The 72089-nt window shown below is 42.4% G+C and overlaps 2 protein-coding genes and 2 pseudogenes across 7 annotated transcripts in view; 2 read left to right on the top strand and 2 right to left on the bottom strand.

Moving 5' to 3' along the window:
* SKA3 (spindle and kinetochore associated complex subunit 3) overlaps window positions 1–5730 on the top strand; it is a 25344-nt gene extending 19614 nt beyond the window's left edge. For 3 of the 6 annotated variants that reach the window (XM_023751191.1, XM_023751194.1, XM_023751196.1), the window contains 4 exons: window positions 733–818; window positions 2532–2738; window positions 3963–4167; window positions 4405–5730. In XM_023751191.1, the coding sequence (XP_023606959.1) occupies window positions 733–818; window positions 2532–2738; window positions 3963–4157 (488 nt within the window). In that variant the 3' untranslated portion in view covers window positions 4158–4167; window positions 4405–5730. The remainder of the gene's footprint in view (window positions 1–732; window positions 819–2531; window positions 2739–3962; window positions 4168–4404) is intronic. The other 3 variants (XM_023751195.1, XM_023751192.1, XM_023751193.1) reach the window with 3 other exon arrangements.
* An 8470-nt stretch (window positions 5731–14200) lies between these two features.
* SAP18 (Sin3A associated protein 18) lies at window positions 14201–28331 on the bottom strand. The gene is made up of 4 exons (XM_006085510.3): window positions 28176–28331; window positions 27950–28059; window positions 14846–14968; window positions 14201–14609 (listed from the first exon to the last, which is right to left on the bottom strand). Exons 1-4 carry the CDS (start codon window positions 28245–28247, stop codon window positions 14453–14455), a joined length of 462 nt encoding a protein of 153 aa, XP_006085572.1. The 5' UTR covers window positions 28248–28331; the 3' UTR covers window positions 14201–14452.
* An 8043-nt stretch (window positions 28332–36374) lies between these two features.
* Window positions 36375–37505, top strand: LOC102439386 (annotated as a pseudogene).
* Window positions 37506–45553: 8048 nt separating this feature from the next.
* On the bottom strand, window positions 45554–47091 carry LOC102439080 (annotated as a pseudogene).
* Between the last annotated feature and the right edge of the window lie 24998 nt (window positions 47092–72089).

Genomic DNA, 72089 nt, shown 5'->3' with positions numbered 1-72089 from the left:
ATGCACATGTGTTTCTCACTCTAGTAGTAGAATTTCTAGATGAAAGGGGATGCACACCTTCACTTACTCTAAGATGCTAAATTGCCCTGAAGGTGGCTTTTATGCCCCCAAGCAGTGTTTGGGTTACTGTTTCTCTGTCTTTTCCAGCACTTAATGATATTTAGACCTAATCAAATTTTGCCAGTCTGATGATCACTTTTCTAACATGTTCACAGTTTCTCCTTGGTATTTTTTAAAGATTGCTTTCATGATACTGTGTATTATAAATATCAAATATATGTATATGCATAGTTCTGTTCATAATATCTTGGACAGCAAGCGACTTCCTGGCCCTCTTCCTCCTTTTTTTTTTTTTTCCCAGAAATTTGATTTTCTCCATAAAGATCTTAAACAGTTTTTAATAGGTTTTATATATCGGTATCTTGCTCTAATCTTGTTGCAATAGTGAAAAATATCTTCAAATTATATTTTTGTTTCTTGCTCTTATGCTAGAATTATTCATTTTTGCATATGGCACTTGTGCCTTGCTGAACTTCTATTAGTACTAGTGATCATTAGATATGTGATATGAGTTTTGATTTTTTCCTGTCCAACTAAGCAGATGTTAGTTATAATTTATTAAAAATAATATATACAAATTATATTGACAAGGATTATAACTTAAAAGTTGAAATCTGTATTTCAACTTTATTTTCAAATATTTATTTTCACGTGATTGTATGTGTCTTCTAGATGATGAATATACAAAGTCTCCCTTGGCACCTACATTCTGTACTCCTGGTTTGAAAATTCCTTCTACAAAGAACAGAACAGCTTTGGTAAATTTTCATAAAATTAAAAGCTCTAATTTTGTTTTTAATGACTCAGATACACGATTACTTCTTGACTCAGTCTGTTTAAAAAGTTAGAATAATACAGACTTTAGTTGTATACTTACCATATACTTCTGGAGGGTAATATAGCAGCATATATTAAGAGCTTTAAATTTTTTCATACCTTTTAAACATGTCTCAGAATTTATTCTAAGGCTCACTGGGACAGATTTGTTATAGCAAATTATTATTAGAGCAAAACATGGAAACAATCTAAATGTCAAATGGTAGAAGAGAAGCAAGATACATTAAGGTATGTCAGTAAGGTCCAGTGTTGCATAACTATCATGTTTTTAAAAAACATATAAGAACATATAAAAACAATGTGTTCAGGTATTTAATGATATGGAAAGTGGCATGTATGTATATGTACAGATACACATGCATACAGTTGTCCTCTCTTATCCGTGGTTTTGCTTTCTGTGGTTTCAGTTACCTGTGGTCAACTGCAATCTGAAAATATTAAATGGAAATTTCCAGAAATAAACAAGTCATGAGTTTTCAGTTATGCTCCTTTGAGTAGAGTTATAAAATCTCTCATCCTCCTGCTCCATATGAGATATGAATCATCCCTTTGTCTGGCATGTCCACACTGTAGATAGTACCCTCCTGTTAGTCACTTAGTGACCATCTCAGTTATCAGATCAACTGTCAAGGTATCACAGTGCTTGTGTTCAAGTCACATAACTTTTATTACAGTATATTGTTAGAATTGCTTTTTTATTATTAGTTATTGATCTTTTACTGTACCTGTTTTATAAATTAAACTTTATTATAGGTATGTATGTATAGGAATAAACAGTACATGTAGGGTTCAGTACTATCTAGGGTTTTAGACATTCACTGGGGGTGTTGGAACATATCTCCTGTGGATAAGGTGGGACTACTACATTTTAAGGAAAAAGAATGAATATAAACACACCAAAATGTGGTTATTTATGGGTGATTTTTATTGCCCCCCCCTTTTTTCCCCCCAAATTTTCCCTAGTGAACAAATTTACTATTATCAAAACCTCATTCTGTTGTAAAGTTGGTATGAATATTTAAGACAACCCATATGGTAGACCAGGCTGTTCAATAGAACTTCCTACAGTGATGGAAATGTACTATATTCTGTGCTGTTCGGTATGATAGTTATTAGTCACAGCCAGCTACTGAGCACATAAAATGTGGCAGGTGCATCTGTGGGACTAATTTTTAGTTTTTAAATTTTTACTAATTTCATTAAGTTTAAACAACCCCAGATGGTTGTGGCTTCTGTGTTGGACACTGTAGTTGTAGAGAAATAAAATGCTGGGTTTCCGTCAAATATTTCTTTCTCTTGGGGGTGAGGGCCTGTGGTAATTTGCCCATTCCTTCGTGCTGTGACTCTCATCTAGCCCAGTTAGTTGCCTGAGACTGGGGAGGGGTGAATCATCTAAATCTGGGATTCAGTCCATTTTTCATATTAAGCTGTAGCTCAGCCTTTGTTGGTAATGAAGGTGGTACTTTGTCCTCCATATGTCATTTCTTTGTTTTCTTGATTTTATTTAATACTTGATTGGGAAGAGGGGGCCATTTCTGGCCTATTTAAGGACTCCAACAGAACTAACAATTGACAATTTTTATTTTCCATTATTTTATACCACCATAATTTAATGATTTATTTTTATTCATTAGGTATCCACAGATTATCCATTATCAAAAACAAACAGTTCATCAAATGATTTGGAAATGAAAGACTATACATCGTTAGTTTTAAATTCAGACAAGTGCTTTGAGAGCTGTGCGGAAGCTCCCTCTTCCCCTGTGATTTCTTCTTATGAGAATCTGCTCAGAACACCTACACCTCCAAAAGTAACTACAATTCCAGAAGACATTCTCCAGGTTATTTTCCAGGCTGTTTTTTTTTTTTTCTGATACATCTTTTTCAAAGTTAGATATTTATGTAATCTCTGATGTAAACTATTACTTATCATTGGGCTATGTGCTGGTTTGGGTATTGAGAAAATCTAAATTCTGGGCTGCTAGGACTTTCTGACACTACCTGGTTAAGGTTCTTCTGAGTTGAGCAGAAGCTAGTGACATCATCATACTTTTATGCCCTTGGGGCATTTTCTCTTTAACCTCAAGTTCAGAAATGTATTCTTGTAATGTATTCTAATTTTTCAATTGTTCACCCGTGATGGTCATGTTGACCACTATTTCCATGGGAGGTGTTGCTGCCCAAGTAAGGAATGTCATTTATCCTACAGTTCTTCAGAGATGGGTATCATGAATAACTTGAGAAACACTGATTTAGAATTTCTAATTCTTTAGTAAAACATCATTTACTACTAGTCAACTACTGATTTATAGCAACTGCCAAATCTAAATAACCACCAGTCTGGTTCTTCCAGTCCCCCCACTACTCCCCCAAAGGAGTTGTAGTGTTTGGCAATGGTTATTCTAGCAACCTTCCTAGCTTATGGAGAGCTATGAGAAAGATAAAACTACTTGGGAAAAAACCTAAATGCCATTGGAACAGACTCATCCTAACATATAAGTAAAGGGTTCATTATTCTCCTCTCTCTGGCTTTTCTGTTTTTTTTTTCTGGGCATCATAATAGAGTGAGAAGGAGCAGTTTTTGTCTATAAGCATTATATAGAGTTCCACTTCCCTTTTTATTTCTATGTTAAAAGAGGGAAACCTTGTATTTAATGTGTCACTTCTTTATTTATGAAAACAATCATAGTTGATATTTCAAATTCTTTTTATAATCTATATAACATTTTTTTTAGCATTTATTTTGCCTCTTTCCTATATATATTTTTCCTAACATCTTTGTAAAGGCTTAATTTGTTCACAGGGACACGTTGCTGCTTGTTTCCATTATCCTTAGTGTACATTTTAGAAGGCTTTAGTAATCAAGCCTCCACACCCAAGTTAAATTTTTAATATTGCCATCATTTCTGTGATGTTAAACGTCCGTCTGTGCTGCTAAAAAAATTCTTACTGTTTCAAACAACCCATACCCTCTAATTTTCCTTGGGTTTTCTTGAGTTTTATAACACCTTCCAAATTTATGTTGTTCATATGACTTAATAAAAAGGAATTTGCTTGTTTTTTAGATTTTATCAAAATACAACCCAAACCTAGCTACTACTCCAGTAGCAGTTAAGGCATGCCACCCAGCAAAGCATTCTTTACTAGATGTAAAGGACGGAACATCTGAGATGTTGGCAACAAGAAAACTGGTGAAAGTGAGTATGTTACCATTCCAAAGAAAGTACATGTGTCATTTGAGGAGAACATTTGAAAATTAACACTTGAATGGTAGGAACAAAATTTTGACATTTGGCAGCTTGGGTTAACAGCTTATGTCTTTCTCAATATAGAATTTGTGATCCCTATACCTGACTCCCACAATATCAAGTTAGATAATATCATTCGGAATTATTCCCAACTATTTTATATATAAAGTGTAAAAATATATAACCACAATGTTGTATCATTTGTTTTGTTGATTGCTATTAATTATACCTAGATGATATTTATTTGATCTTTTTGCAGAAATCCTAGTGGATCCGTCCGTCCATTAATAGAAACTGAACAGAATGAGATGAAATCAAAGCTGGACTTATTTTGTTTTCACATTCCCGTTTTTCCCTTTCTAAAAATCAATCCATATCAAAGATGAGTTTGGATACTGATATCATAATTTGCTTTTTAAGTTTTGATTTACTTTAACCTAAATTGTGACATGCAACTCACTTACTGTTTTTAAATATCATTACTATTTCACTGATCTCAAATTTACCCTACCTAATCTAATCATGGATTAAGTAATTACTAGGAAGCAGGATCAATAACTTTTAAATTTTAAGTGTTACTGTTTGCTATTCAAGTAAGGCCATGTCCAGCCCTCGCCGGTTTGGCTCAGGGGATAGAACATCAGCCTATAGACTGAAGGGTCTGGGGTTCAATTCTGGTCAAGGGCACATAACTCAGTTACATGCTCCATCTCCATCAGGGCGTGTGTGGGAGGCAACCAATCGATGTTTCTCTCACATCCATATTTCTCTGTCTCTCCCTTCTATGCTAAAGAAAAAAGGCCACCTCCAGTCTTCTCTGAGCTGGGTAGGTCCTGCTGTCTGCAAGAGCAGGCTTCTTAATCCTAACTGCCCTTCTCCTGTCTCCTCCCAGTCTCTTATACCTTTTATTTGGTAACATACTCACATTGCTCTTTTAAAACACAGTTTACAAATGACAGCTTAATTTAGGAAAAGGAGAATTTACAGACCAGGACATCTGCACTGTAGTAGGTCTCAAATGAAATCACCTGCTGTCAATTTGGGAGTGTTTTTCCTTCTTTTTTCCTTCCAACTTTTTGCTTAGTGTCCATTTCATCCTCTCAACTCAGCTGTTTCCCCCACATGGCTGCTGACCTCTCCAAGTTCCACTTCAGTGGCTACCCACCAACCCTGAGGCCTTTCTGGAAGATGCTGATTACTCTTCCTGGGCCAGGTGTGCTTCTCTGGAATGTCAGCTGTGACCACAATAACGAGGAGACTGAATGTGTCGAGAGCTATCTAATAGCTTCCCACTGCCCTGTCCATCAGGCCCAAGATCCTTCCCATTTAAGTATAACTGAACAGTAATCTTATCTAATTAAGTCCATAAAAGTACTTTGGCAAACATTTCAGATGGCCAATGGGAAAATAAGGACCTAGTGTATAATGACAAGGTGCTTCAATGGCTTAGCTTTGGGGAATTTGATGTGGTAGAGTACCCTCTTCTGTGACTGTGCCTTGAAAGTCAAATGTAAAGACTTGCTCTCTTCATTTTGTCAGAAAATAGTCATTAAAACAAAACTTGATTTATTCTGTGTTCTAGGAATTACTGTGTAGTTGTAATTTTTGTTAAATATGTAAAATAAATTATTTTCAAGATAGTTTTAGTTCAAGGTAAAGCTCTAGTCACCTTACATATGATGATGACTCCCCAAATTTCTATTAACCTTTCATTAACTATTTACCACAACTGCATGGACAGAAATGCACAGGATGAGTGGATTGCTAAGGGAGGGAGGTATCCAGAATACTAAGACTGAATCCTGGACTTCTACATTAGAGGACGAGAAGAGGTAGATCAATCTAGGGAAGGAGATTGAGAAGAGGCCATTAAGTAGGAAGGATTTCAAGGAGAGTGATTGATCCTGTCAGTATTGCTGAGAATCCTATATAATAAAAGGGTAATATGCAAATTGACCCTAACAGCGGAATGACCAGAATAATCGCTTGACCAGTCACCGAGGCGCACTGACCACTTCTTGGTCCCTTTCCCCAGCTGGCAGGCTCAAATTGCCCAATGGCTAACGGGGAACCGGGGGTTGGTGGCAGGCCAAGGCCTCCACCCCACCAGTCACCCCACACACAGAGAGCAACCCGCAGCGGGGGCAGGGCCGGCAAGTGGGCAGAATGGCCGACCTCTCCTGCCCTTGGCCAGCAGACTACGATCACCTGATGGGGAACTGGGAACTGGGGTGGATGGCGGTGGGGGGCGGGGCTGGCTGTGGGCAGCCGGGGAAGATGGCCCTGATTGCAGGCCAGGCCTAGGGACCGTACCCACACACGAATTTCATGTGCTGGCCTCTAGTATATTGTATAAAAGAGACAAAACTGACTGTTGGACTTGGTAGTAAAATAGATGACATTGTCAGAACTGATTAATTTTTGATGGTGTGCTGGGGACTGATAACAGTAAATAAACATGCTAGGCATGGTCCTAAATATTTATTAACCTATTTAATTCTTAGATTAATTCTTTGAAATAGGTATTTTCCAGATGAGGAAATGGTGGCTTTTCTATATCCCATTCATTATCCACCCTAAATCTTATTGATAGCCTCCAACATTTCTGGTATGTGTCCCCTCTTTATCCTGAATTTGGCCAAAATTAGTACACGAGTGTTCCATGAGTGGTATAAGCACTGTCATTCCCCACTTGCATGTCTTTGTTCAGGTTACACCCTGTAATGGGAGTATAAGTCCAACCCTTTAGGAGTTGGACAAGCTCAAGTGCTGTCTTCAGTAGCAACTTCTCAAACTTTTTACCATGTGTTTAAACCTTTCATTATGAGACTAAGACTATGAGGAAGGATCTGTATCTATATCATATTTATGTTTCTCCAGGCCCACAGAACCTGGTACATAATAGACACTCAGTTTATATATATACACTGAGTGGCCAGATTATTATGACCACCTGATGTTTGTAGGCAAATTAGCTATTTCTCGCTGAAGTTGCTAGAGGGCCAGACCATTATAAATAGGGAAACAGGTTGTTTACCAGTAGAAGTGATTTTTTTCTGAAGATAATGGGTAAACAATGCAATTTAACAGCCTTTGAACGTGGGAGATATATATACATACACACACACACACACACTGAGTGGCCAGATTATTATGACCACCCCAGCAGTACTTTGTTGGGCCACCTTTTGCCTTCAATACTGCGGCGATTCTTCTTGGCATTGACTCCATGAGATGTTGAAAGGTGATGCGAGGAATATGACACCAGGCTTGATGAATAGCACTGTCCAGTTCTGTGAGATTTGATGGTTGTGGAACCAGCTGCCTGATGGCTCTTTTAACTTCATCCCACAAATGCTCAATTGGATTGAGATCTGGTGATTGTGGGGGCCACCCAAGCAAGGTAGTCTCCCTCATGTTCTTGAAACCACTCCTGCACAAGACGAGCACCGTGGCATGGAGCATTGTCTTGTTGGAAGAAGCCATCTCCATTGGGATACGCTATCAACATAGGATGAACTTGATCAGCAACGATACTTAGGTATGTTGTGCTATTGAGACGTTGTTCCACATGAATTAAAGGGCCCAAATCATGCCAGGACAACATGCCCCAAACCATAACACTGCCCCCACCAGCTTGAAGGGTTGTACTCATGCATGTGGGGTGAATGCTTTCATGCCGTTTCCACCAAATTCTCACTCTGCCATCTGCATGATGCAACTGGAAACGTGATTCATCGGACATGACTTTTTCCAATGCTCAACTGTCCAATCCTTGTGTTCCTGTGTGAATTGGAGACTTTTTTTTCTTGGTAACTGCAGACAGCAAAGGTGTTCAAACAGGCCTTCAGCTTCCATATCCCATATGATGCAGTGTATGGCTAATTTGCCTAAAAATGTCAGGTGGTCATAATAAGCTGGTCACTCAGATTCAAATATATCCCACATTCAAAGGCTGTTAAATTATATTGTTTACCCATATCTTCAGAAAAAAATCACTTCTGTCGTAAACAACCTGCTTCCCTATTTATAATGGTCTGGCCTTCTAGCAACTTCAGTATGAAATTATAGCTAATTTGCCTACAAACATCAGGTGGTCATAATAATATGGCCCCTCAGTGTGTGTGTGTGTGTGTGTGTGTGTCCTAGCTAATAAAGATGGGATATGCAAATTGACCATCACTGCAACAAAGATGGCGGCGCTCACAGCCGATAAGGAGGGAATATGCAAATTGGCATGACAAAGATGGCGGCGGCCGGGACGCTTGCATTGTCCCCATGGAAACAATGCAGGCGTTCCATCCCGCTCTGGCCGCTCCAGGCCTCTGGGCAGCACTGGAAGGCAGAAGGCAGCTCTGGGCCAGAGCGAAGGCAGTGCTGGCAGCCAGGGGATGGAAGGCCTATTCTTGCACGAATCTTCCTGCATCGGGCCTCTAGTATGTGTATGTGTGTACACACACACATATATATGTATGTATATATTATTCCCTGGCAAAGTACTAGAAAGTGTGAGTGGTAAAGTAGTCAGAAATACAAATTCTCATGGTTTCCAATAATTACTCTAGAATTTACACAGATTTTAAAAATGCCTTTGGTTTACTTTGTTCATAATTTAACACATTGTTTGCAGGTAGTTTTTATCGCGCGCTAACAGGTGGCGCTGCCCAGCCTGGGTAGGGTAAGAAATTCTGAAGGCACATTGAGAGGGCTACGAATGCCTTTTCTTCTTTTTAAATAGGTATTTATTGAACATTCACTATCAGGCACTCCTAAGCACTATTTCATTGGCTCCTCCCAACAGGAGGTGGGTATGTAATATACCTTTACACAATAAATGTTCATATCACTCCCAGACTTATAGTTATTGCTTATTAAAAAAATTTTAAGGCCAAATGTTAGTCTTAAAATTCCCTTTTAGGTTTTAGCTTATTCCTCTCAGATTATGGGCAGGGGAGAATCCATGACACTCTTCATAGAATACTAGTAGCTGCCTAGCCCTTGCTGGTTTGACTCAGTGGATAGAGCTTTGGCCTGTGGACTGAAGGGTCCCAGATTCTATTCCAGTCAAGGGCACATGCCTGGGTTGCAGGCTCAATCCTAAGCCATGGTTGGGGCGCATGTAGGCGGCAAGCAATCAGTGTGTCTCACATTGAAGTTTCTGACTCTCCCCTCTCCCACTCTAAAAATCAATGGAAAAATATCCCCTGGTGAGGATTTAAAATACACATAAAACATATAAACAAATAGCTGCCTGCCCAGCTGGTGTGGCTCAGTGGTTGAGTGTCGACCTATGAACCAGGAGGTCACAGTTCAATTCCCAGTCAGGGCACATGCCTGGGTTGTGGGCTCAATCCCCAGTGTCGGATGGACAGAAAGCAGCCAATCAATGATTCTCTCTCATCGATGTTTCTCTCTCCATTCCTCTCTGAAAACAAAAGTAAAACAGAATAGCTGCCTAGTCGTGATTAATCATAACAGAATAAACATTCTTCCTTCAGGCTTGTACATGCAGACTTCAAGAAATTACTACAGCTATGGCAAAACTACCTATTTCTAAGCAATAAAATACAGTAACACAGAACTCATATGGCTCCTCAAACTGTGAGCTGTGACCATATCATTTAAGAGAGGTGTTCTGGTTTGTATAAAAACTAAAACAGGCCCTAGCCCAGTGATTGGCAAACTCATTAGTCAACAGAGCCAAATATCAACAATATGACGATTGAAATTTCTTTTGAGAGCCAGATTTTTTAAACTTATATAGGTAGGTACACTGTTATTAACTTAATTAGGTTACTCCTAAGGCTTAGGAAGAGCCACACTCAAGGGGCCAAAGAGCTGCATGTGGCTCGCGAGCTGCGGTTTGCCGACCACGGCCCTAGCTGGTTTGGCTCAGTGGATAGAGCGTCAGCCTGCAGACTCAAGGGTCCCAGGTTCAATTCCAGTCAAGGGCATGTACCTTGGTTGCAGGCACATCCCCAGTAGCGAGTGTGCAGGAGGCAGCTGATCGGTGTTTCTCATCGATGTTTCTAACTCTATCCCTCTCCCTTCCTCTCTGTAAAAAATCAATAAAATATATTTAAAAAAAAACCCAAACTAGAACAGGTCCACAACTCTAGGTCCCTTGACTGAAATTTACAATGCAGAGGATAACTTTCCTACTGGAGCAGTGTCACTGTAGTGTGAGTGGATGCAAGACTGCAGTGAGTTGGTCAGAGAAACTATGAAAGAACACTATTTTTTGGAAACGTAGTTTCAATTAATCTATTATTGGTTACATAGGTTTATATGCCTCCCTTGTGACCTATTAAAGCAGGTCTTAATTTCATCTGCAGGTTGGAAACTAGTCATTGTAGCTCAATGAAGGTAAATGAGACAATTCACACTAAGTTCCTTAGCACAGAATCTGGCACAGCTAAGCACTCAAAATTGTAACTATGATAAGCTTAGTTTTAGGGTGTTGCCTTCAGTTTCACAAAGACAGTTTTTTAAAATTTGGTTTTAAGTACAGAGATAGTCTGGGTTCATTGAATTTACTGTTACATTTTGTAAAATTTGAATATATACTTAATGTCTAGACTCCCTATGGAGGATCTGGTTAATAACTGAAAATACCAAGTTCATGTACCCGCTGAGAAAACTGAGATGGTATTATAGACAACTAGAGGGATAGGGTCTCTAGGCCTGGCCGGCAATCGGCCTATCTGGGGCAACTGGTGAGGCAGTCGGGGCCTCGCCCCCTCACCTGTTCCACCATCCCATCACAGTCCTGCTCTCATTGAGGCCCATTGGGACCAGCAGCGCCTCATTGCTGATGCCTGCCATATTCTGCGCCACCCCCTGGTGGCCAGCGCACATCTAACTCAGGGTCAGTGAAACTCCTGCCTGTGGGGACAATTTGCATATTAGCCTTTTATTATATAGGATGGATGTGCTGGAACTCAAAACTCCAAAGGGGCCCAGCTGGTGTGGCTCAGTGGTTGAGTGTTGCATATCTCATCTCATTAGCTAGCGACGCGCGACACACACACACACACACACTCTCTCTCTGTGGGGACATATATATATATATATATATATATATATATATATATATATATATATATATATATATATATATATATATATATATATATATATAAAGTTGGCTTGGGGTAAACTAGTGTTTAAGAGGCACTGGAGCCCTAGCTAGTTTGACACAGTGGATAGAGCACTGGCCTGCAGACTGAAGAGTCCCAGGTTCAATTCTGGTCAAGGGCATGTACCTCTCAATCCCTGGCCCGTCAGGGCATGTGCAGGAAGCAACCAATCGATGTCTCTCTCATGTTTCTCTCTGTCTCTCTCCCCTGCTTCCACTCTCTGAAAATCAATGGAAAAATATACTTGGGTGAGGATTAACAACAAAAAAGACACTGGATCTAGTTCCAGGCTTACCTTTGCTACCTGTTAACTTACTTTGCAGCAGAGAAGCCAATTCCACAGAATGACAAGATTTTAAGACTGACCTTTGCCTGGCCAACGTGACTCAGTGGTAGAGAGCATCAACACATGAACCAGGAGGTCACAATTCATTTCCCAGTCAGGGCATAACCCCAGGTTGTGGGCTTGATCCCCAGTAGGGAGCATGCAGGAGGCAGTCAATCAATGATTCTTTCATCATTGATATTTCTATCTCTTTCCCTTCCTCTCTGAAATCAATAAAAAAAAAAAAATTAAATAATGGCTGACATTTGTCAAGTGTATCAGCTGATTTCTCAGTTATCAATTATAGTGCTTGTGTTTAAGTAACCTGTATTTTACTTAATAATGCCACATTCACATAACTTTATTACAGTACGTTACAACTGTCCTATTTATTAGTATAGTTATTAATCTCATACTCTCCCTAGTTTACCAATTAAACTTTATCACAGGTATGAATGTATAGGAAAAGACAGTATACATAGGGCTCAGTACTCTCTGGTATTTTAGGTATCCACTGGGAGTCTTGGAAAGTGTCCCTGACAGAGAAGGGGAGACAACTGTCTTCACTTATAAGCATTTAGCAGGATGTGTGAATATCCCTTACCCAACTTGACCTCATTTCTGGCACTTCTCACTTGGCCTTGATTCCTCTTCCATTTTCAGATTTTCTTCAGGATAAGGGTGGAAGGTTTACCTTAAGTTCTAACCCTGCTTCCTGTCCTCCCCATCTTTAAAACATAAAAAGCCCTCACTGTGGCACCCAGTCTCTTCTCTAGCTTTTTGAAGAGTTGTATTTTGACTGTGCCATGATTCAGGCAGGCCGATTTCTTCAATCACAAGTTCTTCAAGTTGCATCAGCTCAAACTTCCAAAATGCCTCTGCTGCCATGCTCAGGCAGAGAGAACCTTTTTCTAACTCCACACCCTTGTCTAGGCCACAAACTCATGCTATCTATAATACTAAAAGTGTAATAAGCTAATTAGACCGGATGTCCTTCTGGATAAAACCAGGGCTGCAAGGGAAGCCCAGGTCCCAAGTGCCTGCCGGCGGCCTGAGGGAAGCCCGGGTTTTAGAGGGAAGTTGGTGCTGGCATCTGGGGGAAGGCCTACTCTTGCATGAATTTTGTGCATCGGGCCTCTAGTCCTATCTAATAAAAGACAAAAAGAGTAATTAGCCGTACCTCCGATACGTTTCCCATTGGCTAATTAGTGAGATATGCAAATTAACTGCCAACAAAGATGGCGGCCGGCAGCCACACAGCTGAAGCGAGCAGGAGGTTTGCTTGCTCCAGTGATGGAGGAAGCCAAGGTTCCCCGCCTGCCGCGGCCCGGCTCTAAGCTCCTGAAGCAACAGCTCCAAAAGCAACAAAGTTTCAATTATAGAAGCCAGATACCTGCTTTCAGCCAGCCGCGGCCTCAGAGCTGGGAGCGCCAGTGAAGGCAACAGAGTTTCAATTATAGAAGGTAAATAAATCCCAGAATAAAAAAAAAGAAAAGAAAGAAAAAAAGAGGCTGGGAGCTTCATTCGCAGGCCAGCCTGAAAACGGCCCTCAGCCCCTCACCCAGACTGGCCAGGCACCCCAGTGGGGACCCCCACCCTGAAGGGGGTGTGACCAGCTGCAAACAGCCATCAGCCCCTCACCCAGGCTGGCCAGGCACCCAAGCGGGACCCTCACCCTGATCCGGGACACCCTTCAGGGCAAACCAGCCGGCCCCCACCTGTGCACCAGGCCTCTATCCTATATGGTAAAAGGGTAATATGCAAATTGACTCTAACAGCAGAAAGACTGAGAATGACTGGTCACTACGACACACACTGACCACCAGGGGGCAGACGCTCAATGCAGGAGCTGCACTCTGGTGGTCAGTGCACTGCCACATGGGGGAGCTCTGCTCAGCCACGAGCCAGTCTGATGGCTGCCAGTACAGCGGTGGTGGTGGGAGCCTCTCCTGCCTCCTAAGCAGCGCTAAGGATGTCCGACTGCAGCTTAGGTCTGCTCCCCGCTGGCAAGTGGACATCCCCCGAGGGCTGCCGGGCTGCCAGAGGGATGTCTGATTGCCAGCTTAGGCCCAATCCCCCGGGGAGCAGGCCTCAGCCAGCAGGTGGTCATCCCCTGAGGGGTCCCAGACTGTGAGAGGGCACAGGCCGGGCTGAGGGGACCCCCCCCCGCCCCCAGTGCACAAATTTTTGTGCACCGGGTCTCTAGTTTAATTAATATAATCCTAGTAGAGACCTGGTGCACGAAAATTCGTGCATGGGGGGGGGTCCCCTCAGGGGATGTCCTACTGCCACAGTCTGGCCTTCCTCTGTGTGAGGCAACCAGGATGATCAGGGGAAGGTGCCGCCCCCATCACCCTGCTGCTGCTGCCACTGCTGGCCACGGCGGCTGCGAGGCCTGAGCCCCGGGCCTCGCAGCGGCTGTGGCTGTCTGGATGGATGTCTGCCCTAATTAGCATATTACCCTTTTATTAGCATAGATGGCTTTCTTGTTCTACCCCACTTGGCATTAAGCTCACTATCCTCCACTACTCAGCACAAACCCCAAATACTCAAACCCAGTTCCCATGCCTCCATTAATTTTCACACTCAGGTTGATTGCACATGTATATTTAACAACAGTTTTACATAGAATGCTAAGAGCACTTCATATTTTATAGAAGGACTTGAAACATGGACTTTCTATTACTATTCATACCATAGCACAGCCAAACCTAACTCCTAAATAAATGCATTACAATTTGTTTAAAGTTTAAAGGCTTAATGGCAATAAAAAGGGGAGGAAAAAGCGTAAATTTGTTTTACATAACTGAATGAAAATAAACTCAAGAAATAGTCAATAAAATTTAATATGGCCTCATGCGCCCTGAAGGAGGTGGTGCCCGATTCGGAGGGGTGATCGCTATGTCCAGATAATCTCCTATCTGAAACTTCTGGGACTGCAGGGTCATGGAATCATCAGTCCCCTTTCTCCCGGACATGGTGCTGCCAATCTCCTTCACCCTGCAGGAAGGAAACCAACTGTTAATGTTTCACAAATCATGCAGCTCCATACATACTACACAGTGAACATGGAACTGGATCTGCTCCATTATCTTACAGCACAATAAACCAGATATTAAGATAATACAAATCTATATTCCTTCCACTAATCAGATTCACTAAAGAGGTTACCCCCATCAGTTAAAATATATCAAAAGGGAAAAGACATTATAGGAACTAAAAATAAAGTTACCTACCGATAACCAGGTCTTTTAATATCCGTAAAAACAATTGCAAAGTTGAAGTGTGTGCCCTTCTTTCTAGCTTCTGGGTAGACTTCTTTTACTAAACTAGTCAGTTCTTTCAAGGTGGCATCCATCCTGAATTTTTTAAAAAAGACATTATATTTCATTAATCAGCAATAATGTATCAAGGATATAGACATACAAAGAGTTAATTGTGTCTGAATTGCGATTTATGTCAGAAACTGTCATGGTTTTATGCTTCAGTTAATTTTAAAACATCTAATAATACTACTTGTCCCCCAAATATTCCCCTTACCAGCCTCAATATTTGAAATTTTGATGAATTAAAGTCAGGCTGTTATTGTTAACAGAGACTTCAGAATTATATATGCTATCACCTTATTGGCCTAGTGATTTACCCCTTTAATGGTAACTATTCCAAATTAATCCAAACACTTAAAATAATTGTTTCATTATTTCCAGGACACATACTTTCCCACATTTAGAATCTCTGGAATTGGAATGCACACTGGAATGAATGTGACAGGAAAGTATTTTCATGAAGATGTGCAGTGTTTTTCCTAAGAAGGAATCTTATGGTGAGTTTTACAATAGATGGAGCCCAGAAGCAGATGAAACAGGAAAATTTTGACAAAGCACAGGTTCCTTTCACAATATATATTCTTGCCCTGCACATATTTATCTGAAACACAGAACTTAATATTGTCTTTTGAGTTAATATGACATAATCTGGAAAAAATCTTTTAAAAGATAAGCATCTTGGAAATAGTAACAAATCAATATAAATTTTTATATTGTGTTCTTTCATCACAACTGGGAAAATGAAATGGATGACCTGGAACTTGGAACATTTTGCCTAATAGGGCACTATAAAATGACTCAAGGACACCAGGCACTGATAAAGAATAAGAAATCTAGCCCTAGCTGGTTTGGCTCAGTGATAGAGCATTGGTCTGCGAACTGAAGGGTCCCAGGTTCAATTCTGGTCAAGGGCACATGCCTGGGTTGCAGGCTCAATACCAAGTAGGGGGCATGCAGGAGGCAGTTGATCAATGATTCTCATCCTTGATGTTTCTTTCTCTCCCTCTCCTTTCCTCTCTGAAATCAATAAAATATTTTTTTTTTTTTAAGAAATTTCTAAAATACATCATCAAGCAGGGAGTCAAATGCCCAACAGGTCAGTTAGTTTTAACTTTGCACGTATTTACAAATCTCCACACTACATCATACTCAAATAAAACCATGGTTTTAACCACAGAGAGTGAAAACATCCAGGATGACTACGTCATCGTCCACTCGCTGTGGCCAAATCTTTCATATGCCCAGAACAGAACAAAACAGAATTCCCCACAAAACATACTCTTCCTCGCATATTACCATCAAAACTACCATCACCCACTTAGTTGCCCAGGTCATAAACCTAAGCACTAATTCTTCAAATCTCTATTGTATTGTTTAACCTCCTAAATACAGGTCAAATCTATTTTTCTCTCCATTTCCACCATTACTGTTTTTATTATTTCAACCTCTCATTAATTAACTCTATATGTTGACTTCTATTCATCTGTCTCTGTTTTTTTGTGTGTTTTTTTAAGTTTCTCTTTTTGTATAAAACATGTCAAGCAAGCAACACCTGTTTCCAACTTTGGGGAGGAGTCCCATTTTGTAGAGGGCAGCAAAGAGCATAACAACATCCACCACCAGATGCAGCAGCCCAGGATATCACCCCACTCCATGGTGTGCAGGTTGCCAAGAAAAACATGAACAACACTTTATGTGCACTAAAACAGCAGGCGCCAACCGGTGATCCATGGACCACTGGTAGTCTATGAGGTCCGAAAGGTTGGCGACCACTGCACTAAAAGACAAGCAAGATCCACTTCAATAAGTGATGCATGCAGGTCCCCCACTGCCAGCAGGTCTCACCCTGCAGCCAATGCAGAGAGGTGGTCTCTATGCATGCCTCTTGTGTTGCAGGTGAAAGATCCTGGATACAGCAGTGGGGTTGGGTAGGTGCCATATGATGCTTAAGCAGAACAAAGAACACACATCAAATCCAGAACAGGAAAAGAGACTCACAAAAAGATAGGCCAGCATGGGCTTGTGAGGGCTCTTTTATCTCTTTGCAAGGAAATGCTCTGGGCCCAAAGCCACTTTTCTGCAGCCTCAGCAAAGGGTGAGAAGATGGGCAAGACCGCCTTTCCCAATTTGAAACATGTTATTTAAAGGGGGAAGGACGGAGCCCATGCCATCTTGAAGGGGAGAGCGGCCTCTTCTAGGAACTCATCAGCACCACCACTCAGACAGGCCTGGGATACTGCCCGCGACCCAGCAGCCACTCCAGCCAAAATCTTGCTGCCCACCCGCAGACTCACAGACCCTGGGATCTCCACCCCCAAAGGAGCACCAAGCCCGCAGCAGTAAGTGCAGCCACCCCTTCCCAGCAGCAGACCTCCAACATCGCATTCGTGCATCTCCAGCCCACAGGTCTCCGAGGCACACCACTCCATAGACTTCTCTTGGGAGTCACTGTAAGCCCCAACTGGGTGTGATTTTTGTACAGACACAGGCGCACTGCCCCCCAGTAGAAACTCTGAATTCCCTCTGCCTGATTAACTGCCCACACACACCCAGCTGCGCAACTTAAGCACCAGGGCCCTTCAGCGCCAGGGTCCCTCAGAGTGCGTCAGAGCTCAGCACCCAGCAAAGGCACTGCCACAGTTGCTCATTCCCCCTGAGCCCATCTATCCACAGGGCACTTTGGGAAGCCGCAGTGAGCCTCCGCTGGGTCCGATCTTGGACAGATAGGGACGCACTCCCCTGGGCAGTAGAAATTCTGAATTCACCCATCCTGGATACCAGCCCAAAGACGCCTCGATTAAGCGTGCCAGGGCCCTTCAGAGTGCTTTAGTGCGCCTGCGCTAGCAAACTCACTGCGGGTGCTCCTGTGTACCAGCACTGGGAATGCGCGCCTATCCACCACAGGTACATCAGCAAAAACTGAGTTTCCCCACCCCACAGCTGCAGAACTCTGGACACTACAGGTGCATGCTTTTCCAGCGTGCAGGACTCCCAAAACCACCGCTCCACAGGCAGCTCTGGGGTCCCGCTGTGAGCCCCGCTGGACACACACTTAAACAAACAGGGGTGCACTGCTGGGCTGTAGGAACGCTGAATTCCCTCTTCTGGGATACCTGCCCACAGACACTGCAATCCAGTGACTTCAGTGCCAAGGCCCTTCAGAGTGTGTCAGTACACCCTGCTGGCAAACACACCACAGGTGCCCCTGTGAATTGCCGCTGGAATTGCGTGTATCCAACCACGGAGGCAGCAGCAAAAGCTGAGTCTGCCCACCCCACAACTATAGAACTCTGGACACCACAGTCACGCCTTTCCAGAACACAGGCCTCCTGAGCCCCACCACCCCAACAGACGGTTCCTGGGTGCCACTGTGAGTCCCCACTGGGCACACGTGATTTCAACCAAGGGCACAAGACAGCAAAAATAGAGACATCCCCTCCACAGCAGCTGACTTCTAGACACCTCAGTTGTGCCTTTCCAGCTCACAGGCCTACATCAAGAGAACCCAAATAGCTCAAGTAGGGAGCTACACTAGACTACCAAGCCCAGGAGACCTGAGAGGTCACACCAGTAGCACCATACCCAAAAGAAACTGGGTAGCAAAGCAATCGGAGCTACAATTAAAACATTACAGCAAAACATGGGAAGACAAAAAAAGCAATCCACAAAGGAAAGAAAAAGAGGATTCACCAGAAAGGGAGTTAAATGAAATTGAGGCTACTAACTTATCAGAGAAAAAATTCAGAGTAATGGTTATAAGGATGCTCAAACGGCTGGATGACAAATACACACAACTCAATGAGAATTATAAGGAGCTGAATGAGAACGTCACCAAAATGAAAAGGAACCAAGAGGAAATGAAGTACGACATAGCTGCAATAAAGAACACAATGGAAGGCTTAAACAGCAGACTAGAAGAGGCTGAGGACCGCATCAGCGAATTAGAAGGTAGAAAAAAACACACAAACACAGGAGCAACTGGAAAAAAAACTTAAAAAGCAAGAGGAGAGCCTAAGGGAGCTTTGGGACAACGCAAAATGAAACAACATTCACTTAATAGAGGTACCAGAAGGAGAGGAGGAGAAGCAAGGAATAGAAAACCTATTTGAAGAAATAATGACAGAAAACTTCCCTGATACTGGCAAGAAAAAAACTACACAAGTCCAAGAAGCACATAGAGTGCCAAATAAGATGAACCCCAAAAGACCAACACCAAGACACATCATAATTAAATTGGCAAACACCAAGGACAAAGTAAGAATCTTAAAGGCTGCCAGAGAGAGACAGAAAGTTACCTACAAGGGATCTCCTATTAGAATATCAGCTGACTTCTCAACAGAAACACACCAGGCAAGAAGGGAATGGAATGAAATATACAAAGTAATGCAAAGCAAGGGAATGAATCCAAGAATACTATACCCAGCAAGGCTATCATTCAAAATTGAAGGTGGAATCAGGAGCTTCACAGACAAAAAAGGGCTAAGAGAGTTTATTACCACCAAGCCAGCAATGCAAGAAATGCTAAAGGGACTGCTGTAAAAAGAAGAAACAGGAAGACAAGAAGAAACACAAACATTAAGAATAAAAATGACCATAAACAAGTACTTTTCAATAACAACATTAAATGTAAATGGATTAAATGCTCCAATCAAAAGACACAGGGTAGCTGAATGGATAAGAAAACATGACCCATATATTTGCTGTCTGCAAGAGACCCACCGCAGAACACAGACTGAGAGTGAAGGGATGGAAAAAATTTTTTCAGGCAAATGGAAATGAGAAAAAAGCTGGGGTTGCGATACTTATATCTGACAAAATAGACCTCAAAGTAAAGGTCATAACAAGAGATAAGGAAGGCCACTACATAATACTAAAGGGAGCAATTCAACAAGAAGATATAACTCTGGTAAACATATATGCACCCAATACAGGAGCACCCAAATACATAAAACAACTTCTGGAAGATATTAAGGGAGAGATCGATAGCAATACAGTCATGGTAGGGGACTTTAATACCCCACTGACACCACTGGATAAATCCTCTAAACAAAAAATCAGCAAAGAAACAGCAATCCTAAATGACTCACATCAGATGGACTTAATCGACATCTTCAGAATATTTCACCCCAAAGCAACAGAATATACATTCTTCTCCAGTGCATATGGGACATTTTCAAAGATAGACCATATATTGAGACACAGGCAAAGTCTCTTCAAATTCAAGAGAATAGAAATCATAACAAGCATCTTCTCAGATCACAATGGCATAAAACTAGAAACCAACTACAATAAAAACATTGAAAAAAATCAAACATTTGGTGGCTAAATAGCATGCTATTAAACAATGACTGGGTTACCAGAGAAATCAAAGAAATAAAAAGCATCCTGGAAACGAATGACAATGAAAACACAACAATCCAAAATCTATGGGACACAATGAAAGCAGTCCTGAGAGGGAAGTTCATAGCTCTACAGGCCTACCTCAAAAAACAAGAAAAACTGGTAATAAACGATCTAACCCTACAACTCAAAGAGTTAGAAACAGAGCAACAAGAAAAGCCCACAGTATCCAGAAGGAAGGAAATAATAAAGATCAGAGCAGAAATAAACGACATAGAGACCAAAAAAACAATACAAAAGATCAATGAAACCAAGAGCTGGTTCTTTGAAAGGATTAACAAGATTGATGAACCTCTCGCCAGGCTCACCAAGAAACAAAGAGAGAGGACCCAAATAACAAAATCAGAAATGAAAGAGGTGAAGTAACAACTGACGCCACCGATATACAAAGGATTGTCAAAAAATACTACGAACAACTCTACTCCAACAAACTGGACAACCTCGATGAAATGGACACATTCCTAGAAAAATACAAGCTTCCAAAACTCAATCAGGAAGAATCAAAAAACCTGAATAGGCCAATAACTACTGATGAAATTGAAACAGTAATCAAAAACCTTCAGCAAACAAAAGCCCTGGACCAAATGGCTTCACAGGGGAGTTTTACCGAACATTCAAAGAAGAACTAAAGCCAATCCTTCTCAGACTATTCCAAAAAATTCAAGAGGAAGGCACACTTCCAAGCTCTTTCTATGAAGCCAGCATTACCCTAATCCCAAAACCAGATAAAGACACCACAAAGAAAGAGAATTACAGGCCAATATCCCTGATGAACATAGATGCTAAAATCCTCAACAAAATTCTAGCAAATCGGATCCAGCAGTACCTTAGAAAGATCATACACCATGACCAAGTGGGATTTATTCCAGGAATGCAAGGCTGGTATAATATCCGCAAATCAATAAACGTGATACATCACATAAACAAATTGAGAGACAAAAATCACATAATCATATTGATTGATGCAGAAAAGGCATTTGACAAAGTCCAACACCCTTTTCTGATAAAAACGCTCAGCAAAGTGGGAATAGAGGGATCATACCTCAACATAATAAAAGCCTTATATGACAAACCCACAGCCAACATCATACTCAATGGGCAAAAACTAAAACCATTTCCCGTAAGAACAGGAACAAGACAGGGATGCCCACTTTCAACACTCATGTTCCACATAGTACTGGAAGTGCTAGCCAAAGCGATCAGACAAGAAGAAGAAATAAAAGGCATCCAAATTGGAAAAGAAGAAGTAAAACTGTCATTATTCGCAAATGACATGATATTGTACTTAGAAAACCCTAAAGACTCCATCAAAAAATTATTAGACCTAAAAAATGAATTTGGCAATGTAGCAGGATACAAAATTAACGCCAAGAAATCTATGGCATTTTTATACGCCAATAGTGAACTTACAGAAAGAGAAATTTTAAAAAATAATCCCATTTACCACTGCACCAAAAAAATTAAGATACCTAGGAATAAACTTAACTAAGGAGGTAAAAGACCTCTACACAGAAAACTACAGGACATTGAAAAGAGATAGAGGAAGACATAAACAGATGGAAGAACATACCGTGTTCATGGATTGGTAGAATCAACATCATCAAAATGTCCATACTACCCAAAGCAATCTATAGATCCAATGCACTCCCCATTAAAATACCAACAGCATATTTCACAGGTCTAGAAAGAACGCTCCAAAAATTCATCTGGAATAAAAAAAACACCCCGAATAGCTGCTGCGATCCTGAGAAAGAAGAACAAAGTAGGTGGGATCTCAATACCAGATATCAAGCTGTATTACAAAGCCACTGTTCTCAAAATTGCCTGGTACTGGCACAAGAACAGACATATAGACCAATGGAATAGAATAGAGAACCCAGAAATCGACCCAAACCACTATCCTCAATTAATATTTGACAAAGGAGGCAAGAGCATACAATGAAGTTAAGACAGTCTCTGCAATAAATGGTGCTGGGAAATTTGGTCAGACACATGCAAAAAAATGAAACTAGACCACCAACTTACACCATACACAAAAATAAACTCAAAATGGATAAAGGACTTAAACGTAAGACGGGAAACCATAAAAATATTAGAGGAATCCACAGGCAGCAAAATCTCAGATATATGCCAAAGGAATTTCTTCACTGACACAGCTCCTAGGGCAATGGAAACTAAAGGGAAAATTAACAAATGGGACTATATCAAAATAAAAAGCTTCTGCACAGCAAAAGAAACCATCAACAAAACAATAAGAAAACCCACTGCATGGGAGAACATATTTGCCAATGGTATCGCTGATAAAGGTTTAATCTCCAACATTTACGAGGAACTCATACAACTTAACAAAAGGAAGATAAACAATCCAATCAAAAAATGGGCAACGGACCTAAATAAACACTTTTTGAAAGAAGACATACAGAAGGCTGAGAGACATATGAAAACATGCTCAAAGTCACTAATCATCTGAGAGATGCAAATGAAAACGACAATGAGGTACCATCTCACACCTATCATCAACAAATCCACAAATGACCAATGCTGGCAAGGATGTGGAGAAAAAGGAACCCTCGTTCACTGCTGGTGGGAATGCAAACCTGGTGCAGCCACTGTGGAGAACAGTATGGAGTTTCCTCAAAAAACTAAAAATGGAACTTGCATTTGACCCAGTGATTCCACTTCTAGGAATATATCCCAAGAAAACAAACACCAATCAGAAAGGATATATGCACCCCTATGTTCATAGCAGCACAATTTACAATAGCTAAGATTTGGAATCAGCCTAAATGCCCATCAGCAGATGAATGGATTAAAACACTGTGGTACATCTACACAATGGAATACTATGCTGCTATAAAAAGGAAGGAACTCCTACCATTTGCAACAGCATGGATGGAGCTGGAGAGCATTATGCTAAGTGAAATAAGTCAGTCAGAGAAAGATCAATATCACATGCTCTCACTCATTTGTGGATTGTAATGAACAATATAAACCAATGAACAAAAACAGATGTAGAGACCGAGAAGCATCAATCAGATGCTCAAAACTCAGAGGGAAGGTAGGGGAGGGTGTGGGTGAGGGGGAGAGATCAACCAAAGGACTTGTATGCATGCATATAAGCATAAGCCATGGATGTGGACAACAGGGGGTGAGTGTGAGGGCAGGAGTGGGAGGATGAGAGGACATTGGGGGGATAAGGACACATTTGTAATATCTTAATCAATAAAGGGAAAATAAATTTAAAAAATAATAATAAAGGGGGAAGGATGCCGGGTTGGCATGGCTCAACCTATGAACCCAGAGTTCACAGTTCCATTCCCGGTCAGGACACATGCCCGGCTTGTGGGCTCAATCCTCAGTGTGGGGTATGCAGGAGGTAGCTGATCAGTGATTCTCTCTCATCATTGATGTTTCTCTCGCTCTCCCTTTCTCTCTGAAATCAATAAAAAAACAAACAAATAGGGAAAGAAAAGCCATATGCAAGAATGCAATAAATTATATGCCAAATCTCACCAACATGAAATAGCCAGATTAACATCATTCTAGGCATCTTTTTATACATACACACAATGCTATAATACTTGATAATATTAAGTATTAATACTTGATAATACTTGACTAATACAGGGCTCATCAGATATTATACATATTTTTTTAACAAATTAGGTTTACTTTAATTTGAAATTAATAGAAGAAAAACTGAAGTCAAATTGAAGGAATTGTAAAACATCAGAGATTCTGTTTACTCTTCCTCTCATCTTGTACTTTCGTAGCTTATTTTTACTTTGTCAGAGTTCAAATTCTATTCTGCAACCCTAGTTATTTTAACTTCGTCCGCAGTGATCTCCAATGTTGGCATGAAGTCTGAAGCCAGAGTGGTTTTTTTTTAACGTCTTGGAGGTAACCCGATATTCTGATGCTGTTTATTGTAATCAATTACTCCCTGGTACACAATATATATTTAACTGTACCAGAAAGGATTCTGTCTTCTTTTCTAAAAACATTTTCCATATTGTCATCTTGCTCATAATGAACTTGGGGAATTCCGCTCACACCTTTTATGAGTTCTGACAGTGTGAGTCCTCCACAAGCTTCCGACCTGCTGAGGACTATCTTCCCAGACCAATAGGTGGAGGAGTGCCAAGTGTTGCTTTCTGACCACTAGTCTAAAGCTTGAGTACAAAACAAAAAAAACAAGCATAAAAAAGGAGGCCCTACCGGTTTGGCTCAGTGGATAGAGCGTCGGCCTGTGGACTGAAGGGTCCCAGGTTCGATTCCAGTCAAGGGCATGTACCTTGGTTGCGGGCACATCCCCAGTAGGGGGTGTGTTGGAGGCAGCTGATTGATGTTTCTCTCTCATGGATGTTTTTAACTATCCCTCTCCCTTCTTCTCTGTAAAAATCAATAAAATATATTCAAAAAAAAAAAAGGAGAAAAAAAGACACAAAAAATAGCTCTAACTCAGTGGTTAGTGTTGGCCCGCCCACTAAAGGGTCTCAAGTTCAATTCCCTGTCAAGGGCATATACCTGGTTTGCTAATTCAATCCCAGTGCCGGTCAGGGTGAGTGCAGGAGACACCAATTGCTGTGTCTCTCTCACATGGATGTTTCTTTCTCTCTTCCTTCCTCCCTTTCTCCCTCTCTGTCTCTCTAAAAATCCTTGGGGAAAAAATCTTTGGGTAAGGATTAACAAACAATAATAATTTTATTGATTTCAGAGAGGAAGGGAGAGAGAGAGGGAGAGAGAGATGGAAACATCAATGATGAGAATCATCCATTGGCTGCCTTCTGCATGCCTCCAACTGGGGATTGAGCCCCAACCCGCGCATGTGCCCTGACCGGGAATTGAACCATGACCTCCTGGTTCATAGGTCAATGCTCAACCACTGAGCTATGCCGGCCAGGCTAATAATAATTTTAAAGCAACGAAATAAAGCTGAGTATAGGGGTGAAGAATGCAAGAGCTCCCTTGGGGCTGAAGTCTTTGCTGGTTAACTGTGAGGGTCACTTTTATATGTCAATCTGCGAACTTAAGCTCCCAGTTATTCAATCAAACACTAATTCAGCCAATGAACAACGAGGTCATGTGCTGGGGGGGGGGGGGGAGTGGCTGGGGAGAGGTCAAGGGGAGAAAATAATATTTTAATAGCTATGTACGGGTGGGGGGGGGGGTACTTGAAATATCAGGGGGACCACTCTGTAAAGTATATGATTGTCTAACCACTATGTTGTATACCTGAAACTAATACAGAATAATATTGAATGTGAAAAAAATAAAAAAAAAAACCAAATAAAAATAAATAAAATCAATAAATAAAAATTACAAAAAAAATACAACACCTAAAAACAAAAAAACCCACTAATTCAGGTGTTGTGTAACGTACAGACATACAGGACATGATCACAAGGTTAAACAACCAATACTTTACAGTGTAGCTGTATTAAATGCATTTTCGATTTATATTTCCAACTATGATGGGAATGGGTTTATTGGGACATTACAATAACCGCATGGTAGGTCAAGGAGCATCTGTATTTTATATATGGGATTAAAGTCTATCATCAGTTAGACTTTAAAGAGATTATTCCAGATAATATGAGCACACCTGATTCAATCAGTTAGGAGGGTCTTATCAGGCTTCAAACACAGCTTTCTCACATGTTTGAGAGTTGCAGCTTCCAGATAGCCTGCCCTACAGATTAGGATTTAGGTGCTCAGGCACTACAATTGTGTAAGCCAAGCATGTCAAACTCAAAGGCTAACACGGGCCAAATAAACAAGGTTTAAGTTTATGTGGGCCACAAAACTATAACATAAAATCATAGAACATTATAAAAATTAATTTTTCTTGAACATTAACTTACCAGACACTGAATGAATAACTGCACAAATTAATAAGCATAATGCAAATAAACCTATTTTTCTTATTCTCCGAAAGCGAAATATTTCCTGTTGCGCACACCAAACAAGTTAGTACAAAACTAATGACGTGGCAATCGGCTGCTAAAATATTTGCTGCTAGTATTAGTGGAGAGAAATGGTACGCCTGTGCGTAAGGCGTGTAAGGGAAATGAATGCAACATGATTATAGTAATCAGTCATTAGCAAACGTTATAACAGGATATTGTCAAAATTAAGTTACAAAATTTTTATTACAATGTTTCTTACATACCATTATATTGGCTGGGCCGCAAAAATATTCATTGTGGGCCCCATGTGGCCTGCGGGCCTCGAGTTTGACATGCTTGGTGTAAGCCAATTTGCAATAAATCTCTTAATATATATAGCTTCTACTGGTTCTATTTTTCTGGCTGAACCTGAAACAGTGACCTATGTAATTCACTTCCAATAACCTGTTTGATGACCTCCCAAGTACAAGAGAGATAGCACCTCTGTGGCGTCTGGCTTGTTCCCCCAACTCCACAGAGTGCCTTGGGTTCCTCTTGATTTCCACTCCTTTGTCCTTGATTTGTCTCAGGGCTGCCTACATTACAGCTCTTCAGCCCACTTCTACAAATTGAGAATTCCCAAGCTTTGTTAACTAATCTCTCTCATTACTGCTTCTGGGTAGAGCTCTTTCAGAATGTCTTTCGGCACCATTTTGAGGCATAGGAGTTGTCTGTCTTTCCTTGTTTGGTTATATTTCATGGACAGTTTAGGGCAGAATTTTTTGTAATCCTTTTTCTTGATTGGGAGTAGAGGGTCATTTTCACCCTTACATCTTATTTAGTATTCATCTGCTCTAGTAAACTCACTAGATTGAGCTTACTATACATCCATTGAGCTTCCTTCCTTACTACACCTTCTTTTCAAAAAATATATATATAGCTCTGGCAGATTTGGCTCAGTGGATGGGGCTTCGGCCTGCGGACTGAAAGGTCCTAGGTGCCATTCTGGTCAAGGGCACATGTGGGGGGCGTGCAGGAGGCAGCCCATCAATGATTCTCCTCATCATTGATGTTTCTATCTCTCTCTCCCTTCCGCTCTGAAATAAAAATATATTTTTAAAAAACAAAACAGTTAAATGGCAAATGTTACCACAACACACAAAGTTTAAATAATCATATCTTTTACTGTTACTAAAAAGCCATTATGATAAACCAAAGAATTCCACGTAGTCTGCAGTATGTGCCATGCCTGGCCAGCCTCGAGGTACACAAGGGATATACATTAAGGGCAGCAGCCTTTCCGTTCAGCCTCAGATCAGCAATCACTGGGTTTTGTTGATTATGTGTGGATGCTACGGTAGCTAAGATTCAACCTCAGGTGAAAGTGCTCTTTGAGGATAACACATCCCTGCACAGCACTGCTCCCATGAGCCTGTTATCTCCGCATCATTTACTCGACCAGGAGCCCCTAAAGGGCGCCTACCACTTCTTAACAGTCTACAAACTATTTTCGTAAAGAACAGCCACAATTCTTTTCAACGCAAAGGGTTCACAATTAAACGCCGAAGCGTTACAAGGCGGGCCAATCCTTTCACTCGGCGGCCAAATCCTCACTGTGAGCGCGGCGCCCGCAGGCCCCAGTGGAGGCGGCTTCCCCAGGCACGGGAACCCCCGCCCCCGCCGCCGCCCGCGCCGCCCCGCGCCGCCCCCGCCGCCGCCCGCTCACCAGGTGTAGATCTGCAGCTCGCTGGACGGCACGTTCCCGCGGGAGAACTCGTCCATGCGGTGGTGGCGCCCGTTGTTGGTGGTGAAGACGCGCAGCAGCAGCGGGCACGTCTGCGGGCAGGAGGAAAGGCAAGGGTTGAAGCAAGCCGGCCAGCGCGGATCCCGACCGCCTGCGGGCCCCTCTCTGCGCCCCGCCAGCCCTCCGCCACCTCATCCCGACCCCTCACCTTCTCCCGGTCGATTGGCTTCTCCGGCTCCTTCTTAATTTCCTCCTGGGTGACGCGCGATTCCACCGCCATCTTCCTCCAGTGGTCCCCGAGAAGCTCGCTCTGACCTCCGACCCCGGCAGCGAGCGTGCGAATGAAGCGTCTCGCGAGAAGCTCGAGGCTTTACGGCGAACCTGGCAGGCGGGGCGGGGCGGGGCGGGGCGGGGCGTCCCTGGCTCCGGCGCCCTGCGCGTGCGAGCGCGAACCCGGCGGCGCCGTCTGCGCTCGCGGAGTCCTTGACAAAGCGGCCCTGGGCGTCCTCCAAGGGGTGACTCGGGGCCATGAACAAACTACGGCTACGTGAAGCTGCAGCTGTGTGTGACAACAAGACTTCCACAGCATCATGGTGGTGTGACAAGCCAAAGACAAAATAATATATACTATTTGAATCTATTTTTATAACATTCAAAAGCAGGCACTACTATATTGCTCAGAATGTATTCCCAGGTGATGAAACTATATATATATATATATATATATATATATATATATATATATATATATATGCAATGAAGTAATTATCACAAAAGGCAGAATGGTAATTACGTCTGAGAAAAAAAGGGGGGGGGGGTTGTGATCACAGGGGCAAAGGAGGTACTTCTGTAGTGTTGGTGACATTCTATTTTTTGTTGTTGCTGTTGTTAATCCTCCCCTGAGGATATTTTTCCATTGATTTTAGAGAGAGTGGAAGAGAGAGGGAAAGACTGAGAGAGACATCAACCTGAGAGAAACACACCCATTGTTGCCTCCTGCAGGAGCCCCACCCGTGAGGAGCCTGCAACCAAGGTAGGTGCCCTTGACCTTCAATGGAACCCAGGACCCTTTGGTCTACAGGCCGATGTTCTATCCACTGAGTCAAACCGGCTAGAGTAACATTCTATTTTTTTTTAAAATATATTTTATTGATTTTTTACAGAGAGGAAGGGAGAGGGATAGAGAATTAGAAACATCAATGAGAGAGAAACATCGACCAGCCGCCTCCTGCACATCTCCCACCGGGGACGTGCCCGCAACCAAGGTACATGCCCTTGACCGGAATCGAACCTGGGACCTTTCAGTCTGCAGGTCGACGCTCTATCCACTGAGCCAAACCAGCTAGGGCCATTCTATTTTTTAAACTAGGTGGGCTTACACAGTTGTTGGATTTTAAATTGTTCTTTAAACAGTGTTTATGTTTTACACACTCTTTTTAAAAAATATGTTTATTGGTTTCAGAGAGGAAGGGAGAAGGAGAAAGAGAGAGAAACATCAACAATGAGAGAGAATCATTGATTGGGGATCCAGCTGAAAACCTGGGCATGTGCCCTGACCAGAATCAAACCATGACCTCCTGGTTCATAGGTCAACACTCAACCACTGAGCAACACCGGCTGGGCAGGGGGTTATTAAATAAAAATAATAACAAAATATTCATACAGAAGAGTGTGAAAGATAGGTACAGACAGAGAGAAATTAATTGGCTGCCTCCCACATGAGCCCCAACCAGGACCAGGGATCAAGCCTATAACCGAGGTATCTGCCCTTGACTGGAATCGAACCTGCTACCCTTCAGTCCACAGGCTGAGACTATAACCATTGAACTAAACTGACTAGGGAATAGATCTTAAATCTTAGTTTAGTGACCTGCTAACTAGTTAATCTTGGATCATTTAACTACTCTGAGTCACTAAATTCCTGATCCACATATTATTATAATAAAATACCCAATAGCCTGTTATGAGAAATACATGCTTCTAAAATAGTTGGCTTATGCCCAGCCTGGGGTCCACGCCTCTCTCCTTTTGTGAGAACCCCCCATTTCCCCAGTAGCCAAAATATCCCCTCTGCACCCTTGGCCTCCAGGCCATTGGGGCAAGGCCAGCCCCTCTCACTACCCTACCCTTCCTACCCCTCTGGTGTGGCTCAATGGTTGAGTGTTGACCTATGAACCAGGAGGTCACAGTTCAATTCTCGGTCAGGGCACATACAAGAATCAACCAATTAATGCATACATAAGGAGGAACAACAAATAGATGTTTCTCTTTCTCTCAAAAAAATTAAGCCATAGCTGGTTTGGCTCAGTGGATAGAGCGTCGATCTGTGGGCTGAAGGGTCCCGGGTTCGATTCTGGTCAAGGGCACATGCCTGGGTTGCGGGCTCAGTCCTCAGTGGGGGGCGTGCAGAAGGCGGGTGATCAATGATTCTCTCTTATCATTGATGTTTCTCTCTCTCCCTCTCCCTTCCTCTCTGAAATCAATAAAAATATATATTTTTTTTAATTAAAAAGTAAATCTCTACCGGTAAATTTTAAGATGGCAGCAAAATAGGTGGATCTTTCTCACACCTCTTCCCAGAACCAAACTGGAAATAAAACTAAATTGGGGAACACTTATACTGAATTACCAATTGAAGACTAGCTGAAGATAAGACTTTTTTCCCCCTTATTTAATCCTCACTCAGGGATATGTTTTATTAATCTTAGGGAGAGGGGAAAGTAGTAATATATATAGAGAGAGAAACAAAAACGTCAATGTACGAGAGAAACATTGACCGGTTGCCTACTGTCTGTGTCCATAGGTAAGATCTTTGGCTAATCTCTTCCCGTTCCCTTTCCTCTTCCCTCTTCCCTCTGAGATTCGTCAGTCTATTCCATGCTTCCTTGCCTCTGATTCTATTTTACTCACCAGTTTATTTTGTTCATTCGATTTCTGAGATTAGAAGATAAGACTTTTAAACCAAAAAGGCAGAAACCAACTCAAGAGGGGTAGGGAGGGTAGGGTAGTGAGAGGGGCTGGTCCTGCCCCAATGGGCTGGAGGCCAAGGGTGCAGAGGGATATTTTGGCTACTGGGGAAATAGGGGTTCTCACGAAAGGAGTGAGGCCTGGACCCCAGGCTGGGCTCCCCAGCCCAGAGCACCAGAGTGAGGAACAGCCCACATAACATCCGGCAGTGAAAGGTGGTAGGATTCTACCCACCAGGGAGACACAGAACCTGCCAGAGACAAAGACACTTTTTTTAAAAAAGGGCCAGACCAGCCCTAGCCAGTTTGCTCAGTGGATAGAGCATTGGCCTGCGGACTAAAGGTTCCCAGGGTTCGATTCCGGTCAAGGGCATGTACCTTAGTTGCAGGCTCCTCCCCAGACCCGGCCCTGGTTGGGGAGAGTATAGGAGTCAACCAATCGATGTGTTTCTCTTACATCGATGTTTCTCTCTGTCTTTCCCTCTCTCTTGCATTCTCCCTAAAAATCAATGGGAAAAATATCCTCAGGTGAGGATTAACAAAATAAATAAATAAATAAAATAATAATAATGGCCACACCCTCTAAAAAAAAAAAAAAGGCCAGACCAGAGCTCAGCCAGTGTGACTCAGTGATTGAGTGCTGACCGATGAACAAAGACATCACTGGTTCGATTCCTAGTCAGGACACATGCCTGGGTGGTGGGCTCAATCCCCAGGAGGAGTTTGTCTTGGCAGAGTTTAGGGGCCATTGGGATCTACCTTAGAATCCTGTACTGTTGTTGTCTTTGGCTGATTGTTTTGTATGCCAGTTCCTAACTTCCTGGTGCTCGCTTTTGACTCTCTGCAACTGTTAGAAGCTTCAAGTGATCCAGAGCTTGTGGCTACCTCTGCATGTGAGGAGCCAAACTGGCTTTTTAGCAGCATGGGGCCCAGTGATGGGTCAGTAAATATCCCAAGGCACCTTGGGATCCACCTCTATCCAACTCTGACTGCAGGCCAGGTATAAGACTTACTGAAAAGGCTGTTTCTCAAAGGGCTTTGATGGAATCAGGATGGTAGGACTTCTAGATCTTCCGTGAGGGGCAGGTGCCATTCAGACTTCAGGGAAGATGGTGGGTGTATTTCCCGATCCCAGAGTCAAACATATGAGTCTATCCCAAAATAATTCTCTGACCTCGGCAGGGTGGAGCCTAATGTCAGCAGGCTGGTGGGACCTGTTGGAATCTGGGAATTTCTATCAACTCTCTTGGGAAGGGGATGTGCTATCAGGTTCCCAGGAAAGTTGGGGAAGTGGCTCGACTCCAAAGCCAGTCACTGATGCCCCCTGAGACTGCCCAGATCTGTAAGCTTGGCCTCTGCTACTGCTTCCTCAACAGGGGTCGAGATGCATGGTGGAGACAGCCAGATTCCAAGGGGTAGGGTGAACTCTTGACATACCCTGTGGTTGATAGCCTGAAGTTAATCAAGCCTGAATACAATCAGACTACAGGCAGAGACAGGTCTCTGGTGGCTTTGAGTCTATGCCTGATCCCCTTCTGGGCCCGCGGCTAGGGAAAGCAGACCCTGGTGCACATTCTGGTCCTTTCCAAAGAAAACCAGCCCGGGCAGAGGGAGCCATAAGCTGTGGATTGCTGATAGCTCCAAACGGGGTACTTAGGGCCAGTCAGAACAGCATCTGACATTGTCCTGCACTAGAGATTGGGAGTTGTGGCAGATCTACCTAATACATAGATACAAACCCAAATAGGTAGCCAAAGTAGGGAGACAAAAAAACAACTGCCAAATGAAGGAACACTTCCAAGCTCTTTTTATGAGGCCAGCATTACCCAAGTTCTAAAATCAGATAAAGACACTACAAAGACAGAGAATTACAGGCCAATATCCCTGATGAACATAGATGCTAAAATCCTCAACAAAATATTAGCAAATCGGATCCAGCAATATATTAAAAAGATTTGCCCTGATCAGTTTGGCTCAGTGGCTAGAGCGTCGGCCTGTGGAATGAAGAGTCCCAGGTTCGATTCCGGTCAAGGGCATGTACCTTGGTTTCGGGTATATCCCCAGTAGTGGGTGTGCAGGAGGCAGCTGATCGATGTTTCTCTCTCATGGATGTTTCTAACTCTCTATCCCTCTTCCTTCCTCTCTGTAAAAAAATCAATAAAATATATATATTTTTAAAAAAGATTACACACCATGACCAAGTGAGATATATTCCAGGGATGCAAGGCTGGTACAATATTTGCAAATCAATAAACCTGATACATCACATAAAAAACTGAAAGACAAAAATCACATGATCATATCCATACATGCAAAAAAAAGCCTTCAACAAAACCAAACACCCATTTTTGATCAAAACTCTCAGCAAAGTGGGAATAGAGGGAGCATATTTCAACATAATAAAGGCCATATATGACAAACCTACAACGAACATCATACTCAATGGGCAAAAAGTAAAACCAATCTCCCTAAGAACAGGAACGAGACAGAGATATCTGCTTTCAACACTCTTATTCAACATAGTACTGGAAGCGCTAGCCATAGTGATCAGACAGGAAGAAGAAATAAAAGGCAGCCAAATTGGAAAGGAGGAAGTAAAACTATCATTATTCACAGATGACATGATATTGTACATAGAAAACCCTAAAGACTCCAGCAAAAAGCTACTAGATTTCATAAATGAATTTGGCAATATAGGAGGATACAAAATTAACACCCCAAAATCAATGGCATTTTTATACACCAATAATGAATTCTCAGAGAAACTAAACAAACAATGCCATTTACCATTGCAACAAAAAAAATTAAGATACTTAGGAATAAACCAAGGAGGTAAAAGACTTGTACTCAGGAACTACAGGACATTGAAAAAAGAGATAGAGGAAGATATAAACAAGTGGAAGAATATACAGTGTTCATGGATTGGTAGAATCAACATCATTAAAATATCCGTACTACTGAAAGCAATCTACAGATTCAACGCAATCCCTATTAAAATACCAACAGCATATTTCACAGATCTAGAACAAATACTCTAAAAATTTATAGGAAAGCAAAAAAGACCCCGAATAGCTGCAGCAATCTTGAGAAAGAAAAACAAAGTTGGAGGAATCAGAATACCAGATATCATGTTATACTACAAAGCCACCATAATCAAAACAGCCTGGTACTGGCACAAGAACAGGCATATAGATCAATGGAACAGAACAGAGACCCCAGAAATCAACCCAAGCCATTGCAGTCAATTAATATTTGACAAAGGAGGTAAGAACATACAATAGAGTCAAGACAGTCTTTTTAATAAATGGTTTTGGGAAAATTAGGCAAATATGTCCCAAAAAATGAAACTAGACCATCAACTTACACCATACTCAAGAATAAACTCAGAATGGATAAAAGACATAAATATAGTGAAACCATAAAAATCCTAGAAGAAAGCATAGGCAGCAAAATCTCAGACATCTCTCATAGCAATGTTTACAGATACATATCCTAGAGCAAAGGAAACTAAGGAGAAAATAAACAAATGGGACTACATCAAAATAAAAAGCTTCTGCACAGCAAAAAAAAAAAAAAAAAAAGTCAACAAAATGAACAAAATGAAAAGGGAGCCCACTGTATGAGAGAACATATTTGGCAATGATACATCTGATAAAGGTTTACTATCCAAAATTCATACAACTTAACAAAAGGAAGACTAACAGTCTAATTAAAAATGGGCAAAGGACTTAAAGAGACCTTTCTGCAAAGCAGACATACAGATGGCCAAGAGACATATGAAAAATTGCTCAAAGTCATTGATCATCAGAGAGATGCAAATTGACATGACAGTAAGGGATCACCTCACACCTGTCAGAATGGCTACCATCAACAAATCAATAAATGACAAGTGCTGCCCTAGCTGGTTTGGCTCAGTAGATAGAGCGTGGGCCTGTGGACTGAAGGGTCCCAGGTTCAATTCTGGTCAAGGGCACATGCCCAGGTTTCAGGCTCGATCCTAGTGGGTGGCATGCACGAGGCAGCAGTTGGATGATTCTCTCATCATGGATGTTTCTATCACCCCTTTCTCTTCCTCTCTGAAATCAATAAAAACAAAACAAAACACAAATGACAAGTGCTGTCAAGGATGTGGAGAAAAGGGAACCCTAGTACACTGCTGGGGGGAATGCAAACTAGTGCAGCCATTATGGAAAACAGTATGGTGTTTCCTCAAAAATTAAATTGCAACTGCCATTTGACCCAGTGATCCCACTTCTAGGAATATATCCTAAGAAACCCAAAACACTAATCAGAAATTTTAGTGTTCATAGCAACACAATTTACAATAGCTAAGATCAAGTGCCCATCAGTAGATGAATGGATAAAAATGCTGTGGTACATTTATACCATAGTATACAGCAGTAAAAAGAAGGATCTCTAACCCTTTGAGACAACATGGAGAGACTTGGAGAGTATTATACTAAGCAAAATAACCTGTTGGGGGCCAGATGTAAGCTGGCAAGGTCCTTGTACCTGTAGGGGCTAGCAAGGCTGGGACCCTTACCCACACAGTTTTCCCAGACTTGTTTGGATGGCGTTTATCAGTAGAATGAGAGCAACATTTGTAGAATGAGAACAGCCTTTCATAACTTACCAAGAAGTCTGTAACTATTTACTGAGATATGCTGTACTGAGAACTTGTCCTTCTGCTGTGTCCTTCCCTTAGAGATTAAGAGGAACAAAGAATACATTCCTCTTGACAGACCTCCTATTCAGTGTGTTATGTACAAATAGTATTGTGTGGCTAATAAAGTTGCTTCAGTTCATCAAGAGAACTGGGGTCCTCCCGACCCCGCTTTCCTGTCTTTCTTTCTTTTCTCAATTCCCACCTCCCTGCCTCAGCCCGGCTCAACCCTGTCAGGCTGGCCCTGACAATAACCCAGTCAGAGAAAGACAAATATCACATGATCTCACTCATATGTGAATCTAATGAACAAAATTTACTGATTAAGAAAATAGATCTAGAGACACAGAAGCATAGAACAGACTGCGGAATAGCAGAGGGATGGCCGGGGAGTTGGGTGGGTGGGAAGAGATCAACCAAAGAAATTGCATGCAGGTAGTTTGTCTTTCGGCCCTCCCCCTCCCACCTCCCCACATCCCCCACCCCAGTCCCTCGCTCACTGAGCATCAGGGCCCGGGATGGAGGGGGGAGGAGGAGAAGGGGGAGAGGGACGGAGCAGAGCGGGTGGGTGGGTGCCAGTGGAGCGTGGCGGGACCCACGGAGCCTAGAGCCGGGCCAGTCAGGGAAGCTGGCTCCAGCCTGGAGCAAACTTCATCGCCGGCGCGGGTGGGGTGGGAGGCGGGTGGGGTGACCGGGACCCAGGCCGGAGCAGGTGGAGGGGGCCGACGGGGGCCCTCCCGCCCCTGTCACTGCCCCTGCTCCCGTGTCTCCTAGCACCATGCTGTCCAACTCCCAGGGCCAGACCCTACTGGCGTTCGCCAACCCGCCGCCACAGCCCCCGCACTCCCCGCAGCAGTTTCTCCAGTTCCATGCCAGGTCCAGCCTGTAGATCTAGAAGAACATCATCATGATGACTACAAGGTCACCACCCAGGTGCTGGGGCTGGGCATCAATGGGAAAGTTTTGCAGATCTTCAACAAGAGGACCCAGGAGAAATTCGCCCTAAAAATGCTGCAGGACTGCGCCAGGCCCAGTGTGAGGTGGAGCTGCACTGGTGGGCCTCCCAGTGCTCACACATTGTGCAGATTGTGGTCGTCTATGAAAATCTGTACGCGGGGAGGAAGTGCCTGCTCATCGTCATGGAGTGCTTGGATGGTGGAGAACTCTTCAGCCAAATCCAGGACCGAGGAGGCCAGGTGTTCACAGAAAGAGGAGCTTCAGAAATCATGAAGAGCATTGGTGAGGCCATTCAGTATTTGCACTCAATCTACATTGCTCATACAGATGTCAAGCCGGAGAATCTCTTATAACTACCTCCAAAGGCCCAACGCCATCCTGAAACTCACCAATTTTGGCTTTGCCAAGGAAACCACCAGCCACAACTCGTTGACCACTCCTTGTTATATGCCATACTATGTAGCTCCGGAAGTGCTGGGCCCAGAGAAGTATGACAAGTCCTGTGATATGTGGTACTTGAATGTCATCATGTACATCCTGCTGTGTGGATACCCGCCCTTCTATTCCAACCATGGCCTGGCCATCTCTCCAGTCATGAAGACTCACATCCAAATGGGCCAATATGAATTTCCCAACCCAGAGTGGTCAGAAGTATTAGAGGAAGTGAAGATGCACATCCGGAACCTGCTGAAAACAGAGTCCACTCAGAGAATGACCATCACGAAGTTCATGAACCACCCCGGGATCATGCAATCAACAAAGGTCCCTCAAACCCCACTGCACACCAGCCAGGTCCTGAAGGAGGACAAGGAGTGGTGGGAGGATGTCAGGGAGGAGATGCGTGTCGACTACGAGCAGATCAAGATAAAAAAAGATAGACGATGCCTCCAATCCCCTGTCTGAAGGGCGGAAGAAGGTTTGGGCCCTGGAGGCCACGGCCCTAGCTCACTGACTGTCAGCCTGGCCTTCTCCGCTGGAGGACAAGCAATAACTCATGACCTGAATATGCTTTTTAAATGAAGATACAGACTGCCCACTGCTGCCTCTCTCCTCCTCGCCCCACCCCGAGCCCCATGAGAGGCTCACTTCTGCCTTTGGCTCTGACTGCCCAGCGGGAGGGGATAGGTCTGGAGGGCCTGCAGAGAAGGGAGCAGATGCTCTTGAACCTGTGCTCATTCTGCAGTTTTATCAGTAATTTGATTTAGAATTTTCATGAAATTTCTTTTATTACCCTTTCCCCACTCCTCTTCTCCCCCAAACCCTTTCCTCTTATTAAAGGTGTTAGTGGAAACTATTGTAGGGAGTGTCCCATATGCCTCATTTCCCTATTACAACCTCAGCTCTCCACTGGCTGAGGAACCTGGCACAAAAGGTCATGGAGGTTTGGGGCCAGGATGCTGCCACCTCCTACTGGATCCCTCAGACATCACCAGTGTGCCAGACGGATAGGAGTGAGAGTGTGTGTGTGTGTGTGTGTGTGTGTGTGTGTGTGTGCGCGCGCGCGCCCCCCCCCCCCCCAGCCATGCCCATGCATGTGTGCCTAGGACTGTGCATTTGTGGGGCCAGGGGCAGGCAGGGCTGCATAAGGAGGGGCCCTGCTGTGGCTCAGGAACCTTCTGCCTCCTTGGGCCTGCCCTGCCCTGCCCATGGAGCATCTGCCACAGTGCCTGGAAGCCTGTCCAGACTGAGCCAGGCCTGCGTGTGTGTCTGTTAGCTGGTCCGGGAGGTGGAGAGAAGTGACTTAGCACTGGTCGGAATCAGGAAGACTGGACTGTCCCCCTAGGGCCCTTACTCCCCACTTAGTGCTGGTCCTAGTCCTCTGAGGCGTTCATCTACCAAGTAACCTCTGCTTCCCCTTCCTGCCTTTGTTCGCCCATTGTTTATTTTTCTTACATTTTTAGCTATTTCTCCACAAGCCTCCTCTCAGCTTATCAGGGTGAACCTGGGCACTTTATACGTGACACAAAGCTTCTGCAGTTTGCCCTGGGCTCTGGCGTTGGCCAGCCACCCCTCTATGGGCAAAGGCAGCACCACCCTTGTGGCCTCCCACACAATGGAAATGTTTCCGTTGTGTGGCCTAGTGGGTGGGAGGGTCTTCACACCAAAGACGTCCCAACTCTGCCCTACCCATTAGCCCAGCCGTGGGCAAACTACGGCCCGCAGGCCAGATCCGGCCCGTTTGAAATGAATAAAACTAAAAAAAAAAAAAAAAAAAAGACCGTACCCTTTTATGTAATGATGTTTACTTTGAATTTATATTAGTTCACACAAACACTCCATCCATGCTTTTGTTCCGGCCCTCTGGTCCAGTTTAAGAACCCATTGTGGCCCTCGAGTCAAAAAGTTTGCCCACCCCTGCATTAGCCACTCCCGTCCACCCCAAACAGCTTGGCTTAATGTGTCCAGGCCAGTGAGGCAGGGGGAAGGCCCTTCCCCAGTATTACTGAGGCCCTTCCCCAGTGGGGAGAGGTCCTTGGTGCCATGGTCCCTTGGGGAGGGATCGGGTGGCAGTAATAGTTCAGTTTTCAGCTCCCTCAAGGTGCTGCAGGGGGCAGGGGGCATTCAGGTCTTCTCCGCCCTGGGGAGGGCTCCAGTGCCTACAGTGCCTCTGGGTCTGATGGTGTGTCCAGCACTTATATTGTTGTAATCTGTTGTTTTGCATGAGCAAAACTGGTTTTACTAAAGAGATTTAATAGTTAAAAAAAAAAGAACTGTATGCATATATGCATAATCCGTGGACACAGACAGAGGGTGGTGAAAGCCTGGGATGGGGGGCAGGGCCCAGCCAGAAGGGGTCAATGGTGGAAAAGGGGGACATATGTAATACTTTCAGCAATAAAGATTTAATTAAAAAAAAAAAAGTAATCTGTATGAACCAGAGGATCAAATCAGCAATTTGGGAGACAAGGTAGAAAGAAACAGCCCCTGTGCACTGAGAGTTCACGAGTTCAATCACTGGCCTGGTGAGGGCCCATGCAGAAGGCAACCAATTGCTGTCTCTCTGTCTCTCTCTCTCTCCCCTCTTCCTCCCTCCCTCCCACTCTCTAAAATGAAACAAAACAAACTAAACAAAAGCAATGGGGAAAAAAGACCTAATCATTGCAACAAAAAGAAAAAAAATAAACATTTAAGGGAACTTTGGAACAACATGAAACATAATAATATTGGCATCATAAGAAGTATCAGAAGGAGAAGAAAGTGAGCAAGGGATAGAAAACCCGTTTGAAGAAATAATGATAGAAAATTTCCCGAACCAGGTGAAGGAAAAAGTCACAAAAGGTCAGGAAGCACAGAGAAGCCCAATCACGACAAACGAAAGAAACCAACACAAAGACACATCATAATCAAAATGGCAAAGGTTAAAGACAAAGAGACAATCCTAAAGGCATCAAGAGAGAAACAATTGGTTAACTACAAGGGAGTTCCATAAGGCTGTCAGCTGATTTTTCAACAGAAACATTTCAGGCAAGAAGGGATTGGCATGAAGTATTCAAAGTAATGCAAAGCAAGCCCCTGAAATCAAGAATACTCTATACAGCAAGGCTATCATTTAATGTTGACGGTGAAATAAAGAGCTCCCCATACTATGAAAAAGCTATAGGAGTTCATTATCACTAAACCAACATTGCAAGGAATGTTTACGAGACTGCTTTAAGATGAAGAAGCAATAGAGAGAGGAATATAGGAATAAAGAAAAAATGGCTATAAATAAGTACCTAGCAATAATAACTTCAACTGTAAGTAGAGTAAATGTTCCAATCAAAAGATAAAGAGGGGGAAAAGTTATAGGATAGCTGAATTCGATAAGAAAACATGAGCCACCCTGATTGGTTTGGCTCAGTAGGTTGAGTATCTTCCTGTATGCCAAAAGGATGGAAAAATATAGTCCATGTAAATGGAAATGATAAAAAGCTGGGGTAGTAATACTCATATATGACAAAATACACTTCAAAATAAAGGCCATAAAAAAGGCAAAGAAGGTCACTACATAATACTAAAGGGGTCATATCAACAAGGGGACATAACTCTTGTAAACATATATGTACCCAATATAGGAACACCTAAATATATAAAAAACTCTTGGTCAATTTTAAGGGTGAGATGGGCAGCAATACAGTAACAGTAGGGAACTTTAACAGCCCACTGACATCACTGGATAGATCTTCCAGGCAAAAACTCAGTAAGGAAACAGCCCTTAAATGACACACTGAATCAAAGGGATTTAATTGATATCTACAGAATGTTTCATCCAAAAGCAGCAGAATATTATTATTATTATTTAGCTTTTGACCCCCTTCATCTATTTCTCACCTCTGGCACCCACCAATCTGTTTTCTATATCTATGAGCTTGTGTGTGTTTTCTTTCTTAGGTTCCACATATAAGAGGGGTCATATAATATTTGTCATTCTCTGTAAGTCTTACTTCAATTAGTATACTGCCCTTAAGGTCCATTCATGTTGTCTAAAATGGCAAAATTTTATTCACTTTTAATGGCTGAATAATATTCCTATGTATTTATGTACCACATTTTCTTTATCCGTTTATCCATTGATGGACACTTAATTTGCTTCCATATCTTCACTATTGTAAATAATGCTGCAATGAACATAAGGATGCAGATATCTTTTTAAATGAGTGGTTTTGTTTTCTTTGTGCAAATACCCAGAAGAGGGATTACTGGGTCATATGATAGCTTTATTCATAATGTTTTGAGGACCTTCCATACTGTTTTCCTTAGTGGTTGTGCCCATTCAAATTTTAACCAACAGTGCACAGGGCTTACCTTTTTACCACATCCTCTCCGACACTTGTTATTTCATGTCTTTTTAAAAAATACCCATTCTAACAGATGTGAGGTGATATCTCATTGTGGTTTTGATGTATCTATTGGCCATCTGTATATCTTTTTTGGAAAAGTATCTATTCAGATTGTTCATTTTTTAGTTTGTTTGCATTATTTGCTATTGAGTTGTATGAGTTCTTTATGTATTTTGGGTATTTTGGTCAAATATTGGTGTTTTCTGAGTCCTTCTTGTCCCTATTGTAATGCCCTTTTCTCAGACACTTCCACATCTCTTCCCTGCTGCCATGTGCAGGACTGCATGAGGTTGTCATTAGGCCATTTTCTCAGGAGCCTTATCCAGCCAGGATACTATACAACTCTGGTGCCTTAAAGGGTTCAGGGCTCCTTAGGATCCCTGATATCCTTGAGCTGTGGGATATCTCAGTCTTTTCCAAGCTGAGCCAGGTTGGTTTTCAGAGAAACAATCAAACTATAACTCCATGGGTCTCATCTCCATCTCCCTCAAGTTATTCATCCTTCCCAGTGACCTTAAATGTCCTTTTGGGTAGAACATGTGCTCTTACATCATCATGAAATTTTTCTGAATCAGTTGTTTATGGTATAAACTTTGAGAATTTAGCATTCAAACTAGGTTTTGGTAACTCAAAAAGTATTTTCTCTCAAAGCTTCTGTTTCTGTCATGAGCATCAAAAGTCTATTAAAAGTTTGTTGTTGTTTTTTTAATTCTCACCCAAGGATATGTTTTTATTGATTTTAATATGTTTTTAATTAATTTTTTAGAGAGAGAGGAAGGGAGAGGGATAGAGAGATGGAAACATCAATGAGAAACATGGATCGACTGCTTGCTGCACGCCTCTTGCTGGGAATGGAGCCTGCAACCCGGGCATGTGCCCTGACGGGAATCGAACTGTGACCTCCTGGTTCATAGGTTAATGCTCAACCACTGAGCCACATCGGCCTGGCTATAACTTATTTCTTACTCTGTGTTATGGCTCTCTCAAAGGCAGTGAGTGTGTTTCATGACCCAGGTTTAATGGTGGAAAGGATGTGAGGGAAAAAGGAACTAATAAAAATGAGTTTGTGCCAAAACCGGTTTGGCTCAGTGGATAGAGCGTCGGCCTGCGGACTGAAAGGTCCCAGGTTCGATTCCGGTCAAGGGCATGTACCTGGGTTGCGGGCACATCCCCAGTAGGAGATGTGCAGGAGGCAGCTGATCGATGTTTCTCTCTCATCGATGTTTCTAACTCTCTATCTCTCTCCCTTTCTCTCTGTAAAAAATCAATAAAATATATTTAAAAAAATAAAAAAAGAGTTTGTATGTAAAAATACTATCCTGTACATACACACACAACAAACACACACATCTTTACAATAACGTGGGGTTGTATTACAGCAATCCCAATTCTAGGAATTTACCCTACAGATATGTTTTACAGAATTCTTTTTTTTTTAAATTAAATCTTTATTGTTCAGATTACATTTGTTCCTCTTTCCCCCCCCCATAACTCCCCTCCTCCCAGTTCCCGCCCAACCCTCCGCCCTCACTCCCCACCCACTGTCCTCATCCATAGGTGCACGATTTTTGTCCAGTCTCTTCCCGCATCTCCCACACCCCTTTCCTCCCCAAGAATAGTCAGTCCATTCCCTTTCTATGTCCCTGATTCATTATAACCACCAGTTCATTCTGTACATCAGATTATTTATTCACTTGATTCTTAGATTCACTTGTTGATAGATGCATATTTGTTGTTCATAATTTGTATCTTTACCTTTTTCTTCTTCTTCCTCTTCTTAAAGGATACCTTTCAGCATTTCATATAATACTGGTTTGGTGGTGATGAACTCCCTTAGCTTTTCCTTATCTGTGAAGCTCTTTATCTGACCTTCAATTCTGAATGATAGCTTTGCTGGATAAAGTAATCTTGGTTGTAGGTTCTTGGCATTCATCACTTTGAATATTTCTTGCCACTCCCTTCTGGCTTGCAAAGTTTCTGTTGAGAAATCAGCTGACAGTCGTATGGGTATTCCCTTGTAGGTAATTGAGTCTCTTTCTCTTGCTGCTTTTAAGATTCTCTCTTTGTCTTTTGCTCTTGGCATTTTAATTATGATGTGTCTTGGTGTGGTCCTCTTTGGATTCCTTTTGTTTGGGGTTCTCTGTGCTTCTTGGACCTGTAAGTCCATTTCTTTCACCAGGTGGGGGAAGTTTTCTGTCATTATTTCTTCAAATAGGTTTTCAATATCTTGCTGTCTCTCATCTTCTGGCACCCCTATAATTCTGATGTTGGTGCGTTTGAAACTGTCCCAGAGGCTCCTTACACTATCTTCGTATTTTTGGATTCTTTTTTCATTTTGCTTTTCCGGTTGGGTGTTTTTTGCTTCTTCGCATTTCAAATCTTTGACTTGATTCTTGCGCTCCTCTGGTCTGTTGGGTGTCTGTATAATATTCTTTATTTCAGTCAGTGTATGCTTAATTTCTAGTTGGTTCTTTATCACAACATCGAGGGTCTCATTAGATTTCTTGAGGCCCTCATCAAGTTTATCGGCAGTTTCTAGCAAATTATTGAAAGCCCTCAAAAGTGCGTTTTTTAGCTCTATATCCTCCATTTCTGTCATGTTTTTTTGTCTCCGCATTTTTTATGCTTTCTTGGTGCACCCCCTTGTGGTCTTTGTGCGCAGTCTTGTTGTAGTTAAGCCTTAATTGTTGTCGGCAATACTAGGGGTGAATTGACCTCCAGACTAACTGGCTATGAGAGTCAGCTGTGTCTGCAGTGGGAGAGCTTCTGTGCTGAATCTCTAGGGTGGTGCTAATCTAGCCTTTGCCTGAGGCTATCCGGCAAATGCCTCTGTTCAGGGCTTGGGCGGGGCGGGTCCCAGGGGATCTACAGGGCGGGCGGAGCAAGCAGTTATGGCTGCTCTCAGTTCCATCCCCAGCGGCTCTGCAACTGCTGCAAACCTCGGAGAGAAAGCTGCCTTCCCGCTTCTCCCATTTGAGTCTGGGTCCCTAGAGACTCGCCCGGATCTGGAGCTCAGAGTCTGAAACTCCCTCCCGATTGAAAACAACAACCGCGCCCTCCACCGCCGGTCCTCTCCACATGCACTCCGCGCCTTAGTATTTCACCTCCGCACTGTGCCTCCTCTGAGTCTCGGTATGGATTTCTCTTTCCTTCTAGTTGTAGAATCTCTCCTCAGCCAGCCTTCCTGTGGTTCTGGGTGATGTCCGTTCTGTCTTTTAGTTGTATTTTTGAAGTGGTTGTTCGAGGCAGCAAACTCTGGCGTTAACCTATGCCACCATCTTGGTTCTCTCCTGAATTCTTAATAATAGCAAAAAACAGAGATGATACCACTGAAATGTCCATTGGTAGGGACTGGTTAAAAATGTTATATCCATAAAATGAAATTTTGAACAGTTGTTAAAAAGAATAAGATGACTTTAACTGACATGGAAAAGTGTCCATACATTGCTAAGTCAAAAGAGAAAATTGCAACAATAATGTCTAAACATTTATATGAGACCAGAAAATGCCTATGAAAAATACACAAGAAAAAGGAATTAATAGAGGAGGAGAATGTACTTTACTCTCCTCTGTATTATTTGAGTTTCTTTTTATAATGGACTTGTAAGAACTTTATAATATATTTAACTGAATTAAAGTTACATTTATGAGCTGCTTTTATCATGTACAACAAATTTGTAATAGGAGTATAATATTCCATCCTGGGATGTACCAAAAATATTATCTTACCTGCATTTTGTTTGTCTAATTTTTAAAAAAATAATTAAAGCTATGTTAAATAAATGATAAGTGCTCTTTTTCCTATGTAATACTTAAATACTGATTTTCTGAAAGTTTTTATCTGGAAATTTATCTGGTAAATTTTCAAATATACGCAAAAGTAGAAAGATAGTACTCCAGGATCACATCGAGCCTCAATAGTGATCAAATGGGAGCATGTCTTGTTCTGTTTATGCCCCACCAAGTCTTCCATACCAGATGGTTTTTGCTTGTTGTTTTTTTTCTCATTAAACTTTGTTATTTTAATGGGTCTCAAAATTCTGACAGATTTTTGGTCCTGTTGTTTCCATTAAAAAGTACTGATTTTAAAAACTAATAACTTAAAAATGCCACGCACACAAAAGAAACAAATGGCCCATAGAACATCCTCCTTTCCTTCTGAAGGTTTTCCGATGCATTATAATCATTAACCAGTCTTTTACTATTAAACTTAAATGGCCAATTGAGACGCACAGTTCTGAGGCCGTTCTTCCACCACTGATTAAGACTGGGGTGGCAGGTGTTGGGGATAATATTCATTTAGCCTTCTGAGCTTTCTGGGCAGACTTGGTGACTTTGCCAGATCCAGTTGCCTTTTTGTCCACGGCTTTGATGACACCCACAGCAACTGTCTGTCTCATGTCACGAACGGCAGAACGGCCCAGAGGAGGGTAGTTAGAGAAGCTCTCAACACACATGGCCTTTCCAGGAATCATATCAACGATGGTGGCATCACCAGATTTCAAAAACTTAGGGCCATCTTCCAGCTTTTTCCCAGAATGACGGTCAATCTTCTCCTTCAGGTCAGCAAATCTGCAAGCAATGTGAGCTGTGTGACAATCCAGCACAGGTGCATATTCAGCACTGATCTGGCCTGGGTGGTTCAGGATAATTACCTGAGCTGTGAAGCCAGCTACTTACCCTGGTGGGTCATTTTTGCTGTCACCAGCCACACTGCCACGGTGAACATCTTTGACAGACACGTTCTTGGCGTTGAAGCCCACATGGTCCCCAGGAAGAGCTTCACTCAAAGCTTCATGGTGCATTTCAACAGACTTTACTTCAGTTGTAACGTTGACTGGAGCAAAGGTAACCACCATGCTGAGCTTGAGAACACCAGTCTCCACTCAGCCCACAGGGACAGTACCAATACCACCAATTTTGTAGACATCCTGGAGGGGCAGACGCAGGGGCTTGTCAATTGGACGAGTTGGTGGCAGGATGCAATCCAGAGCTTCAAGCAGCATGGTTCCACTGGCATTGCCATCTTTAGGGGTGACCTTCCATCCCTTGAACCAAGGCATATTAGCACTTGGTTCCAGCATGTTATCACCATTCCAACCAGAAATTGGCACAAATGCTACTGTGTCAGGGTTGTAGCCAATTTTCTTAATGTAGGTGCTCACTTCTTTAACAATTTCCTCATATCTTTTCTGGCTGTAAGGTGGCTCAGTGGAATCCATTTTGTTAACACCAACAATCAGTTGTTTCACACCCAGTGTGTAGGCCAGAAGGAGATGCCTGTCCATTCTTGGAGATACTTGCTTCAAATTCACCAACACCAGCAACAACAATCAGGACAGCACAGTCAGCCTGAGATGTGACTGTAATCATTTTTTGATGAAGTCTCTGTGCCCTGTGGCATCAATGAAGGTCACATAATACTTGCTGGTCTCAAATTTCCACTGGGAGATGTCAATGGTGATACTTTGCTCCCATTCAGCTTTCAGTGTATCCAAGACCCAGGCATACTTCCTCATCTCAGCAGCCTCCTTCTCAAATTTCTCGATGGTTCTTTTGTCGATGCCCCCACATTTGTAGAACAGATGGCCAGTAGTGGTAGACTTGCCGGAATCTACGTGTCCAGTGACGACGATGTTGATGTGAGTCTTTTCCTTTCCCATCTTGGGTTTGAGTTACTGGTGGTTTTCATGACACCTGTGTTCTGGCGGCAAACCCATTGCGAAAAAGCCATACCAGATGGTTTTGAAGCAAATCGCAGAAGTAACATCATTTAATCCATACATTTTGTAAAGTATTTCTAAAAGATTTTTTTTTAATATAACCACAACTCTGGCTGGGTAGCTCAGTTGATTAGAGCGTCGCCCTGATAAGCCAAGGTTTCTGTCTTTCTCTCCTCTCTCTCTCTCTCTCTCTCTCTCTCTCTCAAATCAATTTTAAAAATTTAAACTATAACCATAATACCATTATTACACCTACACTTTTTATTAATATGTTTTTATTGATTTTTAGAGAGAAAGAGGAAGGGAGAGGGAGAGGGATAGAAACATCCATGATAAGAGAGAATCATCCAACCAGCTGCCTCCTGCATGTCCCATATTGGGGATCAAGCCCACAACCCAGGCATGTGCCCCTGACTGGGAATCATACTGATGATCTCTTGGTTTCTGGGTCAACGCTCAACCGCTGAGTCACACTGGTCAGGCCTTTGCAAGTTTTTTGATGAATCAAGCAGGTTGTGTGTCCTGTAGAGTTTCTCACCATCTGGACATTGTTAAGTGCAGCTCCACTTAATGTGTCATTTAGCAAGTTTCCTTGGCCCCTTATATTTCCCAGAAATTGGTTGTTAGATTTGGATACCGAATGAGATTTCAGTTTGAAATTTTGAGCAAAAATATGTGGGTGAAAAGGGGCCACATGCTAACCTGACTAGCTCAGGGAAGGCCTGCATGGTGGCCTTGCAAACTCAGAGACCTAAAGTAACCACAAAGGATGGTCTGAAATTAAAATTTTTTAAACTAAAAGCAATTTATGGTGAGTAGTCATGTTCTAGGCTGGCATCTTCCCTGACAAAGGTCACTCTTTACCCTAACTGAGCCTATCTATTGTCTTTTTGTATCTATAATAACATATCTTTGGATGTCAAAGTAATTTTTCTTTTTCTGGACTCCTCAAAGTATAGGCACTGCTGTGGAGACTACAAATCCCCTCATTATTATTGAGTTAATGGTTGACTGTTAAGAAGTATGTGTCTATCATATTACTTTTTATCCAATCCCAGATGTTTTCCTGCTTTGTCTTCTCCTGCTTCCCTAACCTATCACCAATAGATTTCATATAACCCACATACATCTCCTCTTTTGATTGTAATGTATAAAACAGCGGTTCTCAACCTGTGGGTTGCGACCCCTTTGGCGGTCGAATGACCCTTTCACAGGGGTCGCCTAAGACCATCCTGCATATCAGATATTTACATTACAATTCATAACAGTAGCAACATTACAGTTATGAAGTAGCAACGAAAATAGTTTTATGGTTGGGTCACAACATGAGGAACTGTATTTAAAGGGCCAGAAGGTTGAGAACCACTGGTATAAAATAAGGTGCAGCCCTAGCTGGTTTGGCTCAATGGACAGAACATCAGCCTATGGACCAAAGGGTCCCGGGTTCAATTCTGGTCAAGGGCACGTACCTCAGTTGCAGGCTCCTCCCCGGCCTGGGCCTTGCTCAGGGCACATGCAGGAGGCAACCAATTGATGTGTTCCTCTCACATTGATATTTCTCTCTGTCTTTCCCTCTCTCTTCCACTTTCTCTAAAAATCAATGGAAAAATTACCCCAAGTGAGGGTTAAAAAATATATAAAAATAAAATAAGGTACAAAACTGCCATTCTTTGAAGCATTATGTCAATCCATTGAAATTTTGCTTCCTGGCAATTGTCGACAGTTTGACTCAATTAAACTCACAAAAATTCTTCACAGGTTTGAATGTTTCTTACATTGATATTTACTTGGTGTAGTGCAGCAGGATTCCAAAGAAGCTTACCCAGGACTACCCTGTGGATCCAGACCTGGTGTTAGGATCCAGCAAAGGGCCCATTGAGCCTGCTGGTTCCCCACCTATCGGGTCAACTTGAGTGGGTTGTCTCTTGGAACCAGGACCTTTTCTGCTTGTGGTAGAGGGTCTGACTTTGTTTGAGCTGCATTTTTAAATCTTCAATGTGGAACTAAGGTTAAGGGTTGACAGAACCCAGACTAAGGTGAGAAAGGAGGAAAAATGGATGGCTGGTTTTTAACTCTGGCTTTATATATATTTTCAGAAAGGAAGGGTGAGAGAGAAAGAGAGAAACATCAATGATGAGAGAAAATCATTGATTGGCTGCCTCCTGCATGCCCCACACTGGGGATCAAGCCCGCAACCTGAGCATGACTGGAAATTGAACTATGACCTCGAACCATGACCTCCTGGTTCATAGGTCGATGCTCAACCACTGAGCACGCCAGCCAGGCTAAATCTGGCTTTTCAATTAGAATTGCTTTCTGAGAGTCAGCAAAAAACCTTTGTTGTATAAATATGAGATCTGAACTTATTCAGCTCCGAAGATAAAGGGGCATGTCCTCCCTCCAGCCTGAAGGCCCGGTGTTCTTAGGCTACTAAGGTTCTTTGTGGAAGTGTCAGAGGTCATTTCTCACGACATGTAGGAGCCCTGTAGGAAAATTTCAACTCAACTGTATTAAACTTACTGGCTCTTCCGGTGGAGTGCCCATAAGGTTTGGCCAACCAGCACCCAGAGCCCCCTCTGGTTGTTTTATTTATTTATTTAATATATTTCTATTGATTTCAGAGAGGAAGGGAGAGGGAGAGAGAGACAGAAACATCAGTGATGAAAGAAAATCATTGATCGGCTGCCGCCTGCACACCTCACACTGGGAACTGAGCCTGAAACCCGAACATGTGCCCTGACCGGGAATCAAACCATGACCTCGTGGTTCATAGGTTGATGCTCAACCACTGAGCCACACAGGCCTGGCCCTTCCAGTTGTTTTAGACAGCCGGGAGAGAAATTGAGGCATGTAAGAGGGTTGAATGTGACTTGAGGGGTGAGAGTCTCCTGGAGATCAATGCATAAGCAGCACACTTCAACCCACTACATAACACCCCTAGAAAATTTGCTCAGGCTCTGCAGATATTAAAAAGAAACAAAACAAAACACTAAAATTAACATGGGAATTTGTGTCTCCAAGGCTGGAAATTCCCAGATCCAAGCCCTCATTAATATTCCTGATAGGAAGCCTTTACTTATTCAGAAATGGGAAGATTTACTGGTAACTAGAAAATATCAGCTTAAAATGGCAAAATGCTGTCTTTGGGTATCTAAATTGATTTTTTGAATGCAAACATTAGAAAAATGTCTAAAATTAAACTAGATGAATGAATGGGAAGCATACCTTGATTTGAAAATTAGAAGCTTCTAAGGAGAGGCACAGGTAAATTTTTAAAAAAAAAATTATAAGAAAAAAATTTAGCCCTCGCTGGTTTGGCTCAGTGGATAGAGTGTCAGCCTGTGGACTGAAGGGTCCTGTGTTTGATTCTGGTTAAGGGCACATGCCCGGGTTGTGGGCTCGATCCCCAGTAGGGGGCGTGCAGGAGGCAGCCGACCAATGATTCTCTCTCATCATTGATGTTTCTATCTCTCTCTCCCTCTCCCTTACTCTCTGAAATCAATAAAAATATATTTAAAAGATTTTAATAAGAAATTTTAGAGACTGTCTCTGAAATATTCTGAAGCTAATAAATGCCTACATCCCATTCTTTCCCCTTCTATATTTCCTCTCCTATCTCCTTATTTAATATGCTTGAAATTACATGGGAAGGTTTGCCAAATAAAAAATCTATTATATAAAAAGCCCGTGGTCGTCACGCCATCACACTGTGATGACCGACCAGCAGGAGGCTGCGTGCGCGGGGTGGGCAGGGCTGTGTGCACAGCGAGGTGCGCACGGGTGGGCAGGGACTTGACTCTGGAGGAGTTGACTGGAGGAGCAGGTGGGTTTTGGGTCCCGCCAGGGCGGCGGCTGCGGGACTCTTTCTGGGTCTCACCGAGCTACCGGACTCTGGGTCCTGGGTCTTGTGCGATTTTGCATGCTGGGCCCCTAGTATAAAAATAATAGTCCTGGCCAGATGCTCAGTGGTGAGAGAGTCAGCCTGTGGACCAAAGTATCCTGGGTTTGATTCCAGATCAAGGGTATGTACTAGGTTGCAGGTTCAATCTCTGGCCCCGGTTGGGGCAGGAGGCAACCAATCAATGTGTCTCTCTCACATCAGTGTTTCTCTCTCTCTCCCCTTCCTCCCTGACTTACACTTTCTAAAAATCAATGGAAAAATATCCTCAGGTGAGGATTAAATAATAATAATAATAATAATAATAATAATAATGCTAGTCCAGCCAATGTGGCTCAGTCATTGAGTGTTGATCCATGAACCAGGAGGTTCGATTCCCAGTTCAATTCCTGGTCAGGATACATGCCAGGGTTTCAGGCTCAATCCCCAGTAGGGGGCATGCAGAGGGCAGCTGATCAATGTTTCTTTCATTACTGATGTTTCTATCTCTCTCTCACTTCCTTCCTCTCTTAAATCAATTAAAAATATCTATAAAAAATAAAATTAATAATAATAACTGTTCTATTTGTGTACATATGTCTTTTATTAAAATGGATGTTCTAAAGATTTCAAACTGCCCTAGGAAGGAACTTATAAAGATTCAAAGCCAAGTTCAAACAAGAAACTCTCAGGGTTAACAGGTGTTTTATCAGTGATACTGGGCAAGCCAGGAGTGATGGTTCCTTGTGGGGGCATCTGACAGTGATACTCCAAATATTTGTGGCCCATACATTGGGAGTATATGAATTATTTCCAATGTTCAGTACATGCTGCCAATAAGCTATGTACAGCATTTTAAAAATCTTACATATCATTTTTTATTTATATGTTGAAATTGTGTATTGAATCTATGTCATTTTACAGTGATTATTATTTACCAAAAATTGTCTTAGAATGTTATATCTTACAAAAAAGTAAAGTTCTTTTTTATCAATTGCATTATAATCAAATCTATAACCATGCCACTTTAAGTTTTGTCATTCATAGATAGTCATTGTTATACTCTGATGCATTTACAAATATGTTACATCTTTTGTTTTCCAAATATAAGGAAAAATAAAAGCAGACATTTTGCATTATTATCAACTAGAGGCCCGATGCATGAAATTCATGCAAGGGGCTCAGCCCTTGCAGCACTGGCTTCGTCCGGAAGGTCATCCGGAAGGACGTCGGGAAGGTCTTTTGGCTGTCCAGTCTAATTAGCATATTATGCTTTTATTGTTATATATTACTCATTAACTAGGTTATAGGGACTGATAAATTAGTAACATTCATTTCACAATACTCCCAGCAGACAAAGACTTCAAAGACCACAACTTACAACCAGGAGATTTTGGTCCACTGAGAAAGACAATTAATTAAAGACTCTCTCCAACAGTGTTAAAAGGGACCTTGCTTTATCAGGTGCCTAACTGCAAATGGACATCAGTGCCTGACTCTGACACTACCCTCCATCTACAATGAAGATCAAAGACTTTTCAAAGATGAGAAGTCACTGACCATGGAGGCAGACAGCTATCCCAAGACTCAAAAAGGCCTGCATGCTCACAAATTGATGCTGCTCAAAGCTTGTTCCTATATCACCTAATTTTTATTGGTTGAATGTACATTAAATGATTTTATATTGTTATTATCCTCCTTATGGTTTCCTAATGGAAGTAATATGTCTCCCAGACCCTCTCTCTTTTTAGATTTGAAAAATTTAACTTGGAGCCCAAACTGTGTGGCTCAGTGGTTGAACTCGGATCTATGAGCCAGGAGATCACAGTTTGATTCCCTGTCAAGGCGCATGCCGAAGTTTCTGACTTGATTCCCAGTAGGGGGCGTGCAGGAGGCAGCCGATCAATGATTCTCTCTCATCATTGATGTTTCTCTCTCTCTCCCTCTCCCTTCCTCTCTGAAATTACAACAACAACAAAAAAAGAAACAAACATCAATGATGATGAGAGAGAATCATTGATTGGCTGCCTCCTGCACGCCCCCTGCTGGGGATCAAGCCCACAACCTGATCATGTGCTCTGACTGGGAATTAAACCAGGACCTCCTAATTCATTGTCCACACTCAAGCACTGAGCCATGCCAGCTGAGCTCACCTTGATGTTTCTTTTTCTTTTCTGTTATTTTCTTTTTAAAAAAATCTTTATTGTTGAAAGTATTACATATGTCCCCAATTTTCCCCCACTGACCCTGCCAGCCCAATCCCACACCCCACCCCAGGCCTTCACCACCACACTGTCTGCATCATGGGTTATGCATATATGTATACAAGGTCTTTGGTTGATTACCTCCTACCCACTCACCCGCCCCCTCCTTCCTCTGAGATTCCACACTCTGTTCCATGCTTCCATGTCTCTGGATCCACTCTGTTCATCAGTTTATTTTGTTCATTAGATTCCACATATGAGTGAGATCATGTGATACTTGCCTTTCTCTGACTGACTTATTTCACTTAGCATAATACTCTCCAGGTCCCTCCATGCTGTCTCAAAGGGTAAGATATCCTTCTTTTATACTGCTGCATAGTATTCCATGATATAAATGTACCACAGCTTTTTATCCACTCATCTACTGATGTTCACTTGGGCTATTTCTAGATCTTAGCTATGGTAAATTGTACTGCTATGAACACAGGGGTGCATACATTCTTTCTGATTGGTGTTTTGGGTTTCTTTTCTTTTTAAAAAAAAATTTTTTTTTTTTATTTATTTCAGAGAGGAAGGGAGAGGAAGTGAGAGATAGAAACATCAATGTTGAGAAAGAATCATTGATTGGTTGCCTCCTGCATGCCCCCTACTGGGGATCAAGCCCGCAACCCAGACATGTGCCCTTGACCGGAATCGAACCTGGGACCCTTCAGTCCACAGGCCGATGCTCTAGCTACTGAGCCAAACCAGCTAGGGCTGTTTTGGGTTTCTTAGGATATATTCCTAGAAGTGAGATCACTGGGTCAAATGGCAGTTCCATATTTAATATTTTTGAAGAAACTCCATACTGTTTTCCATAATGATTGTACCAGTCTGCATTCCCACCAGCAGTGTACTAGGGTTCCCTTTTCTCCACATCCTTGCCAACACTTGTCCTTTGTTGATTTGTTGATGGTAGCCATTCTGACAGGTGTGAGGTGACACCTCTTTGTCATTTTAATTTGCATCTCTCTGATGATCAGTGACTTTGAGCAGTTTTTCATATGTCTCTTGCCCATCTGTATGTTCGCTTTGGAGAAATGTGTCTTTAGGTCTTTTGCCCATTTTTTTATTTGGATTGTTTGTCCTCCTTTTGTTAAGTTGTATGATTTCCTTATATATTTTGGATATTAACCCTTTTTCAGATGTATCATTGCCAAATATGTTCTCCCATACAGTGGGCTCCCTTTTGATTTTGTTGATGGCATTTAACCTGTGCAGAAGCTTTTTATTTTGATGTACTTCTGTTTGTTTATTTTCTCCTTAATTTCCTTTGCCCTACAAGATGCATCTGTAAACATATTTCTATGAGAGACGTCTGAGATTTTGCTGCCTATGGTTTCTTCCAGGATTTTTATGGTTTCCTGACTTACATTTAACTCTTTAATCCATTTTGAGTTTATTCTTATTTATGGTGTAAGTTGGTAGTTTAGTTTCATTTTTTTGCATGTACCTGTCCAATTTTCCCAGCACCATTTATTGAAGAGACTCTCTTGACTCCATTGTCAAATATTAATTGAGCTTAATGGCTTGGGTTGATTTCCAAGGTCTCTTTTCTGTTCCATTGGTCTATATGTCTCTTCCTGTGCCAGTAGCAGGCTGTTTTGAGTACAGTGGCTTTGTAGTATAACTTGGTATCTGGTATTGTGATTCTTCCAACTTTGTTCTTCATTCTCAAGATTGCTGCAGCTATTCAGGGTCTTTTTTTGGTTCCATATAAATTATTGGAGCATTTGTTCTAGATCTGTGAAATATGCCATTGGTATTTCATAGGGATTGCAATGAATCTGTAGATTGCCTTGGGTAGTATGGACATTTTAATGATGTTGATTCTACAATCAATGAACACAGTATATTCTTCCAATTGTTTATGTATTCTTCTATCTCTTTTTTCAATGTCCTGTAGTTTTCCACATACAAGTCCTATACCTCCTTGGTTAAGTTTATTCCTAAGTGTCTTAATTTTTTTGTTGCAATGGTAAATGGGATTCTTTATTTAGTTTCTCTTTCTGAGAATTCATTATTGGTGTATTTAAAAAGCCATCCATTTTTTTGGGTGTTGATTTTGTATCCTGCTACATTGCCAAATTCACTTATTAAACCCAGTAGTTTTTTGGTAGAGTCTTTAGGGTTTTCTATGTTACAATATCATGTCATTTGGGAATAATAGTAGTTTTACTTCATCCTTTCCAATTTGGCTGCCTTTTATTTCTTTTTCTTATCTGACCGCTGTGGCTAGGGACTTCCAGTATTATGTTGAATAAGAGTGGTGAAAGTGGACATCCCTGTCTTGTTCCTGTTCTTAGGGGAAATGGTTTTAGTTTTTGCCCATTGAATATGATGTTGGCTGTATGTTTGTCATATATGGCCTTTATCATCATGAGATATGCTCCCTCTATTCCCACTTTGCTGGAAGTTTTTATCAAAAACGTGTGTTGGATTTTGTCAAATGCTTTTTCTGTGTCTAGTATATGATCATATGATTTTTTAAAATCAAATCTTTATTGTTCAGATTATTACAGTTGTTCCTCTTTTTTCCCCCCATAGCTCCCCTCCACCCGGTTCCCACCCCACCCTCTGCCCTTACCCCCCAACCCCACTGTCCTCATCCATAGGTTTTTGTCCAGTCTCTTCCCGCACCCCCCACACCCTTTCCTCCCTGAGAATAGTCAGTCCACTCCTTTTCCATGCCCCTGATTCTATTATATTCACTGGTTTATTCTGTTCATCAGATTATTTATTCACTTGATTTTTAGATTCACTTGTTGATAGATATGTATTTGTTGTTCATAATTTGTATCTTTACCTTTTTCTTCTTCTTCCTCTTCTTAAAGGATACCTTTCAGCATTTCATATAATACTGGTTTGGTGGTGATGAACTCCTTTAGCTTTTTCTTATCTGTGAAGCTCTTTATCTGACCTTCAATTCTGAATGATAGCTTTGCTGGGTAAAGTAATCTTGGTTGTAGGTTCTTGCTATTCATCACTTTGAATATTTCTTGCCACTCCCTTCTGGCCTCCATAGTTTCTGTTGAGAAATCAGCTGACAGTCGTATAGGTATGCCCTTGTAGGTAACTGACTTTTTTTCTCTTGCTGCTTTTAAGATTCTCTCTTTGTCTTTTGCTCTTGGCATTTTAATTATGATGTGTCTTGGTGTGGTCCTCTTTGGATTCCTTTTGTTTTTTTGTTTTTTTTTCTTGTTTTTTTTTTATTCTTCTTTTTTTTTTTATTAAATTTTTATTGTTCAGATTACATTTGTTCCTCTCCCCCCGCCCCATAACTCCCCTCCTTCCAGTTCCCACCCAACCCTCCGCCCTCACTCCCCACCCACTGTCCTCATCCATAGGTGCACGATTTTTGTCCAGTCTCTTCCCGAATCTCACATTCCCCTTTCCCCCCCAAGAATAGTCAGTCCATTCCCTTTCTATGTCCCTGATTCATTATAATCACCAGTTCATTCTGTACATCAGATTATTTATTCACTTGATTCTTAGATTCACTTGTTGATAGATGCTTGTTTGTTGTTCACAATTTGTATCTTTACCTTTTTCTTCTTCCTCTTCTTAAAGGATACCTTTCAGTATTTCGTATAATACTGGTTTAGTGGTGATGAACTCCTTTAGCTTTTCCTTGTCTGTGAAGCTCTTTATCTGACCTTCAATTCTGAATGATAGCTTTGCTGGATAAAGTAATCTTGGTTGTAGGTTCTTGGTATTCAGCACTTTGAATATTTCTTGCCATTCCCTTCTGGCCTGCAAAGTTTCTGTTGAGAAATCAGCTGACAGTCGTATGGGTATTCCCTTGTAGGTAATTGAGTCTCTTTCTCTTGCTGCTTTTAAGATTCTCTCTTTGTCTTTTGCTCTTGGCATTTTAATTATGATGTGTCTTGGTGTGGTCCTCTTTGGATTCCTTTTGTTTGGGGTTCTCTGCGCTTCTTGGACCTGTAAGTCCATTTCTTTCACCAGGTGGGGGAAGTTTTCTGCCATTATTTCTTGAAATAGGTTTTCAAAATCTTGCTGTCTCTCATCTTCTGGCACCCCAATAATTCTGATATTATTCCGCTTGAAACTGTCCCAGAGGCTCCTTACACTATCTTCACACTTTCGGATTCTTTTTTCATTTTGCTTTTCCAGTTGGGTGTTTTTTGTCAAATCTTTGGTTTGATTCTTGTGCTCCTCTGGTCTGCTATTGGGTATAATATTCTTTATTTCCGTCCGTGTATGCTTACTTTCTAATTTCTTTATCGTAGCATCGAGGGTCTCATTAGTTTTCGTGAGCTCTGCTCAAGTTTATAGCAAGCCCTCAAAATTGCGATTCTTAGCTCCATATCCTCCATTTCTGTCATGTTTTTTTGTCTCCGCATCTTTTATGCTTTCTTGGTGCACCCCCTTGTGGTCTTTGTGCGCAGTCTTGTTCTAGCCAAGCCTTAATTGTTGTAGTTAACACTAGAGGGATTTGACCACCAGGCCGACTGGCTGTAGGAATCAGCTGTGTGGAAAACTTCAGTCCTCTGGGGAGGCGCTAGTCCAGCCTTTGCCTGAGGCGATCGGCAAATGGCTCTGCGCAGGGCTTGGGCGGGGCGGGCTCAACAGGGCGGGGGGAGGGAGCAGCTATGGCTGCTCTCAGTCCGTCTCCAGGGGCTCTGCCTCTCTGTCCCCGCAAACGCTGTAAACCTCGGAGGGACCGTAGCCAGACAGTCCCGCTTCTCCCGTTTGAGTCAGGGTCCCTAGAGACTCGCCCGGATCTGTAGCCCAGAGTCTGAGACTCACTCCTGATTGAAAACGACAACCGCGCCCTCAGCCACCAGCCCGCTTTGCGCGCGCACCGCCGCACCACCGTACCTTTGAATTTTCCACACTGCGCCTCCTCTAAGCCTCGTAATGCTGTTGTTTTTCCTTCTAGTTGAAGAGTCTCTCCTCAGCCAGCCTTCCTGTGGTTCTGGGTGATGTCCGTTCCATCTTTTAGTTGTATTTTTGAAGTGGTTGTTCGAGGCAGCAAACTCCGGTGTTTACCTATGCCGCCATCTTGGTTTCCTACTGGATTCCTTTTGTTTGGGGTTCTCTGCACTTCCTGGACTTGTAAGTCTATTTCTTTCACCAGGTAGGGGAAGTTTTCTGTCATTATTTCTTCAAATAGGTTTTCAATATCTTGCTCTCTCTCTTCTTCTGGCACCCCCATAATTCAGATATTGGTACGCTTGAAGTTGTCCCAGAGGCTCCTTACACTATCTTCATATTTTTGGATTCTTTTTTCTTTTTGCTTTTCCGGTTGGGTGTTTTTTGCTTCTTCGTATTTCAAATCTTTGACATGATTCTTGAGATCCTCTAGTCTGCTGTTGGAACTCTGTATAATATTCTTGATTTCAGTCAGTGTATGCTTAATTTCTAGTTGGTCCTTTTTCATATCCTCAAGGGTCTCACTAGATTTCTTGAGGGTCTCACTGAATTTATTGGCGGTTTCTAGAAAATTCTTGAAAAATCTTATAACCGTGGTTTTGAACTCTATATCCTGTAGTTTGCTTTCCTCCTTTTCTGTCGTTTGTGACCTGTTTCTTTGTCTCCACATTTTTTATGCTTCCCTGTGTTGATAGAGTGGCTTTCTGTGCTAGGTGTCCTATAGGGCCCAGTGGCTCAGCCTCCCCAATTACCTGAGGTGGACACTCTTGATGCACCCCTTTGTGGGCTTTGTGCACAGTCTTGTTGTAGTTAAGCCTTGATTGTTGTAGGTATCACTGGGAGGAATTGACCTCCAGGCCAATTGGCTGTGAGAATCAGCTGTGTCTACAGTGGGAGAACTTCTGTGCTGGAGACACCCTTCTGGGGCAAGACTTGCTTCAGTGGGGCTTTGGTGCTCACTGAGTCTGCCCCCTGAGTGTGTCCCTTATGGCTCTGAGGAGTTGTAATCTGGATGGTCCCACTCTGACCACTGGGTACACTGGCTCTTGGATCTCTAAGGAGGTGCTAATTTAGCCTCTGCCTGAGGCTACCCAGCAGGAGCTACAGAGAGATCTGCAGATTCCTCTTCTTTGTTTGGGGTTTGGAGGTGCCTATATGAAGCTCAGCTGTGAAGCAATGCAAGCTGCTGTGGGGCCTTGGGCCTTCTTTTGGAAGTTCTGGGTCTCTCTGACCCAGCTGCAGTTTGTTAGGTAATTTTCAGATTGCAAAGGGCCAGGCCTTTCATATGCAAAATCCTCTGCGCAAAGCTTGGGTGGGGCGGGGTCTCAGGGAATCAACAGGGCGGAGCAAACAGCTATGGCTGATCCTCAGTCCTACCCTAAGAGGCCCCATGTCTCAGTGTCCCGGTAATTGCTGCAAGCACCTCTGAGAGAAAGCCACCCTCGAGTTCCAACCGGTGCCAGACAGTCCAGTTTCTCCCCATATGAGTCTGGGTCCCCAGAGACTCACCCGGAACTGAAGTTCAGAGCAGTCAGGAGCTTGTGACTCCCTCCCGATTGAAAAAGACAACCGGATCCTCAGTTGTCAGCCCTTTCCATGTGCCTCCGTACCTCTGCACTTTACTTCCGCACCTCCTCTGAGTCTCAGTGTGCTTTTCTCTTTCCTTCTAGTTGTAGACTTTCCACTCATCCAGCCTTCCTGTGGTTCTGGATGATGTCCGTTTTGTCTTTTAGTTGTAGTCTTGAAGTGGTTGAGCGAGGCAGCAAGTTCAGATGTTTACCTATGCCGCCATCTCGGTTTCTCCCTGATTTTTGTCTTTCAATTTGTTTATGTGATGTATCACATTTTTTGATTTGTGAATATTGTACCAGCCTCGCATCCCTTGCATTGTTGGTCATGGTTTATGATTATTTTAATATATTGCTGGATCTGATTTGCTAATATTTTGTTGAGGATTTTAGCATCTATGTTCATCAGAGATATTGGTCTGTAATTCTCTTTCATTATAGTGTCTTTATCTGGTTCTGAAATTAGGATAATACTGGCTTCATAAAAATAGCTTGGAAGTGTTCTTTCCTCTTGAATTTTTTGGAATAGTTTGGGGAGTATAGGTGTTAGCTCTTCTTTGAATGTTTGGTAAAACTCCCATGTGAAGCCATCTGGACAGGGCTTTTGTTTGCTGGGAGTTTTTATTTTTATTATTACTGCTTCAATTTCATCAGTTGTTAGTGGCCTATTCAGTTTTCTGATTCTTCCTGATTCCATTTTGGGAGATTATATTTTTCTAGGAATTTGTCCATTTCATCCACACCGTCCAGCTTGTTGGCATATAGTTGTCCATAGTATTTTATTACAATCCTTTGTATTTCTGTGCTGTCAGTGGTTACTTCTCTGCTTTTGTTTCTGATTTTATTTATTTGGGTCCTCTCTGTTTCTTGATGAGTCTGGGTAAAGGTTCATCAATCTTGTTTATCTTTTCAAAGAATCAGCTCTTGGTTGCATTGATTTTTTTGTATTTTTTTTAGTCTCCATGTCACTTACTTCTGCTCTAATATTTATTATTTCCTTCCATCTACTTACTCTAGGCTTTTCTTGTTCTATTTCTAGTTCTTTAAGTTGTAGGGTTAGATAATTTATTATGAATTTGTCTTGTGTTTTTTTTGTTTTGTTTTGTTTTGGTTTTTTGAGGTAGGTATTTAGTGCTATAAACTTCCCTCATAGGACTGCTTTTGCTGTGTCTCTGAGATTTTGGGTTGTTGTGTGTTCATTTTCATTGGTTTCCAGGGAAGTTTTTTATTTCTTTCTTAATCTCATTGGTAAACCCCTTCATTGTTTAATAACATGCTATTTAGTCTCCATGTGTTTGAATGTTCTTGAGTGTTTTTATTATAGTTTATCTCTAATTTCATTTCATTGTGATCTGAGAAGATGCTTGATATAATTTCAATGTTCTTGAACTTGTAGAGACTTGTTTTGTGTCCTAATATGTGGTCTATATTTGTGAATGACCCATGTGCACTTGAGAAGATTGTATATTCTGCATCTTTGGGGTGAAATATTCTATAAATATCAATTAAATCTCTCTGATCCAGTGTGTCCTTTAGAGTCACTGTTTCCTTGTTATTTTTTTTGTCTGGAAGATCTATCCAGTGAAGACAGAGGAGTGTTAAATTCCCCTACTATGACTGTATTGCTGTTGATCTCTCCCTAAAAGTCCTCTAGAAGATTTTTATATATATTTAGGTGCTCCTATATTGGGTGCATATGTTTACCAGGGTTATATCCTCTTGTTGGATCGATCCCTTTAGTGTTATGTAGTGACCTTCGCCATCTCTTGTGATGGCCTTCATTTTGAAGTCTATTTTGTCAGATATAAGTATTGCTACCCCAGTGTTTTTTTTCTTTTCCATTTGCATGAAAAAATTTTTCCCATCTCTTCACTCTCAGTCTTTGTGCATCTTTTGTTCTGAGGTTGGTCTCTTGTAGACAGCATATAGTTGGATAACATTTTTGTATCCATTCAGCTACCCTATGTCTTTTGATTGGAGCATTTAATCCATTTACATTTAAGGATATTATTGATAGGTACTTATTTATTGCCATTTGAATTTCTATGCTTAGGTTTCTCTCTCTCTTTCTTCCTCTCATTACAGCAGCTCCTTTAGCATCTCTTGTAATGCTGGCTTGGTGATAATGAACTTCTGTAGCCTTTTTTTTTTTTGGTCTGGGAAGCTCTTTATTTCACCCTCTATTTTGAATGATAGCTTTGCTGGATATAGTAATCTTGGTCTCAAATCCTTGCTCTCCATTACTTTGAGTACTTCATGCCATTCCCTTCTTGCTTATAGAGTTTCAGATGAGAAATCAGCTGACAGCCTTATGGGAGCTTCTTGGAGGTAATAAATTGCTTTTTTCTTGTTGTCTTTAAGATTCTCTCTATGTCTTTAATTTTTTGGCATTTTAATTATGATGTGTCTGGGCATGGGCCTGTTTGGGTTCTTCTTGCTTGGTTCTCTCTGTGCTTCCTAGACTGATGTGAATTTTTCCTTCACCAGGTTAGGGAAGTTTTCTGGCATTATTTCTTCAAATATGTTCTCTATCTCTTGCTTACTTTCTTCTCCTTGTGACACACCTATTATGTGAATATTGTTACGTTTCATGTTGTCCCACAGCTCCTTAAACTGTCCTTCCATTTTTAAATTGTTTTTTTCTGTTTGGTTCTCTGATTAAGTGATATTTTCTACCTGGTCTTCTAATTCACTGATCTGATCCTCGGCTTCCCTTAATGTGCTGTGTATCCTTCCTGTGTGTTCTTTATTAGTGCTATGTTATTCTTCATTTCCGACTGGTCTTTTTCATAGTTACCATATCTTTCCTCATGCTGTTTGAGCATCTTTGCCACCATTATTCTGAACTCTATATGTGATAAATGTCTTATCTTCATTTCATTTAGCTCTTCTTCTGGAGATTTCTTTTGTTCTTTCATTTGGGGGTTGTTGTTAGTTTTTGTCTCCCCATTTTGATTGCCTGTTTGGGTTTGTGTCTATGTATCAGGTAGATCTGCTATGACTCCCAATCTCTAGTGCAGGACAATGTCAGACACTGTTTCTGTCTGGCCCCGAGTTCCCTCTTTGGAGCTATCGGCAATACACAGCTTGTGGCTCCCTATGCTGGGGCTGGGTGCCTTTGGAAAAGACCAAGTTTTGCATCAGGCTTTGCTTTTTCTAACCCCAGGCCCAGAAGGGGATCAGGCAAAGACTCAAAGGCTCCAGAGACTTGCTCTGGCCTGCAGTCTGATTGTTATTCTCAGAGTCTTAATTTTCCTCAGGCTATCTACAATAGGGTGTGGCAAATGGTCTTCCAACAGGATGCAATAACTTCCTCCCCTCCAGGCAAAAACTGCCTGGATAGCAAAGATCGGCAGAGAAAGATGTGCTAAGCAAGTGAGGAATGACTCTATAGCAGTGGTTCTCAACCTTCCTAATGCCGCGACCCTTTAATACCAGTTCCTCATGTTGTGGTGACCCCCAACCATAAAATTATTTTCGTTGCTACTTCATAACTGTAATTTTTGCCTACTGTTATGAATCATAAATGTAAAATATCTGATATGCAGGATGTATTTTTCATTTGTTACAAATTGAACATAATTAAAGCATAGTGATTAATCACAGAAACAATATGTAATTATATATGTGTTTTCCAATGGTCTTAGGCGACCCCTGTGAAAGGGTCGTTTGACCCCCAAAGGGGTCGCGACCCACAGGTTGAGAACCGCTGCTCTATAGGAAACTGGTGTGGCTGCCCTCTGAGCTTCAACCCTAGAACCCCCAACCCTGGACTCTCCTCACACAGCTCCAATCCATTCTACCCTTCCTCTGCTTGAGCACAAGGTGAGTGGCTGCACATGAAATTTTGTGCATTGGCCTTTTAAGAGTGTGCCTGCATTTCTAGCCATCTCTCCCTGGCAGGTAGCTACCCTGCTGCTTTTCATAACCAGATGTTCTGTGGGCTCCTTTGCAGTTCTGGTTCTTGGCTGAGGAGCCCAGCTTGGGGTTTAGACTCCAGAGTTCTCAGTGCGAACCTCCCACAGCTGAGATTCCCTCCAGACCTTGAGCTGCTGTCTGGTGGGGCCCCGGCCAGTCTTTTTGTGCCTCCGCACTTCCTACTAGTCTCTATGTGATCTCCGCTTTCTGTTCTTGGTTATCTGGAATTTCTCCAGCTAGTCTTCAGTTGATTATTCAGTATTTTTTCTGAGTCATGCTGTCCAGGTTGATTTGGTTAGTTTTGAGGGCGACAGAATTTCAGTCCACTTGGGGAATTGTAACAATGGAGTTCGATCTGGATCTGGAACCTGGGTTAGCCACTTAGCTAGGAGACTTTAAGCAAATTAAAGTCTCTGAGCTGCATTTTTCTCACTGTGAAATTGACTTTATCAGAGTAGCTCTCTACTAGGGTTGGTCTGAGGATCTAATGAGATAAATTCTGGAAGGGTTTTAGCCCACAGCTAGATACAAGTGAGCACAAGTCTAGACCATGCTCCCCTACTGGCTGCACAGAGCCATCACTCAGAGAGGTTTTGTTTTTGTTTTATTTTGATAAAATATATATAACATTTACCATCATACCACTTTTAGGTTACAGGTCAGTGGCATTGAGTACACTGAGAATGTTGTATGACCATCAACATCATCCCTCTCTAGAACTTTCATCTTCCTAAACAGAAACTCTGTCCCATCCAGCACTAACTCTCACCTGGGAGTTTCCAAATAATGTCTAGGCTGCACCCAGATTCACTGAAAAAGAACCTGGTGGTGGTGGTGGTTGGGGGGGGGTGGTGGTGGTGCAGCACTGGCATTTTTAGGAACTCACAGCCATAGTTGAGCCACTAAACTTGTTCACTTAAACAAACCATTGCTAACCTAAAAATGAAAGACCCTTCAAAGTGAGAGCCAACAAGCATTTACTTGAGTTTTTTTTTTTTTTTAAGTTATTGGGGACCAACTGATTCAGGCAGAAGCCCAAATAGCATTCGATTAGGAGATAAAAGTAAGGTGTGGGAACAGTTACATCCATAGAAGCAAGGCATTGTTATTGGTGCAGATAGCAACATAGTGATGCTAATTCTAAACATAGTGATGCCACTTTTAAACAATGTTTTTAATTTTCAGTCTGGTAGTCATCAGTCCAGTAGCCATGATATCAGCTTTCGTATTATCTTTGCAAATAGTTCTTTGGGACACAAAGTTGCCCTAGGCCCAGTCCGAAGGTTACTTTTCCCTGTTCTGACGTTACAAAGGTTTGAGGCATAAGATAGGCAAGGCAGTTCCTCTAAGATGGGAGATCCTCTTTTTTTTTAATCCTCACCTGAAGACATTTTAAAAAAATTTATTCCAGAGACAGAGGGAGAAACATAGATGTGAGAGAGAAACATGGATTGATTGCCTCACACAAGCGCCTTTACCAGGGATTGAACCCACAGCCTATGTATGTGCCCTTGACTGGGAATCGAACCCTCAACCCTTTGGTGCGAGGAACAATACTCCAACCATTGAGCAACACTGGCCAGGGTTCTGGTTCCATTTTAAAGTGGCTTCATTTATATATATATTTTGACACAATTAAACATAAGCAGTTCCACTCAAGTGGCTTTGCAATTCCCCAACCCTTTTCTGCCACCACAATCTGTGAACATACTCAGAAGACATAGGATAACAATGATGGAGCCTAGAGTTACCAGGACCAGGACCCATGTGGCCCCTCTAGTCTGAATCCCCAGTTCCCTTCATATGTCCATTTTTAAATTCTTTTTAAAAATATCTTTATGTTTTTATTGATTTCAGAGAGAGGAAGGGAGAGGGAGAGATATAGAAACATCAATGATGAGAGAGAATCATTGATCAGTTGCCTCGCACACCCTCCTGCTGGGGACCCTAGCACGTGTTCCCATAGAGATCAAAGGGTGACCTCCTGATTCATGGGTTGACGCTCAACCACTGAGCCACACCAGCCGGGCTCCAATTTCTTAAAACAAGAGTTAATTGTTGTTGACATTTTCTGATCACAACAGCAACAGAAAATACAAGCAAGCAAAAATTTTAAACGCGGCTACCATTTTAAACATATTTCTACTGCATTTCCTTGATTCCTTAAGCCCTGAGAGCACTTCCCACCAATTGACTGACATTTGCCCACATGTCCTGACTCCAGACTTGATTTTAGTTCAGAGTGTCCTCTAGCTTTTAGTCTGTGTTCACTCTTTCTTGGAACAATTTTTATAGAGGGATTTCTTTTCTGCCTCAATGATTGCACACACTGCATCTTGCTTTCCTCTCTTTTTAATTTAATTTTCGTAGGAACAAAATTTAATTCAGCAACATGAATGGAGTGTTTATATACATACAAAGTGAAAGATACTGTTGACTTGAATCATTTTAGCTGTTTTCAGAGAAAAATTTGATTGGCTAAGATGCTTTGTATAATTAATGTACTAAGTAAGAATTGATATTGATCACAGTATTGGAGTTTAAAAACTATCGGGCCCTAGCTGGTTTGATTCAGTGGATAGAGTGTCGGCCTGCAGACTGAAGGGTCCCAGATTTGATTCCGGTGAAGGGCAGGTACCTTGGTTGCAGGCTCCTCTCCGGCCTGAGTCCTAGACCGAGCTAATGCAGGAGGCAATCAATCGACGTGTTTCTCTCACATCAATATTTCTCTCTGTCTTCCACTCTCTCTAAAAAGCAATAGAAACATATCCTTGGGTGAGGATAAAAAAAAAAGAGAGAGAAGCTTTTTACTAGTATAAGCGTAATCTATAGACACAGACAGTAGGGGGATGAGCACATGTGCTGGAGGGTAGAAACGGCCAGGGAGAGGTTAATGGGGGAGAGGGGGAAGGAGACATATGTAATATTTTAAACAATAAAGAATTTAAATTAAAAAAAGAATTATTGGGTTCCTCCACTCAGGAACGCTGTGATAGGGGAGGTCATCATTTTTCAGGAAAACCAAGGTGCTGGCTTCCCTTTTTGTGACAATGCTGAAGAGACATAAATAGGGCTGAATCTGGCTTCAAAATACCTCCCCACAGTTCCTAGCAGCAGAAGGATTATTGAGCCAGTGAATAAAAATACAGTTGATTTTGTGATGCTCTTGTATCCTTTTACTTTGCTTAACAAACTTACGTCTCAGAGTTTTGAGCATATGTATATTTTTTTAGGTTTTCTATGTATAAGATTGTACCATCCACAAATAGAGATAAATTTACTTCATTTTTTTCTGTAAATAGTTCAGTATTGAACTCCAAAAGATAAAGAAACTTAAAAACAAACAAACAATAAAGGGCACTAGATTAGAAATGAAGAAGTAATTTTGCTTCAGAATAATATGGGCATGGAGGGCAAGGGTTGTAGATAAAACAACACAGGCCATGAGTTTAAACCGAGTGATGGGTACATGGATGTTCATTATACTAATCTTTTTACTTTTTTTAAAAAAATATATTTTATTGATTTTTTACAGAGAGGAAGGGAGAGAGATAGAGAGCTAGAAACATCGATGAGAGAGAGACATCGATCAGCTGCCTCCTGCACATCTCCCACTGGGGATGTGCCCACAACCCAGGTACATGCCCTTGGCCGGAATCGAACCCGGGACCCCTGAGTCCGCAGCCGACGCTCTATCCACTGAGCCAAACCGGTTCCGGCATCTTTTTACTTTTGTAAATGTTTTAAAATTTCCATAATAAGAACAAGATGCCTGTGCTTGGAGCCATCACAGACATTTAGACTCAGAATCTTTGGGATAAGTGAGTAAGGAATGTATTTTTTAACAAATTCCCTGGACTATTCGTACAGACATTGTTTGAGGGTTTCTGCTCCAGTCTGTGAATCACAAATAAACAGAGCTTTTGTCATCCTAGCCTGGGGTCCCCTCCAGGTTTCCACCATCCTGGTGCTTTGCCAAATGTAGGTCTGTGTTTGAGAAACCATGATGAAGGGTGCCCTGTCATCATCACAAAATCTAACATTCTCAAGCAACCAAAATACACACTGTGCTAAGTCACAAATTTCATTAATTTACCATTCAGCTAGACCACTTTCACAAAGAAAGACTGTGAAGACAAGCATACATGGAATATTAAATTTTGAAATTAATATTCCTCTAGGCCAGTGGTCGGCAAACTGCGGCTCGCGAGCCACATGCGGCTCTTTGGCCCCTTGAGTGTGGCTCTTCCACAAAATACCGACTTCTGCGCATGGGCCATGAAGTTTCAATCGCACTGTACATGCGCGCCCGCACGTGGAATTTTGTACGGGCTGCGTTGTGGTCAGTGGTAACTTATATGCAAACATAAACAAGCTTAAACAAAAGAGGTTTTGTGCCAAATACAGAAAGCCACGCCTGTGCAGTGAATAGCTTGCTTCGTCCTTTCTTTTGCACCTGCTTATAGCAAATTAGCCTTGAACACCCTGAGTAGGATTCTCACCTTGAACATTGATGCACTCTAAACAGGGTCCCCACAGTCACACAATCATTTTTCTGTTTTTCACATGAGAATGACTTAGCAGTTCAATAGAAGCAGTTAGGGATTTTTTGTTATTTAGAATACAATAAAAATTTAATTCTGCTTTCTATACTTTGAAAGTGAAATTATAGTTGTCTGAACCTAATTTTAGGGTACTATTTTAAAATAACGTTTTCAAGCCCACAGACCTGTGTTTAAACCAAACAGGCTGCCCTCCAGGGCTGTCCCCTCTGTGCTTCACTTATACTTTCCACAGCCGCCTTCATCTGAACTCCCAAATCCAACTGAGCCCTGAATCAGTTTGGTCCCTCTGAGCACTCAAACCCTGGCTTTGCAACGTGTAACTTTGAACTTCTTGTTGTCATGTTGCTCCACAAAAAACATCCTGTCGGTATTTTCTTCTGTGTGTGTGGTCTCTCCATCGTCTTTTTTGTTCGTTCTCTTCTCAGTCTTCACAGAAGTGCTCCAGGGGGCTGCTGGCTGGCATCCAGTCCTGTCCGACCTTGCTGAGTGCTACACCACTGTGGGGTCCTGGGCATTTAGAGATCATGGTGACTGTGCTCCTCCACACAGATGGCTGCCTTGCCGCCCAGGCCTGGCCCGGATCTGTGCTTCAAATGTGAACTGTGTTTCCAGCTGCACAGACAAGGACTTTTTTTTCACACAAATGAAACCCCAGACATCAGGGTTTTGCAAGTTGTGCTTTTTTTTTTTTTTAATGAAACTTACATGGAATGACTTCACTGCAAATGAACATCCATCCCTGCCTGGAAATTTCAGGGCTGAGCCCCTTGCCCTCACCCACTAGCATCTGTCCTTAGTCTATCCTGGTCTATCCTCGCTTGGCCCACTTGGCACTTGAGACAATGCCCAATTAATAGGAGAACAGTTTCCTGGAAGTGAGAGAGCAGATTCTCGGGAGCATTCCTCATGGTGTGAGGAGTGGCTTCTCTCAGGAAGACATTGAAATCACATAGCCATCTCTTCACTCCTAGTCTTGATTTCCTGACATTCTGAAAGCTGTGCAGTGACAAATTCCTCTGGGTGTTTGAACTGACCAAACAGGGTGTTGCCTCACAGGACAGGCTGTAGGAGCTGCCCATTTGAGTGACTCTCACTGTTGATTCCAGATGGGGGTGAGGCCATCATGTGTATCTGTGTGTATGCCTGTGTGTGCATTAGGCTACCGGGTGTCAGCCAAGAAGGCACAGTTGTGCTCCTCTGATGTCACATACCTGGGGTACGACATTAGCAAAGGCAGACGGACGCCCTCCCTCAGTTGAATAGAGGCAATCTTAAGGATCCCCATGCCTACAACCAAGAAGCAGGTTCGGAAATTCTTGGAGGCAGTTGGATACTGCCGCCTGTGGATACTGGGGTTCGCGGAGATTGCTGAACCTCTGTGCTCAAGTGCTGGGGAGCTGCAGCCATTAAACTGGACCGAAGTGGAGCAATGGGCCTTTGAGGAGCTAAAGAAGGCTCTCATCTCAGCACCTGCCCTAGCCTTGCCAGACGTCAGGAAGCCCTTCCACCTCTACGTGAGTGAGGAAAGGGGCATTGCCAAAGGGGTTCTCACCCAGACTCTAGGTCCCTGGAAGAGACCTGTGGCCTATCTGTCTAAGAGACTAGACCCTATGGCTGCAGGGTGGCCAGCGTGCCTCCGGGCAGTGGCCACCACAGCATTGCTGGTAAAGGAGGCGGATAAGCTGACTCTGGGCCAGGAACTAGCCCTGACAACACCCCATGCTGTGGAAGCCCTCCTTCGAGGTGTTCTGGAGAGAGATGGATGTCAAACACCAGGGTCACCCAATACCAAGGTGCCAAGGAAGCCGCCCAAAAACCAGTGGGGCCTTTACAAGAGGAGGAATTGGCAGAATAGAAGCAAGCTACCAGAGAACCAAATGATTGGTGAACTCTACCAGATGGCAGACTGTTGGTCCCAGAGGCTCTAGGTCAGACTTTAGTTGCCCAGTTACACCAGGCTACCCACATAGGCGTCACCAAGACTTCTGAACTTTTGTGAGTCAGGTCACAGGTAAATGCAAGGTAGGGGGGTCCCCCTGGGAATTTGGGCCCAGGGAAACTCCCCAGGAGAACATTGGGAGGTAGATTTTACAGAAATCAAGCCACCAGCATCAAGATACAAGTACCTGTTAGTTTTTGTAGACACCTTCTCGGGTTGGGTAGAAGCATACCCCACTAGGACAGAGACTGCCACCATAGTAAAGAAATTACTCCAGGAGATTATACCTAGATTGGGGCTATCAGCAGTCATAGGATCAGATAACAGCCCTGCCTTTGTAGCCAAGGTATCTCAAAGTATATAGCTCAAGTCTTAGGGGTATAAATTGGAAACTCCATTGTGTATACCGGCCACAAATTCAGGGCAGGTATGAACAGGACTCTAAAAGGACTTTAACTAAATTTATCCCAGAAACCGGTGAAAACTGGACCAACCTCCTGCCCTTTGCCTACTTACAGGCCAGGTGTACCTCCAACCCGGAGGGGTTCTTTCCTTTTGAAATCATGTTTGGTAAACCTCCCCTATCCTACCCAAAGTTAGGGGAGGAATTAAAAGCTAAAAGTCATAACCATTCCTTGTTCAAGTCCTTGCAGGCTCTGCAGTATACCCAGAGAGCCACCCATAAGCTTGTGCGAGACACCCTGCCAGTGCCAACCTCGGACCCTGTATATCCTTTCCAGCCTGGGGACTCGGTGTGGGTAAAGAAGTTCACTACCCAAGGGCTCAACCCAACTTGGAAAGGACTATACACTGCCGCCCTGCTGACGGCATCCAGACCTGGCTACACCACTCCCAGCTCCTGCACCAGGAAACGACCTTAATCCCGGCAGCCAGCGGCCTCATCCTGGAGATCCCTAGCCTGGGCTCCAAGCAGGCCAGGAGGAGGCTCGAAGCCTGCAGGAGGGGAACTGGGCTTCAGTGAGGACAGTACTGACGGGGACCGTGGCACTAGGGGACTTGGTAACTATAAGAACATTTTTACTAGCCAGTGAGAAAGTCCAGGGCCAAGTGGGGCTAGATGTCAAGGGAACAGGAGAGCAGGCAGCTTAGAAAAATTAATTCGGTCAAACTACTTGTAGTTAGGGGGCAGTACAATCCCCTAATTAGTAAAAATGAGTCCATGATTTGGCTCATGTACATAAAACCAGTGGGGAATGAAGTATGGTAACAATATAGTTTAACTTTAACCCTGCTGTTTGGTTTCTGTATTTATTTGTTCGCTAAAATAATAGAAAAGTTATTTTGATTTTCTGAATTATATAAATTGTGAATATCCCATTGGTTGTGGTCATACTGGTCTTAGAAAGCACATTTTCCTTTACCTGAGAAGGACAGCACAATTATCCCAAGGTCAGAGGGCTCCAATTAACGTGTCCCTGTTGACTTAGTGTTCCGGAGACTCAAAACAAAAACTGTAATTTAGATAACATGCTTAAGTCTGACCAGGTTCCTCATTCCAGACCTGAGGGCTCTAGATAATGTGTTTCTATCAATTCAGTGATCCAGAGTCCCAAAACTGTACTTTAGATAACATGCTGCTTCTGCTTCTGTAAACTGCTTTTTTGCAAACCAGGTTCCTCATTCCAAACCTTGAGATGTAATCAATACCTTTGTGATCTTTGCCTATATAAATCTGGTGTTGCAGCCATCTTGTCACTATGAGATTTGGGAAAGCAGAATGGCCCCTCATAGTCCCAGATTGCAATAAATGTGACTCTTTAATTCGGAAAAAAAAAATAAACAACACAAAACTTTGGCACATCTACACAATGGAATACTATGCTGCTGTAAAAAGGAAGGAACTCCTACCATTTGCAACAGCATGGATGGAGCTGGAGAGCATTATGCTAAGTGAAATAAGCCAGTCAGAGAAAGATAAATATCACATGCTCTCACTCATTTGTGGATTATGATGAACAACGTAAAC

This window comes from Myotis lucifugus, unplaced genomic scaffold (genome assembly GCF_000147115.1).
Source record: "Myotis lucifugus unplaced genomic scaffold, Myoluc2.0 scaffold_19, whole genome shotgun sequence".
In the NCBI taxonomy this organism is placed as follows: domain Eukaryota; kingdom Metazoa; phylum Chordata; class Mammalia; order Chiroptera; family Vespertilionidae; genus Myotis; species Myotis lucifugus.
The sequence above is the reverse complement of the archived record's forward strand: the minus strand, read 5'-3'. Positions and strand labels throughout refer to the sequence as shown.

Coding starts and splice junctions, on each gene's coding strand:
- SAP18 (XM_006085510.3), bottom strand. CDS start 28,247: ATGGCGGTGGAATCGCGCGTCACCCAGGAGGAAATTAAGAAGGAGCCG. Junction 14,969..27,949: donor GAGCTGCAGATCTACACCTG/GTGAGCGGGCGG, acceptor TAAAAAATTCAG/GATGGATGCCACCTTGAAAG. Junction 14,610..14,845: donor ATTAAAAGACCTGGTTATCG/GTAGGTAACTTT, acceptor TCCTTCCTGCAG/GGTGAAGGAGATTGGCAGCA.